Source organism: Oncorhynchus tshawytscha, linkage group LG30, assembly GCF_018296145.1.
Source record: "Oncorhynchus tshawytscha isolate Ot180627B linkage group LG30, Otsh_v2.0, whole genome shotgun sequence".
Classification (NCBI taxonomy): Eukaryota; Metazoa; Chordata; class Actinopteri; order Salmoniformes; family Salmonidae; genus Oncorhynchus; species Oncorhynchus tshawytscha.
In genome coordinates this window covers 12171601-12243689 of record NC_056458.1, presented here as the reverse complement: position 1 = coordinate 12243689, position 72089 = coordinate 12171601, and the positions used below count along the sequence as shown (strand labels likewise).

The window sequence follows — 72089 nt, the reverse complement described above, 5'->3', positions numbered from 1 at the left end:
CACAGTGCTTGTTTTCATGCATGAGCATGAGTGCATGTACGTGTGTGTGTATACCACGACCCTTTGGGAGTAAATATTAGTTCTGCTGAGTCAAACAGAACCTCACAGGTTAGTGAGGTCAGAAAAACAGGTTACAGAGAGCGTCATTTTCAGGCCACAACTAGTCTTTACATTTCTACAACTTAACAATGATACAGATGCTTGTTTCAGAATAACCTCTCTAGTGGCCTTGTCAACTCTTTACACCTACATTTAAACGTAGTCTCGAAGATTGTCTCACCAAGCAAACATTTTTCAGGCCAATTGTTCCTAGGACAATAAACGAGACCTCCTATTTACCAAGTACTTCCTGTTTACCATGTACTTCCTGTTTACCATGTACTTCCTGTTTACCATGTACTTCCTGTTTACCATGTACTTCCTACAGAGAGACAGTCAGCTATTTACTCCCACAGTAAACAATGTTTGTTTTCAAGGCCAGAGATATTAAATATGCTTTATTCCGTTTCGATGGGACCATGGCAGATGACACATCAGTGTCCCTAGACACTTTACCTGGTCAGCACTGACGGTGGCCTGAGTATGTCCCAAGGAGAGAATCAGGAATAAACCAAAATACTGAGCTCGCTCTGGTCTCAGACACTATGGGACAGTGAGAGTTTTTGACAATAAATGCACAGACTAGAATGCTTCCAGAAGCACTGAAGCTAGATATATAACCCCCACAAAAAAAATGGTTAGATCTATCTCAGAGGAAATACAGACCTATACAATTGAAGAGACAACGGTTGTCATTATTTTCCAAAGGCAGCTAAGTTTTAACTTCCAATTGGATTTAATTAGTAGTTTAACCACCAACTTCACAATATTAGATTTTCCTTGTTGAAGCTCTGAAAGCACTATCGACAGAGAGAGGGAAAACTCAGCTGTATGAACACATAATCAGCCACTTATTACCACTTTCTAGTCATCACACTTATTGTTTTGGCTTTGAAATATGTTGCTTTGGATGGCAATGACTTGATTCGGAACAATGCTGCAATTCCACAGCTGCAAGACATTTTGTCGCACAAAGGTCTTGTATGTAAAAAGCAGTCTCTTGGTCCAGATAATGACTCCCACAAATCAATCCAACTCTTTCGTTTGAGAAAAAGAAGAACTATCTGGATTTTTTTCTTCTCTACGGATATCTTCATGGCAGTCCAGAGAGAGTCTGTTAAACAACACCCCCGTCATCTGGGAAAGGAGCCTGTATGTATGTCTGTATACGTGTATATGTGTGTGATGTGTATGTGTGTGTTTGTGTCTGTGTGTGTCTGTTTGAGGTTTATTCTGCTTTAGTACAGATACAGTGATTCTCAAGTGTGTCTGGGAGTCACATCTCTTGACAGTATTTAGATAACACAGGGAGTTACAGGGGAGGATTAAAGGCATTGGATGAATGGTGATTTCCAGTTATCGTTGAGACACAGAGCCGCAGTAAACACTGCACTGCTGGGTGGCCCTGCCGGAACCTAAACACACAGAGAGGGGCCATGCACTGTTACAAAACCTGAGAGTAGGGTTTCTTAACATGGCTCCAAGATCTTCTGTACCTCCTACATTACACACAGAGAGGAGCCATGCACTGTTACAAAACCTGAGAGTAGGGTTTCTTAATTAACATGGCTCCAAGATCTTCTGTACCTCCTACATTACACACAGAGAGGAGCCATGCACTGTTACAAAACCTGAGAGTAGGGTTTCTTAATTAACATGGCTCCAAGATCTTCTGTACCTCCTACATTACACACAGAGAGGAGCCATGCACTGTTACAAACCTGAGAGTGGGGTTTCTTAATTAACATGGCTCCAAGATCTTCTGTACCTCCTACATTACACACAGAGAGGAGCCATGCACTGTTACAAAACCTGAGAGTAGGGTTTCTTAATTAACATGGCTCCAAGATCTTCTGTACCTCCGACATTACAGACCGATTCATCACAAATATATTACTCCGTTTCTGTTTCTATTTCAGAGAAATGAAAGAATGCGCGATGGGAATGACCTCCACTCAAAAAGGTGTCGTACTTTGGTAATGCAATTAGGATTCCATGTCATGGTTGGTCACCCAAAGTGACTTTAAGATTAGAGTGGTGTTTTGGAAAAACAACTGCTTAAATAGCCTGACTTGTTTTTGACATTGTGTATTCATAAGATGGAGCTACCATGCAGACTACAGGAAGTCAACATATCAGCGTCTGTGCGCATGTGACCCATTATTGTAATACATTTCCAAGAGTGAAGTCTTGGGGTGAGAAGCAATATTCAGTATTATGATTTGTTGTAGTCCCTTCGTCACATGTTTCCAATATTCTCAATGCAAAACATTTGCAGAATCCAATAAAGAGTTGCAGGATGTTTCATATACAGAAGTGAGTTGCCACAGCCTCTCTCTCGCTCTGCTGGACTAAACAGATTGGAAACAGCAGCTGAAACAGTAACCTATGTCTTATAGGCAGCAGTAACAGCATTTTATATTCAAGTGTTGACTGTTGACAGACATTTTGAAGAGAAAAAAGTAGTCTTGAAGAAAAAGAAGAAGTCTCTCAGCGGTCGAAGCACATTTGCTGGATTCACCAAGTTTTGGCATTCAGGCCAACTGTCTCTAGTCTAGGCTATAAATCACAGTGTGGAGTGTGCAGAAAACACACAATGTGGAGATGCAAAGACCAGGAAGGTAGCTAAAGATCGGGAGAGACCATGCAGGAAACAAGAGAGTGTTGATACTGAGTTACTGACTCACCCACACCTTATCACAAGCCATCTTTCCCCTTGGCCACCCTAGTCTGGAATCCCAGACAGAGTCATTATACAGCACGGTCAGTTAGTTGTTAATGGTTTACCGACAAACCTGACTCACAGTTTCTTCACTTTAATTAATTTCCTAAACAAGGGGTTGCATGCTATTTTGCTCTTTGTTTATGTGTTAGTCTTAACAAATAGTTTCCACCCATTAATTGACATATGCCCAAACTCCTGGTCCTTCTCAGTGACTCCACTGTGACTCACAGAGAACACAGTAGAACAGTGATGATGACTGGACCTGCACTACTTTGGGTGGCTGGAGCCTAAATGAATCCCAGTGGTGGGAACCATCGTGAGTGAGAACCAGGGGACCAGTATGCAGTGGTGTAAAGTACTTAAGAAAAGTTATTTAAGTAGTTTTTTGGGTGTCTGTACTTTACTATTGCTATTTGCCAACTTTTACTTTTACTCCACTACATTCCTAAAGAAAATATTAACTTTTTACTCCCATACTTTTTCCCTGACACCAAAAAGTATTTGTTACATTTAGAATGCTCAAGCAGGACAGGAATATGGTCCAATTCACGCACCTATCAATATAACGTGTCAACCCTACTGCCTCTGATCTGGTGGAATTACTACACACAAATGCTGCACTTGTAAACTATGTCTGAGGGTTGGAGAGTGTCCCAGTCTGTCCATAAATTAAAGAAACAAGAAAACCGTTGCTTAAAATAAGGAATTTGATGTGTAGAATTTACTTTTACTTTGTACTTTTACTCAAGTATGACAATTGAGTACTTTTTCCACCACTGTACTTAAGTACATTTTAAACCAGATAATTTTACTCAAATAGTATTTCACTGGATGACTTGTACTTGAGTCATTTTCTATTAAGGTATCTTTACTTTTACTCAAGTATGACAATTGAGTACTTTTTCCAGCACTGGCAGTATGGATGATCCAGCAGGGTGGAACACACAACACCCCAGAGCTCTCAGTGTGACGAGTCGGGGCCACAGCATGCCACATAGGCCCTAGTCATGGGGAGGTGATAACTGAGAGCCATGATACATCCTCAACACAGTGACACCAGCTACAGCGATTTAAGAAAACCACACCCAAGGTCCCTTTGAGGACAGCGAGAGAGAGAGAGAGAGAGAGAGAGAGAGAGAGAGAGAGAGAGAGGATGGAAAAATAGCACTGGCAATTTGCTTGATACACACTGAAAACCACCAGCTTACCTTAACCACTGTAAAATCTACAATTTGCTGTTGTCCCATGTTTCCAACTGAACAAAGCCATACCAAATGTGACCAAAACCAAAGAGAGAAATATTAAGATTCTCACAAATGTTTTCTGCGTTTCTAGGAAAAATAACACCATTTCAAAAGGCTTTAGGGTTTAGAGAATGTGTAACCTTTTACTTCCCCACAGACCACTAAAATCTCAACCAAACCTCCATATCCCAGATTAGATCAAAGATCTAAACAGAGTAGCCCAGTTCCTGACAGTCAGGCAGTCTGTAACACTCCTCTTTGTATCGGAGTGTTACGTTTAACTAAGTAATCCTCCCAAGCATGCCCAACACACAGGGAACATTTCACAGTCTTTACCATTCTCTTGTTCCCAATCTAATTGGCTTTGGTGGGGATTAGATTTATTGTATACTTTTATCTTCGAAACTCTCCATAGTTTCCACAGTACTTCAGTTGTTTTGATGACATACGCGAACGTAAATACAAGTGGCAGAGCCAAATCCTGTTGTAGAGAGAAACTGTCGCCAAGGATGCAACCACAGACAAAATAGTCCTCTCCTCATGTAAAAACAACAACTCCAAACAACCAAACACACTGTGAGGAAGTTCACTTGATGAAATGTTATTTTAACTGAGAGAGATGTGGTGTGTTTGTTCCATCAAACCGTGCAGTGTTGTGTGACAAAGTGGCAGCCAAAGACAACACTTACACAATCTTAATGGAGACACCATAAAAGAAGCTACTGAGCCTTGGACCTTAAACATTGTCAAGGAACATTACCATCGGGCCCACAGAAAAATGGGAGTCTACCAGTTGAATGAAATGCACGTCTCTTTTCAGAGCCCATGGCCAAACACAGTCCAAAACCAAGCTAGTCTCTGTCTGACTGCTCTTCTGTGGAGGAGCAAATTCCTTGATTCTTATCAGAGAGGTAATTGAGGAGAATTATAGTGTCAGAGCCTCCTGGGCAGTAAGGGTCTGTCCACACCACTGCCACCCCCTCCACCACCACCCCCCTCCACCACCACCACTCTTCACAGGCTCCCATGATTTTACAGCTAATTCAATTCAGGCTTTTCCCTCTCCTCTCTAACCCTCTGACCACTCCTCCTACGAGACCTTTTTGACCATAGTATAAGCAATAAGAATGAGGGAGGCTAAACCACAGCAAGCTTGGCATGCAAGCCAATGTGCATCCTCCGCAGCCTTGTTAGGCTCACTAACGCAGGTATAACTGGTGACTGGCTTCGTCTTTTTCTTTGTTCTTTTGGTGCCAAACAATTTCAGAACTCAAAACAATTATTGGGAAGGTTTTTAGATTTACACTGAATCAAATGAGGTGATAACAGACATCTCTCATTATTTCTAATCAGAACTGACAGTGGAGGCTGGGAGCGTTTGAAGTCCTCCGCATCCTGCTGTTATCTGAAACTAGCCGCCTGCAGACCTCTCGCCATGGGGCATCTGTGTTGGCGGCACTCAGCTTACCCCACTGTTTTTTAGGCCTTTCACAGAGATTAACGCAGTTGAGAAAGGTAAGTCATGGAAAGTGCTCACCACTGTAAATACAGTTGGTGCCAGAAAATATAGCCTAACCACACAGTTTTTTCCCCCATATGTTATTATTGCAATAGTCAAAAAATATAAGAGCACATAAATGTTTTATTTTGACTATTAAAAAAGTGACTAATTGCAGTAGAAGTGCACACTTATTCAATGTGCATCTAGCCTACATGCAAAATAAACATTTATATCATTCCCATTCTATTTGTCAGTTGAATGTTACCAACTCCAACAGTGGTGGACATACAAGTACACACATGGATCCAAGGGAAAGTTCTGTTGTGAAGAAGGCTTTTACATGACTCTACTCTGTGGATGGACCAAAGGTTGACCAATAGCGCCCCCTGGAGATTGTGCTACAACTGTCCGAGGTTGAGTCTCTCCATACCGTCACATTCTTGTTGTTTGTAAATCTGTATACCTGACTGTTGCTGCCTACTCCTTTCACCTGTCCTTTGGGTCTTACAAATAAACAATGCTTTGATCCAGCAACAGTAGCTTTTGAAAGTAGGCCCTAGTAGTGATGCTGATTTGTAGGCTGATATAAGTAATGTGATATTCTTCAACGCTCACATGATAAATGGGCTTCTGTAACCAGGTTTCCATTCAACCTTTTTATGCGGATAAAAAAAAATGTCATGACAGGCCTTATGGGGAAAAAAAAGTTTTCGCTAAACTTTCCAAATGTCGACAAAACGCTAGACAATGTGGGATCTTTTTGTTTTGGGTAAAATTAATTTGAGAAATCGCCGTGAATACGCTTTTAACGGGAAATAATAATCATTATATTTTAGTCAATTTGGAGTCACGCGATGACATTGTGTGTGGTCCTCCCACTACGCCTCGGGAAACCATGCAGTTTATTAGACTACATATTAAATAAATTATGAACTTCACAGGGTGGTGAAAGTGCACGGTGATCTTGATGCTCCTTTCCAATAAATAGCAATGGTCTTTTTCTGGTGACATGATGATCGATGTTTGACTCCCGTTTGAAAAATAAACATTATCGCTCTCATCCATAATAATCTCATCATGTAGACTAGTTTACCCACACAGCCTACCCGCACTTTTTCTGCGAGTTATGGGCTGGAGCGCTTGTGTCAAAGTATTCACATTTGCTTTTTAACGCAACAGTTTGTGACAAAACTAACGGTCGAGTTGAAAATGCGATGGAAACACACTCAACTTCAGATTTGTATTCTGTACATGAAAATGTAAGCGAAAAAGTGCATTTTATGTGCACTACGTCATCACGCACTGATCTTTATCTGTAACAGGTCAGCTTGGTGGGAACACACCACTTGTGGGAAAATGTGCATATTCCTTTATGCTTATTTTTAGAATATTCGCATGAAAATCGGTGACCAATTGGATGGAAACCTTGCTTCTTACAGTAACAATATGACAAATGAAGTGCTAAATGTTTCAAATCGAATTCCTTGTCAGTAGAGCTGCATTAAATATCTTACCTTTTGTTTACCTTCAGTAACACCATAATCACGACAATGGCTGAGACCCACAGCTAATCTGTGCTGCTTTCCTCCTGGTCAGATTCTTAATATCCCTCTATGATACTTCCTGTCTGCCTGTATAGAGAACACCAATTAAGACCAAGGTCACAGAATGAAAACTATGCTTTCTTTCTCCACAAGGTTCATTTCCAATATGACACGAGTGCTTAGAGAAAGCGGGTTTACAGTAAGACTGTTGTCATGGTCTGCTCTCACCTCATTAACCTGGATTAACATGCTGCACTGACAACAGATGTGATGATACAACATTGCAAAGGATGTGGGACTAGTTTGAAACACATTATTTTGCAAATCAATGACTGATAACGTATCACGCATAAACTGAGAGGAATCACTTGTACAGTACCGTGGCAACAGACTAGGAATCATTTCATGATTTGAAGTATTTTAACTTGTATTTTAAAGTGTGCCCTTGCAGTGGAATAAACTCCCAGTGGTCTCAAAGGGCTTTGCAATGGAACGTTGTTTGCAATCCTATCTTTTCCTGGAGGAAGCAGAGCAGCGATAGGGAGAAGCAGACGCTGTGTGATTCAAAGCCGTCCGCAGGAGCAGTTCCAGATCGGCCAGGGCTCCAAGGGGAAATAGACAACGCTAAGGTCTTTGACAACTCACCATATATGCAGATTCCCTCTAGAAGTGAGCACCCACCATTTCATGTTTCTCTGTAATATAAACATGCCCTAATAAGGATGACAGAGCCTGTTAATATCGGGGCTCGTAGCAACAAACCCATCCAACAGCAAACGACAATATAATCAACAGTATAGTATACAGTACAATAGATTCATTAATTGTGCAATACATTTCTGTATGACGGATAATTGCACCATGAGTTCTGCTGTATGTTAAGCCTTTAGGCATCAATAGGTTGCCTTGCCAATGTTGCAGAACATAGCTTTATTTCCCTACTGCAGCAGCTGTACCAGGTTACTCCAGCCTCTTCTCTCCTCCTCTGTTCGTGACAACATTCCTACAAACACTCAGCCTCACACCTACAGAGGCCTGTCCACCATGTCAAGCAGCACTCGGCCATCTTCTCACCCTTTACCAATCAGATCACTGTCTCAGCCGTGCGCTTACAAGCACCATCTCTGTGTGTGTGTGTGTCTGTGTGTCTGTGTGTCTGTGTGTGTGTTTGTGTGTGTGTGTGTCTGTGTGTGTGTGTCTGTGTGTGTGTGTCTGTGTGCATCTACCGGAAGACCAGACTCATCAGAGCATGTGGGAGCCAGTGGAGAGGAGAGGGCCACAGTGTGGTGCGCTGGGGGAGAGAAAACCCTCCCCTGACAGGAGTGAGGAGCTGGCTCGGTCTGCTCCTAATGGACACCCGGTCTAAGGGCTAACGGCTCAGAGTAGACACCGCTCCACTTAAGAAGCCCAGGCTGATGTGTGGGAGAGGCATACTTACCCTTAAGTGCACCAAAGAGCTGCCTCTAAGACAGAAAGCCTGGGGAGGAGAGGTGTGGATGAAATGAAATGTCTGTAGTACTACAGTCGGTCTGTGGTTGGTACAGTGTGTTCTTGTAAAAGCTTTTGTTTTTCCATTTTAAATGAATTGACTCCCAGCTCTGGTGTTCTGATTTCAGGGGGATCTCAAAGTGTTCTCTGTTGAAGGGCTTTAAAGAGACAGGGTGCCATGCCCTATATGCAACTCAAAAAGAGTGAGTAGCGTTGGCTCCTACAGTCTTTGTCTCTCAACTAGGCACTGCAGCCTGTGTATGAATAAATTAAGCTATGGTAAATCACACCACAACTTTTCAACAACAAAAGTCCAAGGTACACTTTGAAAAGTTGATCCAAAAGTAACTAAACTCAAACATCTACAATTTGAGTTGACCAGGTGATAAATCTGTGGCCACATTGCAATTATGGCCCAAACGTCTTATAACAGGATCCCCCGCAAAGAACAGCAAAAGCACCACCAAAACACTAAAACACAGACGCTTATTCCGGATGAAAACAGATCCCTTTATTACGGATGGTAGAACAATATTGTCCTGTCGGGTATCCTGTCGTTCTCTTTGAAAGAGAATTAGCAGCAGCCAACGTCTGTGAGGTAATCCTATTACACAGGAGACAGGGGGCTCACTGCACTCAATCAGAGGGTCAGTCCTCTCCTCTGAAGACGCCGCCTCTGTGGGGACAAAGGGCTGAGGAACGGCGCTAAGAGGCCTGGGAGAAGGCATTGCTGAGGTGACCTGAATGGCTGATTCTCTAGGCTCCCTCCAATCTCTCCTTTCACAGCAGCAGAAGGCATTTGGTCCTGACAGAACCCAGGCCTGCACCTTGACAGAGCTGAGAGCCAAGCCTTAGGAATGTGCTTCCAACAAGTCTGTGAGTGCTGGCACTACTGCCAGGGCTGAGGCTGAGCTGAGTATTTGAATGGCAGTGGTCCACCATGAGGTAGACAGAGCCAACACAGACATCCTCGGACCCGGCCTCCAAATCTACAGGGAAGCCAACAAGACTATTCCTGCTCTGATCTCTAACAGGGGCAAATGGCCACACTCTCAAAAATATATGTTATAAAAGGGGGGAAAAAAGTGAGGTCACTACCAGGACATAACTGTCCATGTTGAAATATAACATTCATGATTCTGGATTCAGTTTTATTTTCACAAAGCATACATCACAGTCCATTTATGAAAATGTTTAATAAAAGGGACTGGCAAAAGGTGTGTGGGGTCTGGTGGTGTTTGCGTAAGGGGTATAACTCAGTTCTCCCGAGCAAATAAAAAAAACACAACTCAGCTCATACCAACTTTTTACAACCCTCGGACCAGAGGTCTGCGTTCCTGGGGTCATGAAGCTCCACCACTGGAGGAGGGAGAAAGGCTCTTACTCAATCAGCCATGTGTGAGCACAGCAAATGTTTCAAAAGCAACTGCCTTTCAAAGGCAACGAATCCCTTTGAAAACGTCCTGTGTGACATCAATATGCGTCAGAAACAGTTATTCTACTGTCAAAATTGACTACAAAGTGTAAATAGGATAATTCTGGTCATAAAGTCAGTCTCGTCTGAAACGGAGTTTGGAACATATGTGCGTCACAACGGGTAAAAGAAAGACGGGTTTTGATTTGGCGAATATCCATTTGCCCACTTACATGGGGTGAACAGCTGCGGTGATTGCTCTCTATCCAGTGAGACAGACCAGTGAGACAGACCAGTGAGACAGACCAGTGAGACAGACCAGTGAGACAGACCAGTGAGACAGACCAGTGAGACAGACCTGCCCAGCAGCTCTGACTTTGTTTACATAAGACGACCCGTAGCACGTTTTCTTTTCTTGAGAAATACCTCACCACAGAGGTTGGTGGGACCTTAATTGTGGAGGACGAACGTGTGGTAATGGATGGAGCGGAATGATATTAAATACACGGTTTCCATGTGTTCGATGCCATTCCATTCGCCATTGTTGTGAGACCGTCCTTCCCTCAGCTGCCTCCGCTGTACTGCACCAAACACCTTAGTTAGATGTAAAATTGCGCAACTAAAACATCCTTGGCAAAAACGTCAAAATGGTATTACAGATTTCGAGATTCATTCTGGGGATTGTGAGAAAGTGAAATAGGCTTCTGCGTCTTCAGTGTCTCATGGGGGACTAACATAATTAACCAAATGGGGAATCAGTCAGGAAAAACAACTCCAAGACTGAAATTTCATTTTTTCTAATGAGCAACAAAAAAACTCTTTAAAACAGCAAACAGTCAAAAGAGCTCCATGTTAGAGGTCATTTTCTTCAGAGTGTGACATAGGTGGAGGGTAGATATGTTGAGATTTATGGCAAGAGATGTATTTTTTACAGTTTCCAGTCCTCAGACCAAACGGAAGGACGAACCTCTCTGAAAGGAACATATTTAAAATCTTCTGTTGACTCACTGCCTGCCTTCATTCGGCATAGTGAAAGCTGACATGCGTGACCACACCTGGAGGAGATTGGCAGCCTGTGCTGCCTGCTGAGATGACTAAAGAGCATTTACAGTACAGTGTGTGTTTATCTGGAGCACTGGCAGCGAGTGCGTCCTCATGACAAGGTGATGACAGCCCTCGCCACATGGAGAGATGTAATCTCCACTGAACAGGACAGACGCACAGTCTGATTTAATACAAGGTGCAAACTAAGTGGACCGAACATGGAAACGGGCTCCAAATTGCCACAATATCCCCTGACTCACCGATATAGAAGTATATAAAAACAGACTGTTTTCAAGCAGAAAGTAAAGAGAGATGTCTAAACACCAAATACAAATTCAAACCAAAATAGCACTAAAGTAAGGATTAGATCAGACCAGTAGAGGCTGCTGAGGGGAGGACGGCTCATAATAATGGCTGGAACGGCACAAATGGAAATGGCATCAAACACATGTAAACCTTGCGTTTGAGTTTTCACCATTGCACTAATTCCACTCCAGCCTTTACCACGAGCCCATCCTCCGCAATTAAGGTGCCACCAACCTCCTGTGGATTAGACAGTAAACTACAGTATGTACAGTGGGGCAAAAAAGTATTTAGTCAGCCACCAATTGTGCCAGTTCTCCCACTTAAAAAGATGAGAGAGGCCTGTAATTTTCATCATAGGTACACTTCAACTATGACAGACAAAATTAGAAAAAAAATCCAGAAAATCACATTGTAGGATTTTTTTTGAATTTATTTGCAAATTATGGTGGAAAATAAGTATTTGGTCACCTACAAACAAGCAAGATTTCTGGCTCTCACAGACCTGTAACTTCTTCTTTAAGATGCTCCTCTGTCCTCCACTCGTTACCTGTATTAATGGCACCTGTTTGAACTTGTTATCAGTATAAAAGACACCTGTCCACAACCTCAAACAGTCACACTCTAAACTCCATTATGGCCAAGACCAAAGAGCTGTCAAAGGACACCAGAAACAAAATTGTAGACCTACACCAGGCTGGGAAGACTGAATCTGCAATAGGTAAGCAGCTTGGTTTGAAGAAATCAACAGTGGGAGCAATTATTAGGAAACTGAAGACATACAAGACCACTGATAATCTCCCTCAATCTGGGGCTCCACGCAAGATCTCACCCCGTGGGGTCAAAATGATCATAAGAACGGTGAGCAAAAATCCCAGAACCACACGAGGGGACCTAGTGAATGACCTGCAGAGAGCTGGGACCAAAGTAACAAAGCCTACCATCAGTAACACACTACGCCGCCAGGGACTCAAATCCTGCAGTGCCAGACCTGTCCCCCTGCTTAAGCCAGTACATGTCCAGGCCCGTCTGAAGTTTGCTAGAGAGCATTTGGATGATCCAAAAGAAGATTGGGAGAATGTCATATGGTCAGATGAAACCAAAATATAACTTTTTGGTAAAAACTCAACTCGTCGTGTTTGGAGGACAAAGAATGCTGAGTTGCATCCAAAGAACACCATACCTACTGTGAAGCATGGGGGTAGAAACATCATGCTTTGGGGCTGTTTTCCTGCAAAGGGACCAGGACGACTGATCCGTGTAAAGGAAAGAATGAATGGGGCCATGTATCGTGAGACTTCGAGTGAAATCCTCCTTCCATCAGCAAGGGCATTGAAGATGAAACATGGCTGGGTCTTTCAGCATGACAATGATCCCAAACACACCACCCGGGCAATGAAGGAGTGTCTTCGTAAGAAGCATTTCAAGGTCCTGGAGTGGCCTAGCCAGTCTCCAGATCTCAACCCCATAGAAAATCTTTGGAGGGAGTTGAAAGTCCGTGTTGCCCAGCAACAGCCCCAAAACATCACTGCTCTAGAGGAGATCTGCATGGAGGAATGGGCCAAAATACCAGCAACAGTGTGTGAAAACCTTGTGAAGACTTACAGAAAACGTTTGACCTCTGTCATTGCCAACAAAGGGTATATAACAAAGTATTGAGATGAACCTTTGTTATTGACCAAATACTTATTTTCCACCATAATTTGCAAATAAATTCATTAAAAATCCTACAGTGTGATTTTCTGGATTTTTTTTCTAATTTTGTCTGTCATAGTTGAAGTGTACTACCTATGATGAAAATTACAGGCCTCTCTCATCTTTTTAAGTGGGAGAACTTGCACAATTGGTGGCTGACTAAATACTTTTTTGCCCCACTGTAACCTGACAATGTTATAACTGCATGCATCATTGCATGGAACATTGGCCAACACACCTTATCTTCAAATGTAACATTCCAATCACCTCTTTACACAGGACTGTATACTGTTGGCCACATTGACTCATAAGATGACCCAGGTAAAAGCACATCTTCTAATAGTGCGATGAGGTGGAGGCCTGACATAAGACAGTAAAGCAGTGAGTGACGTGCTGTCCATCACCCAGGCCCCGACTGAGCACCAGCAGTGAGTCAGTGACATGATGGGAGTGATTGATGATGAGAGAGCCAGGCAGCTCCCCGCCTTAGTCTGGCTCCCGACTGCTCATCAATACTACTGACTACTCTGATTATCACTAAACACTCTTAGGTGCAGTGATTAGAAAACACACTACAGTTAATCAATCCAGAGGTTAATGCTTCTCTGAATAATTGATGAGGGACAATTTACAAACAGTCAATGTAGTTAGAGGCTTTACAGACAGAGAGCCCTGTCAAGATGGTTAAAGTGCTAATCTACAGTGGGGCAAAAAAGTATTTAGTCAGCCACCAATTGTGCAAGTTCTCCCACTTAAAAAGATGAGAGAGGCCTGTAATTTTCATCATAGGTACACTTCAACTATGACAGACAAAATGAGAAACAAAAATCCAGAAAATCACATTGTAGGATTTTTAATGAAATTATTTGCAAATTATGGTGGAAAATAAGTATTTGGTCACCTACAAACAAGCAAGATTTCTGGCACTCACAGACCTGTAACTTCTTCTTTAAGAGGATCCTCTGTCCTCCACTCGTTACCTGTATTAATGGCACCTGTTTGAACTTGTTATCAGTATAAAAGACACCTGTCCACAACCTCAAACAGTCATAATCCAAACTCCATTATGGCCAAGACCAAAGAGCTGTCAAAGGACACCAGAAACAAAATTGTAGACCTGCACCAGGCTGGGAAGACTGAATCTGCAATAGGTAAGCAGCTTGGTTTGAAGAAATCAATTGTGGGAGCAATTATTAGGAAATGGAAGACATACAAGACCACTGATAATCTACCTCGATCTGGGGCTCCACGCAAGATCTCACCCTGTGGGGTCAAAGTGATCACAAGAACGGTGAGCAAAAATCCCAGAACCACACGGGGGGACCTAGTGAATGACCTGCAGAGAGCTGGGACCAAAGTAACAAAGCCTACCATCAGTAACACACTACGCCGCCAGGGACTCAAATCCTGCAGTGCCAGACGTGTCCCCCTGCTTAAGCCAGTACATGCCCAGGCCCATCTGAAGTTTGCTAGAGAGCATTTGGATGATCCAGAAGAAGATTGGGAGAATGTCATATGGTCAGGTGAAACCAAAATATAACTTTTTGGTAAAAACTCAACTCGTCGTGTCTGTAGGACAAAGAATGCTGAGTTGCATCCAAAGAACACCATAACTACTGTGAAGCATGGGGGTGGAAACATCATGCTTTGGGGCTGTTTTCCTGCAAAGGGACCAGGACGACTGATCCGTGTAAAGGAAAGAATGAATGGGGCCATGTATCGTGAGATTTTGAGTGTAAACCTCCTTCCATCAGCAAGGGCATTGAAGATGAAACGTGGCTGGGTCTTTCAGCATGACAATGATCCCAAACACACCGCATGGGCAACGAAGAAGTGGCTTCGTAAGAAGCATTTCAAGGTCCTGGAGTGGCCTAGCCAATCTCCAGATCTCAACCCCATAGAAAATCTTTGGAGGGAGTTGAAAGTCCGTGTTGCCCAGCAACAGCCCCAAAACATCACTGCTCTGGAGGAGATCTGCATGGAGGAATGGGCCAAAATACCAGCAACAGTGTGTGAAAACCTTGTGAAGACTTACAGAAAACGTTTGACCTCTGTCATTGCCAACAAAGGGTATATAACAAAGTATTGAGATAAACTTTTGTTATTGACCAAATACTTATTTTCCACCATAATTTGCAAATAAATTCATAAAAAATCTTACAATGTGATTTTCTGGATTTTTTTTTTCATTTTGTCTTTCATAGTTGAAGTGTACCTATGATGAAAATTACAGGCCTCTCTCATCTTTTTAAGTGGGAGAACTTGCACAATTGGTGGCTGACTAAATACTTTTTTTTGCCCCACTGTATATAGTATACAGTAAGTTACATTGGTTGAAGCTGAAATCGGCACAAGGTGAACCAGTGCCCCTGTTCACCCCAGTGCATTTGTTGTTGTTTTGGTTTTGTTGATAAAAAAACGGAGGAGCATCCAGCAACAATAAAACAAATGGTAGTACATACTCTGCTGTTCTATCGCGCGTGCAATTATGTCCGACGGAATAACAGTGTTGGTTGTTTGAAGTAACTTGTTTGTTGTTGCAATATTGTGACCAGTCATGGCAGTTTCACCATGTACAAATTCCAGCTTTAAAAACAACCACTATATAAAAGTACAGATTTAGAATCATTCTGAGTAGACCGGTTAGAGCCTTGCTTGTCGGGCTCTTACAGCTGTTCAGAGTGATTGGAGGGGTCGTTCTAGCAGGCTCCCGGGCTGTCCTGATCCATGGCTGGGCCCACAGACTCACAGGAGAGGAGATGCGAGCGAGAGAGCGAGAGAGAGAGTGGGGGGGGGGGGCTGAGGCTCGCCTCGAGGGCATCATTACAAATGAAGGCGCTGTGCTGCAGACGGGCAGTCTGCACGCTTAGTCCCTCTAACTTAGTTTTCTCCGTTCACCTCCATCTCGGCACGGCCCCTTTGATCTGGCCCACCATTAAGGCTAATGGCCCTTGTCTCGCTCAAGCTGTTGGGAGCTCATTAGGGGGCTTTGGAGTGGCAGGGGGATACAGACGTAACCTTAATAAATCATTGATAATGCTTGAGAGGCTGAGAGAAGACTGGAACCATATGGGAAGCAGAGTGATGCTGATTCATCAACACAGAAGAATAAAGTATTGTATGGTGAGATATGTTACGTTTCAGGACACTGCTGGTCCTGGCCCTCCTGAAGAGATGGGTATTAAAGGTCAGGTAGTATGACATTTTACCCACATGGGTTTCAAGTGTAGGTTAAAGGCCTGCTGTACTCTGATAAGTGGATATCAATATATTCGGGAGATCTGTTGGGAAGGAGAAAGGAACCACTTTTCCATGGTGAAAAAGCAAAGTTGTAACCCCTAATCTGCATCCACAGATTGCCCCACACCCCCCAGGTGTTGGTGAGTCATCGCTGAAGTCAGAGGCTGGCATGTGGGGTGAGCCGTCACAGGACCGCTGACAGGTGAGCTGCATCCAGGGATGGACCATCATCACAGACCCCCACCACCACCATACAGGTATCACTGGACTCAGGGAGAAAGCGTAAGGGAAGAGATAGCTACACATCACACAGAGACAGTGAGCCTCTTGGATCAACCAGGTTCGGGCAAGGAAGACAATGTATTGCGTCAAGGGGACAATTTGCAACAGCCATTAAAATAAATGTCTCCATCTAAACCTATTAGGCCTGCGCGTCTTAAGTGGCAGCCACGTTAGCCAGTGGCTGGAAGATGGCTCCTGTGCTGATTAACTGACAGACATATTGACCCCTCTGACCCTGCTAAGCCCTGAGGGGGGAAACCACTGTCATGAGCAATCAATTTGACCATCCCACTGCAACAACTGAGCGTGGAGTTCTGCTGAGCTAATGGATCAAAGCAAACACACACACACACAGTGTTGGTTAAGTCTTGAGGTTCCTCGGGGGTCTCCACCGAATTAGGTAAATCCGCTTTAGTTTTAGTGCCCCTCACTGCTGGAACAATCTGCAGATCTCATAAAAATTGGATGTTCTGGTGCCACTCAGGCAGTTTGAAGTGTTGATTGAGGACTGAGTAGCTAAGAAATGCAACTGTTGTTTATGATTGTTTTTTTGGCGTATTTTTGTATATTTTAACATGTACTTATGGATGTGTAGTTTTACAAGTGCATATTGTATCATGTGTTGTGTGCACAGGGCTCACCTGGAAATTAGACCCTTGTCTCAGTGTTCACTCCCTGATAAAATAAAGGTTACATTCTTTTACAATACACTACAGGCCAGCGTTTCCCAAACTAGGTTCCCAAAACCAGGGAACATCATGGGTGTACGTTTGTTTCTGCCCAAGCACTACACAGCTGATTTAAATAATCAACTAATCATCAAGTTTTGATTACTTGAATAAGCTGTGTAGAACAACGGCAAAAATTAAAATACACACCCCTTGGTGTCCCCAGGACTGTTTGGGAAACGCTGCTGTAGGATATATATATATAAAAATATGAATGCAACATGCAAAAGTGTTGGGCCCATGTTTCATGAGCTGAAATAAAAGCCTCCAGTATTTATGCTGCAGTAGTTTATGTGTCGGGGAACTAGGGTCAGTCTGTTATATCTGGAGTACTTCTCCTGTCTTATCCGGTGTCCTGTGTGAATTTTAAGTATGCTCTCTCTTTCTTTCTCTCTTTATTTCTCTCTCTTGGAGGACCAGAGCCCTAGGACCATGCCTCAGGACTACCTGGCATGATGACTCCTTGCTGTCCCCAGTCCACCTGGCCGTGCTGCTGCTGTTCTGCCTGCGGCTATGGAACCCTGACCTGTTCACCGGATGTGCTACCTGTCCCAGACCTGCTGTTTTCAACTCTCTAGAGACAGCAGGAGCGGTAGAGATACTCTGAATGATCGGCTATGAAAAGCCAACTGACATTTACTCCTGAGGTGTTGACTTGTTGCACCCTCGACAACTACTCTGATTATTATTATTGGACCATGCTGGTCATTTATGAACATTTGAACATCTTGGCCATGTTCTTTTATAATCTCCACCCGGCACAGCCAGAAGAGGACTGGCCACCCCTCATAGCCTGGTTCCTCTCTAGGTTTCTTCCTAGGTTTTGGCCTCTCTAAGGAGTTTTTCCTAGCCACCGTGCTTCTACACCTGCATTGCTTGCTGTTTGGGGTTTTAGGCTGGGTTTCTGTACAGCACTTTGATATATCAGCTGATGTAAGAAGGGCTATATAAATAATTTTGATTTGATTTGATTTGAAATAAAAGATCCCAGAAATGTTCCATATGCACAAAAATGTCATTTCTCTCAAATGTTGTGCACAAGTTTGTTTAGATCCCTGTTAGTGACCATTTCTCCTTTGCCAAGACCTCCACATGACAGGTGTGGCATATCAAGAAGCTGATTAAACAGCATGATCATTACACAGGTGCACATTGTGCTGGGGACAATAAAAGGCCACTCTAAAATATGCCGTTTTGTCACACAACACAATGATACAGACGTCTCAAGTTTTGAGTGAGCGTGCAACTGACATGTTGACTGCAGCAATTTCCACCAGGGCTGTTGCCAGATAATTGAATGTTCATTTCTCAACCATACCTCAACCTCCAATGTCATTTGAGAGAATTTAGCAGTCAGTCCAACCAGCCTCACAACCGCAGACCACGTGTAACCACTCCAGACCAGGACCTCCACATCTGGCTTCTTCACCTGCGGGAACGTCTGAGACCAGCCACCCGGACAGCTGTTGAAACTGAGGAGTATTTCTGTCTGTAATAAAGCCTTTTTGTGGGGGAAAACTCATCCTGATTGGCTGGGTAGGCCTGGCTCCCAAGTGGGTGGGGCTATGCCCTCCCAGGCCCACCCATGGCTGTGCCCCTTCCCAGTCATGTGAAATCCATAAATGCTGGCCTAATGCATTTATTTCAATTGACTGATTTCCTTATATGAACTGTAACTCATTAAAACCATTGAAATTGTTGCATGTTGCATAAATATTTTTGCTCAATAGAGTAAAACAATTGTTGGCTGTATGGTATGTGTAGTACTATTTCTAATATGGCTACTAGAACCACAACAGTGTGGTGATTGGTGAATAAAAAGTCCAGTGAGAAAAGCTAATAATTTGGAATGCGGGAACAACCAATAGGCACTTGTGATTAAAACAGGTTGGACCAAAGTGCTATCCAAAATGTAGTGATGATGAAAAAGCATGAATAGCAATGCAAATGTGGGTGTCGTCGAATGTGTTATTACCTGTTGTGGTTCAAGTCAACAAACAGGTCACTGACCATCTCGAATCCCACCGTACCTTCTCCGCTGTGCAATCTGGCTTCCGAGCCGGTCACGGGTGCACCTCAGCCACACTCAAGGTACTAAACGATATCATAACCGCCATCGATAAAAGACAGTACTGTGCAGCCGTCTTCATCGACCTTGCCAAGGCTTTCGACTCTGTCAATCACCATATTCTCATCGGCAGACTCAGTAGCCTCGGTTTTTCGGATGACTGCCTTGCCTGGTTCACCAATTACTTTGCAGACAGAGTTCAGTGTGTCAAATCGGAGGGCATGCTGTCCGGTCCTCTGGCAGTCTCTATGGGTGTGCCACAGGGTTCAATTCTCGGGCCGACTCTTTTCTCTGTGTATATCAATGATGTTGCTCTTGCTGCGGGCAATTCCCTGATCCACCTCTACGCAGACGACACCATTCTATATACTTTCGGCCCGTCATTGGACACTGTGCTATCTAACCTCCAAACAAGCTTCAATGCCATACAACACTCCTTCCGTGGCCTCCAACTGCTCTTAAACGCTAGTAAAACCAAATGCATGCTTTTCAACCGATCGCTGCCTGCACCCGCATGCCCGACTAGCATCACCACCCTGGATGGTTCCGACCTTGAATATGTGGACATCTATAAGTACCTAGGTGTCTGGCTAGACTGCAAACTCTCCTTCCAGACTCATATCAAACATCTCCAATCAAAAATCAAATCAAGAGTCGGCTTTCTATTCCGCAACAAAGCCTCCTTCACTCACGCCGCCAAGCTTACCCTAGTAAAACTGACTATCCTACCAATCCTCGACTTCGGCGATGTCATCTACAAAATGGCTTCCAACACTCTACTCAGCAAACTGGATGCAGTATATCACAGTGCCATCCGTTTTGTCACTAAAGCACCTTATACCACCCACCACTGCGACTTGTATGCTCTAGTCGGCTGGCCCTCGCTACATATTCGTCGCCAGACCCACTGGCTCCAGGTCATCTACAAGTCCATGCTAGGTAAAGCTCCGCCTTATCTCAGTTCACTGGTCACGATGGCAACACCCATCCGTAGCACGCGCTCCAGCAGGTGTATCTCACTGATCATCCCTAAAGCCAACACCTCATTTGGCCGCCTTTCGTTCCAGTACTCTGCTGCCTGTGACTGGAACGAATTGCAAAAATCGCTGAAGTTGGAGACTTTTATCTCCCTCACCAACTTCAAACATCAGCTATCTGAGCAGCTAACCGATCGCTGCAGCTGTACATAGTCTATTGGTAAATAGCCCACCCATTTTCACCTACCTCATCCCCATACTGTTTTTATTTATTTACTTTTCTGCTCTTTTGCACACCAATATCTCTACCTGTACATGACCATCTGATCATTTATCACTCCAGTGTTAATCTGCAAAATTGTAACTATTCGTCTACCTCCTCATGCCTTTTGCACACATTGTATATAGACTCCCCCTTTGTTTTCTACTGTGTTATTGACTTGTTAATTGTTTATTCCATGTGTAACTCTGTGTTGTCTGCTCACACTGCTATGCTTTATCTTGGCCAGGTCGCAGTTGTAAATGAGAACTTGTTCTCAACTAGCCTACCTGGTTAAATAAAGGTGAAATAAAAAAATAAAAAATAAATAAAAAACCTTAACAACAAAACTTATCGCAAATGGCCTATCTGCATTTTTTTTCCAAGGAGCAGCTGTCCTGTTCTGCTTTGCAAAGCCAACCTATTAAGAAAGGTGTTGCAGACCTCACGAAAATTTAGTAATTCCTCTATAACCAAAGCTGTAGGGCTAACATAATGCCTGGGAAAATACTTAATTCGGTGGTATAGCCAATAGCCACCTTCTGCAAAATCCCAATTCCCGCTGCCTAGTCTATTTCCAAGTAAGTAGGCTAAATTAATGCGCAGGCGTTATTGCATTCGTAATTAAAGTACTCCTAATGTTCTTAGACATTGCATTATTATAGCTTCTCAAATAGCCCTACAACAGAGATCGAGGCCCCTTGAGAGTTAGACAGGCAGAAGTAAATAAAATACATCTCACACCCAGAACTATAGCAGGCCTACTTACGGTTAACCCAGAACTAAAGTCTTGCATAATTGGTCAGATGTATGTTTACACAGCCCCCACACTACGGTAAAATGTCTTAAGGGATAGTTGACAATTAGGAAGATGCCACTTGTATTTTGCACAAGGGCCTTGAATCACATTTTTATAGATTCTCCCTCTTCTCATGAACAATTTCCCTTTACTGATGTAGCCTAATGTAATTTCTACATACTGGAAAACAAAAGCACGGTTTTAGATTGCAGTGATTATTATGAATAATGTCTGAATGTCAGCCCCTGAGCAGGGTCTTCCAATCCTGTCTAATATCTGGTGTGATTGCATTATATTAATGTATCAACTATGGTGAATCTGATTGTCCTTTAACTGGATATCCCAGAGGACCAGCAGGAGACAGATCATTGGATTAAACTGGGGTGATGGCTGCAACATACACAGAGCCATTATAATCAGTTTAGCTGTGAGAGCCTCACAAGAGCATTGCCTTTGATAGCAAAGATCAGCGTGGTCTATTGTAATAAGGTCATGTCTGATTTGAACATGGTTTGAGGTTTACTCAAAGGCACATGCTATATCTAAGCTGACAAACATCCATACCCTTCAAATACCAAGTTGGTACTACTTCAATTTAGAGTCGACCAGCACATCTCGGAAAACCCTTAATAATCAGTGAACCACAAAGCCTATGCCCAGAGATATGTATGGCTATCCACATTAAAGGATTAATTTAAACAGTGATGAGTATGCATAAGCATTGATGGCAATAGTGCAAGTCCACCACTCAGTTAGGAAAGTATTTCCATTGTGAGTGCCTTTGGCACAAATTCTAGGTAAATGGAACATCACACATGCTTCTTTCCTTTTTGTAGTTTCCTACTTTTTTTTGTAGATCTTATAATCTTTGCCCAAAGCTGAACAAATCAACGTCTAAACCCAACAGAGCCACATTGGCCCACAGCAAAAATCTGTTTCCCATCCATGTGTGAAGAACAAGTCTGCATCTTTTTAGGTGGTCAACAAAAACCATACTTTTGAAATTATTATACAATACATTGTGTGAGGACATTTGCAAGTTTATGAGCTGGTTTATGGAAAGGATTATTCCCTCTGGAGGCTCACAAATAGCAGGTTATTTTCCGAACTCTTGTGTTGAGATGCCATGGTCTCTGGTTATTCCAAGGCCTGCTCTGAAGACAAGGCTATGCTTGAGAGGGATAAAGTATCAGATGTGGGTTCCTTCAAAACAGTCATTTCTTATGCGGTTGTTTGAGGAGACACATACAGTATGACAATGTCATGTTGCTTTGGCTATGATGAGGGCTGGAATGGGTTGGGACTTTGTAGGAACCCTGCAGCTGAGACATCTAGGACAGAGAAGTACAGTGGAGGGCCCCCAACTGTGAGGTCTGAATGATGGATGTAAGCTCATGGCCCTGACAACTGTGAGGTCTGAACGATGGATGTAGCTCATGGCCCTGACAACTGTGAGGTCTGAATGATGGATGTAGCTCATGGCACTGACAATTGTGAGGTCTTAATGATGGATGTAGCTCATGGCCCTGACAACTGTGAGGTCTGAATGATGGATGTAACTCATGGCCCTGACAACTTTGAGGTCTGAATGATGGATGTAGCTCATGGCCCTGCCAACTGTGAGGTCTGAAGGATGGATGTAGCTCATGGTCCTGACAACTGTGAGGTCTGAATGATGGATGAAGCTCATGGCCCTGATTTCTGTGAGGTCTGAATGATGGATGTAGCTTATGGCCCTGCTAACTGCGAGGTCTGAATGATGGATGTAGCTCATGGCCCTGACAACTGTGAGGTCTGAATGATGGATGTAGCTCATGGCCCTGATTTCTGTGAGGTCTGAATGATGGATGTAGCTCATGGCTCTGATTTCTGTGAGGTCTGAATGATGGATGTAGCTCATGGCCCTGATAACTGTGAGGTCTGAATGATGGATGTAGCTCATGACCCTGACAACTGTGCTCTGTTTTATGTGTTTGTTTCATATTAAATGTTATGCAGATCAAAGAATAAATGACAGACCTGTGCTGAAATTGGGGCAGGACTGTGTATCGTCACTACTTACTTGAAGTGGTTTCGTCTAGAGGGTGGTCTTGTCATTGCCAAGCTGTCACCGGGTTCCAGAGGACCTGTGAAGTGCACAGGAAAATTCTAAAGTCTAAACAAAGCGGGTATTCTGCTTTAAAGGCCTTTTGAAGTCTCTTGTCTATAGTGTCCCCTACTGAATTACTACAGGCGGCAGGAAGTAGGACTCAGTCACCACAACAGTGGTTCTGTGATTAGATTAGGCTCTGAAAAGTCATGCAAAAATATGGTACAAATAAATCTGTACCATCTTTTCCCTTTCCTGACAACTTACTAACTTGTCTTTCCTGACCACAAAATTATGCAAGGTTTTGGAATGAGAAGGGCAACATGCAAACCCACTGAGAAGAGACAAGGAACAGGCACAACACTGTTGAACTGGAGACCTTAGTTTCCAGAGGATGGTGAGGAGAGGGAAACAGTAAAGAAGGAAAAGAAGAAAATCCCCAATAGTTCCCAAATTGTTTGCAAAGAAAAAAAAGGCAGAACCCTATTTAGATGTAGTACACCATAAACATGCTGGCTAATCCTGGTCATTTAGACTGTCACTATTGCACAAATTGTGCTTTCAGTCATTCACAAACCAACACTGCAGATTTGACTCCTTTTGTGTTTCAGCCAACCAGCCTTGAAACATGCAGAATTATTAAGAAAAACATTAAGCTCACAGAGTTTCTGATCTGTTATATAAACTATGAGAATTGATGACATAGGCTATGGCTACTCTTCCTTTTGTGTGTGCTTGCACTGGCCTCCTTTAGGCGTTTGGAAAAACACCATTACTGACACCTCACCTCTATGTCTGAACATGTCATTCCCAGCAACACCTCCTCATCCCAACACGCTCTCAATTAGCCCAGCAAATCCTCCCACGTATTTCCCAGTGGAGACATACACCTCGCCAGTCAGAGATCCCTCGTAGTGAAGATGTTAATGTGCACACACACTCAGGGTAAATAGAGGCACACGCTGCAGCAGAGACGTGGGGGAGAAGTGTTTCCTTGCCATTAACGAGGGTGTCTGCTTAGTGGCTGTCATGAACATTTCACAATCACTCATGCCCTTAGATTGTGCAGCTTTCAACACTTTCCCAACGGGAAAAACATAAGCATGAAAAACATTTGGTTCAAAACCAGAGGAGGCTGGTGGGAGCAGCTATAGGAGGGCATGATCATTATAATGGCTGGAATGGAATAAACGGAACAAAGTCAAATTCATTCCATTTATTCATATTCAATTCATATTCCATTACAAGCACCTTAACTTGTTTTTTCATGTCAAATGGTTCAAACCATTTTCGGCTCTGTGCTGGGTTTGCCCAAAGCATCGTAGCACTAAGATCATCATAATTCCTCTGACACTCCATGGATGAAAGATCATCATAATTCCTCTGACACTCCATGGATGAAAGATCATCATAATTCCTCTGACACTCAATGGATGAAAGATCATCATAATTCCTCTGACACTGAAAATTTTGGATTTGAAAGATTTTATTAATTCCCCTTAGCTTTTGGATGAAAGATCATCATAATTCCTGGGGTCCTGACAAAACTGAAACCATGGATGAAAGAACATCATTAGACATTATTCCATCTGACACAGTTCAATGGACAGAAAGATCATTTTTCATAATTCCTCTGACACACAAAATGGATGAAAGATCGAGATCATATCTGTTTTTTTAAACCAGGTTTCTGACATTTTCAATGGATGAAAGATCATCATATGTTTTTTGTTTTTTTCTGATTTGGAGACTCCATGGATGAAAGATCATCTTAGTGTTGACTATTCAAACTTTTGGGATTTTCAGCCATTAATGTTTGCTTCAAACTTGCCCTTGTCACCCACCTGAAATTATTTTGATGTATTTGATATTTGGTATTTTATTAGGATCCCCCTTAGCTTTTGCAAAAGCAGCAGCTACTCTTCCTGGGGTCCACACAAAACATGAAACATAATGACATAATACAAAACTAGAGCCCGCAGAACTTGCTTTTTGGAGTGTGGTGTCAAAAAAGCAGAGCATCCCTTTATTACGGATAGACCTCTCCCCATCTTTGAAACCACTGAATCAATATGTTTTGACCATGACAGTTTACAATCTAAGGTAACACCAAGTCATTTAGTCTCCTCAATTTGTTCAACAGCCACACCATTCATTACCATATTTAGCTGAGGTCTAGCACTTAAGGAATGATTTGTACCAAATACAATGCTCCTAGTTTAAGAGATGTTCAGGACCAGTTTATTACTGGCCACCGATTCCAGAACAGACTGCAACTCTTTGTTAAGGGTTTCAGTGACATCATTAGCTGTGGTTGCTGATGCGTATATCATCAGCATACATGGACACACATGCTTTGTTTAATGCCAGTGGCAGTTCATTGGTAAAAATAGAAAATAGCAAAGGGCCTAGAGAGCTGCCCTGCAGTACACCACACTTTACATTAGAGCTGCTTCCATTAAATAAAACCCTTTGAGTTCTATTAGATAGATAGCTCTGAATCCACGATATGGCAGAGGTTGAAAAGCCATAGCATTTAAGTTTTTTCAACGACAGGTTATGGTCAATAATATCAAAGGCTGCACAGAAATCTAACAGTACAGCTCCCACAATCTTCTTATTATCAATTTCTTTCAACCAATCATCAGTCATTTGTGTCAGTGCAGTACATGTTGAGTGCCCTTCTCTATAAGCATACTGAAAGTATGTTAATTTGTTTTCAGTGAAATAGCATTGTACAGTGCCTTGCGAAAGTATTCGGCCCCCTTGAACTTTGCGACCTTTTGCCACATTTCAGGCTTCAAACATAAAGATATAAAACTGTATTTTTTGAAGAAGAATGAAGAATGAAGAATCAACAGCTATTGGGACACAATCATGAAGTGGAACGACATTTATTGTATATTTCAAACTTTTTTAACAAATCAAAAACTGAAAAATTGGGCGTGCAAAATTATTCAGCCCCTTTAATTTCAGTGCAGCAAACTCTCTCCAGAAGTTCAGTGAGGATCTCTGAATGATCCAATGTTGACCTAAATGACTAATGATGATAAATACAATCCACCTGTGTGTAATCAAGTCTCCGTATAAATGCACCTGCACTGTGATAGTCTCAGAGGTCCGTTAAAAGCGCAGAGAGCATCATGAAGAACAAGGAACACACCAGGCAGGTCCGAGATACTGTTGTGAAGAAGTTTAAAGCCGGATTTGGATACAAAAAGATTTCCCAAGCTTTAAACATCCCAAGGAGCACTGTGCAAGCGATAATATTGAAATGGAAGGAGTATCAGACCACTGCAAATCTACCAAGACCTGGCCGTCCCTCTAAACTTTCAGCTCATACAAGGAGAAGACTGATCAGAGATGCTGCCAAGAGGCCCATGATCACTCTGGATGAACTGCAGAGATCTACAGCTGAGGTGGTAGACTCTGTCCATAGGACAACAATCAGTCTTATATTGCACAAATCTGGCCTTTATGGAAGAGTGGCAAGTAGAAAGCCATTTCTTAAAGATATCCATAAAAAGTGTCGTTTAAAGTTTGCCACAAGCCACCTGGGAGACACACCAAACATGTGGAAGAAGGTGCTCTGGTCAGATGAAACCAAAATTGAACTTTTTGGCAACAATGCAAAACGTTATGTTTGGCGTAAAAGCAACAAAGCTCATCACCCTGAACACACCATCCCCACTGTCAAACATGGTGGTGGCAGCATCATGGTTTGGGCCTGCTTTTCTTCAGCAGGGACAGGGAAGATGGTTAAAATTGATGGGAAGATTGATGGAGCCAAATACAGGACCATTCTGGAAGAAAACCTGATGGAGTCTGCAAAAGACCTGAGACTGGGACGGAGATTTGTCTTCCAACAAGACAATGATCCAAAACATAAAGCAAAATCTACAATGGAATGGTTCAACAATAAACATATCCAGGTGTTAGAATGGCCAAGTCAAAGTCCAGACCTGAATCCAATCGAGAATCTGTGGAAAGAACTGAAAACTGCTGTTCACAAATGCTCTCCATCCAACCTCACTGAGCTCGAGCTGTTTTGCAAGGAGGAATGGGAAAAAATGTCAGTCTCTCGATGTGCAAAACTGATAGAGACATACCCCAAGTGACTTACAGCTGTAATCACAGCAAAAGGTGGAGCTACAAAGTATTAACTTAAGGGGGCTGAATAATTTTGCCCGCCCAATTTTTCAGTTTTTGATTTGTTAAAAAAGTTTGAAATATCCAATAAATGTCGTTCCACTTCATGATTGTGTCCCACTTGTTGTTGATTCTTCACAAAAAAATACAGTTTTATATCTTTATGTTTGAAGCCTGAAATGTGGCAAAAGGTCGCAAAGTTCAAGGGGGCCGAATACTTTCGCAAGGCACTGTATTTGGTCAAACACAATTTTTTCCAACAGTTTGCTAGGAGCTGGCAGCAAGCTTATAAGTTTGCTGTTAAAACCAGTAAAGGCCGCTTTACCACTCTTGGGTAGAGGAATTACTTTGGCTTCCTTCTAGGCCTGAGGACAACGACTTGTTAGGAGTGGCTATGGAGTCAGCTACCATCCTCAGTAGCTTTCCACCTTAAGTTGTCAATGCCAGGAGGTTTGTCATTACTGATCATTAACAATAATTTTTTCCACCTCTCCCACACTAACTTTACACTGCTTTCCTTTCATTATTTTTTACATTTTTATACATGAATACGATTGCTCACTGTTTGTCGTGGGCATTTCCTGCCTAAGTTTGCCCACTTTGCCAATGAAATAATCATTCAAATAATCGGCAACATCAAATGGTTTTGTGATGAATAAGCCAAACTGATTTGATGATGGAGATGAATTTGTCTTTCTACCCAGAATTTAATTTAAATTACTACAAAGACTTTTTCCATTATTCTTTTTTATCATATATCTTGGCTTCATAATACAGTTTCTTCTTCTTTTTGTTGAGTTTAGTCACATCATTTCTCAATTTGCAGTAAGTCATCCAGTCAGATGTACAGCCAGACTCCTTTTGCCCCATCTCTTTTAACCATACAGTTTTTCAATTCCTCATCAATGCATGGAGCCTTAATAGTTCTGACAGTCATTTTCTTAACAGGTGCATGTTTATCAATAACTGGAAGAATCAATTTCATAAATTCATCAAGTGCAGCGTCTGGATGCTCCTCATTAATCACATCAGACCAACAAATATTTTTTAACATCATCCATATAAGAGTCACAGCAAAATATGTTGTATGATCTCTCATGCACTATTTTAGGCCCAGCTGGAACTTTGGCTTTCCTGGATATAGGCACTATATTGTGATCACTGCATCCAATGGGTACGGATATCGCTTTAGAACAAAGTCCCACAGCATTTGTAAAAATGTAATCGATACATGTGGATGTGACACTAGTGTGCTGTGCACCTCCCTTTGAACCTCAGCCATCCCTCTCCTAACCAGCTGATGAAGCAAATGCAGTCTTTGTTGGCATCTAGTGGAGAGATTATGACTGTGCAACACCCAAGAGCAAATCCACTTATCAACATGGTGGGGGTGATGGCTATTTTGAGGGCGCTGGCACTCTTCATGGATATCTGTATGTGTTTGATTGTTTTATAAGATGTTGATGGTTGTGCATTAGTAACATGTAGTCATTCCAATGCCTGACTTGACTTACCTTGATGAATATACTTCATCTCACTCATTTTGGTTTTTCCAGGTTACACCAGTTGAGGGCGCTGTCTGTCATCTCTGACTGCTCTTTCTTTTAGCAACAAGAAAACACATCAATTTGAAATGACAACGTATTTATTCAACACACTTATTTAGTCACATTCAAGGCAGGTATATATACATACATAGATTATCACTGTAATGGATGTAAAGTGGAAATTTCTATGTAATCTATCTAGCAAATAATCATTTCTATTAATAAAGCCATCCCTTAATACACTTCACCACAAACAGAGCTGATCATGCCACATTCATGTAAAACCCAATGCCTGGTTTTGCATTATGTACTGTACAAATAAAATCATATTTACAAAAGCACTTCAATGCTATGGAAGATATTTTTCTGTTTTCAAAATAACACATAATTGTATTAATCTATGCCTGTACAAGATCGACATTATTCTGCAGTGTCAATGGTACCACAATGGTTGGTGTAAGAACAATTATCTGTGCTGCAAATGTGCAATTATCCGATTTGTAAATCCAGTGAGCCATGGGTGCACTAAATATGGCATCATACACTATATATATATATATATATATATATATACAAAAGTATGTGGACAGCCTTTCATATTAGTGGATTCTGCTATTTCAGCCACACCCGTTGCAAACAGGTGTATATAATCAAGCACACAGCCTTGCAATCTCTATAGACAAACATTGGCAGTATAATGGCCTTACTGACGCGCTTCAACGTGGCACTGTCATAGGATGCCACCTTTCCAACAAGTCAGTTCATCACATTTCTGCCCTGCTAGAGCTGCCACGTTCAACTGTAAGTAGCTGTTATTTCGAAGTGGAAACATAGAGGACAACAACAGCTCAGCCACAAAGTGATGGCCACACTAGCTCATAAAACGAGACCCCCCGAGTACTGAAGCACGTAAAAATCATCTGTCCTCGGTTGCAACACTCACTACCGAGTTCCAAACTGCCTCTGGAAGCAACGTCAGCACAAGAACTGTTCGTCGGGCGATTCATGAAATGGGTTTCTATGGTCGAGCAGCTGCACACAAGGCTAAGATCACCATGCAAAATGCCAAGTGTCGGCTGGAGTGGTGTAAAGCTTGCCGCCGATGGACTCTGGAGCACTAGAAATGCATTTTCTGGAGTGATGAATCAAGCTTCACCATCTGGCAGATGAATCTAGGTTTGCGGATGCCAGGAGAATGCTACCTGTCCCAATGCATAGTGCCAACTGTCAATTTGGTGGAGGAGCAATAATGGTCTGGGGCTGTCTCTCATGGTTCGGGCTAGGGCTCTTAGTTCCAATGAAAGGAAATCTTATCGCTACAGCATGCAATGACATTCTAGACGATTCTGTGCTTCCAACTTTGTGGCAAAAGTTTGGGGAAGGCTCCTTCCTGTTTCAGCATGACAATGCCCCCGTGCACAAAGCGAGGTCCATACATAAATGGTTTGTCGAGATCGGTGTGGAACAACTTGACTGGCCTGCACAGAGCCCTGACCTCAACTGCACACCTTTGGGATGAAATGGAACACCAACTGCAAGCCAGGCCTAATCACCTAACATCAGTGCCTGACCTCACTAATGCTCTTGTGGCTGAATGGAAGCATGTCCCTGCACCAATGTTCCAACATCTAGTAGAAAGCCTTCCCAGAAGAGTGGAGGCTGTTATAGCAGCAAAGGGGGGGGACCAACTTCATATTAATGCCCATGATTTTGGAATGAGATGCTTGACAAGCAGGTGTCCACATACTTTTGGCCATGTAGTGTATTTCAGAGGTGTATTCCACTTGTCTGGTTATGAGAACTCAGCTTTGTAAACATAGCACTATTTGACTGATTGAAGTTTAAGGTAATTGTCAACAAACACATTTTAGCTGAGTCAAATATTTTAACTCCAAATATCTCATCATACAAGCAAGGCCAACTTCCCAACGGGGTGACATAATGAGCTGTCATTTGTTAAACGTTTTAAGATTTAATTCACACTTTTATGGATTCAGAAATCCAAGAGGGCATTAAACTGACACAACAATCATAACTTTCATGAGATCAAATCCACTCTACTTCATGAATATTAGGTATTTGAACACTTGCAAAGTAAATCACACAGCACTGAAACTAGTTGACACCACATTTACACTTACAGTGGGTGCCCTCCAGTGGATAGCTGAAAGCAATACATGAGAACAATGATGCAAGGCCAACTATTCATGGGGAACCAGGAAAGATTCAACTACTTGAAATAACAATCAACTATGGGGATATATAAAGTATTCATAGCAGGTAGCACATTCTGGATATTCTACATTTAACACATGTAGTTCTGAAAACGCCATGGATCCCCCGATTCAAAACGCCATGGATCCCCCGATTCAAAACACCATGGATCCCCCGATTCAAAACACCATGGATCACCCTCTCCTGATTCAAAACACCATGGATCACCCTCTCCTGATTCAAAACACCATGGATCACCCTCTCCTGATTCAAAACACCATGGATCTCCCTCTCCCGATTCAAAACACTTATTTGGCATTCCTGACTGCTCTTCACCTGTCCAGTGATAGAAACTAAGCACCTTGATCTCCGCATGTAAGTTAAAACAAGGTGTGGCATTTATCACCAAATTCATTCAGGCTCTGTGGTTTAGTTCAGGATAGTCAATTATTATGTTTTTTAAAAATACACATATTGCTAAGTATGAATAATGTACAGTTTGGAAAGTATTTAGTATAATATTGTTCTATTGGTACAGAATATGGGATTTTTTATTGATTTATTATTATTATTATTTTAAACATAAAAGGGGGTGGAAATATGACCAGCAATATACACTAGATAAAATATGTTTTCCATTAAAACAGTTAATAAACAAAAGATCATAAAAACACTTAAGATGTAAAGTAAGCATATACACAAACATCACATTTTTACAAAAATGTTTAGATGGTACCAGACCCCACTATAAAAGTATACTTAATCTATGAATGGAACAGTAGCATACTGTTGATACATGAGCACACAATGTTCAGATGCCCTTATGCATCTCTTTGCAGAATGATAAAGGTCATCATCCTAGTCAATCTGACGTCCGTGGTAAGATGAGGTTCAGCACACACACAAGGCAGCCTTGCGTTTCTGTGGTAGGATGACGGGAACATTGGGGGAGCGTCTCTGTCCCTTTCCACCTCGCCTCAGAGGGGTTCGGTCACTGAGTCTGCGGCGAGACGTTCTAGGGGACAAGGGACTGCGTGGAGAACGGGCCAGGCTGCGGCGAGGCATCCTGGGAGACAAGGGACTGTGAGGGGACCGACCAAGGCTATGGTGTGCTATGCTGGGAGAGAGGGGAGTGTGTGGGGGCCTACGAAGCCTCCTCAGCAGAGGGGTGGATGGTGCTGAGAACCCTGGAGTCCCTGTGCCTTCAATTGAACAAACGTTCAAGGTTCTGTCTGTTGGGGTCACTCTCTGTGAGTCCACCTCTGCCAGGGGCTCTGAAGGGGGACAGAGACCAGCCTCACACAGGCTATTCCTCCACTCCAGAGCTGGGAGGGGGAGAGGCTCACCCACAGAGGACACAGTGTTAACCTCTGGGTTTTGCTGGAACAGGGCAGATAAACAAACAACAGTTAACATTCTATAATCCATCAGTCATGATATGAAGCAAATCAAGCACACCGAGTAGAATCCAGAAAGGGAGGGTTATAGCAACACTAATGTAGTGCTGAGCGATTAAACAAAATGTTGGTTACTTTCTGGTTTTCAAAACAACTGACTGACATTGGTTCAATTATTTTAACTCAATTTTGCTGTTTTTTTTCTGTGAGCTTAAATGCGCACATTGTGCAGTATCTCTAGAGATAACTCAGATCAAGCCCGAACAGGGCAATGTAGTAGGGCGTTGTAGAAGACAATATTCTACATAGTTTACCACGGGGGGGGTAATTAACTACAAATTACCATAATTCATTGCACACCTACTTGTCAGGTGTGTTTCTTTTATACCTGTTAGGTTAGTGTGGGGCAAACACAGAGAGCGAGAGAAGAGAGAATAATGTGCGATCGAGAGGGATTGAGTGCAGTTGCTTCGTGAGGCATCTCTAACCTGAAATGACAAATTATTGGTAGTTGGTATTCAGCAGTCATAAAAGTCTGTCTTATTCAACTTGAAGAACTACTAAAATAGTGATTTTGTCAGACAGCATCTCTATAGAGATGAGATGGAACTAAATAAAGTCATCAAATAAAACAAATGTAATTTACAACTGAAATATTTTAGTAAAGTGAATAAATGATGGTTAATAAATGATACTCATTAGCAGTCACTCCCATCATGGGATTTTTATTGAAGGGCTTATTCTGTGTTGTTACAGCATTCAGCCCATATTACGCATAGTGCATTTAATGTTTTTTATTTATTTTTTAAATGATCTTGACTGAAAACCAACCCGAAACGACCTCAGAAAGAACTAATCTCTCAGCACTAGATAAATGAGAAAACAAGGTGGCTGCCTTCATGTGGAACGTAACTGCCAATGACAGACATCCTCCAGCTCTCCCGGAGTTCTGGTCAACATCATTTTGTTAGTTTAAATCAGAACGATAAGATAATGCAGATATGCAATTAACCAAGATCCATCACATAACCCTGACTCAGAGGTCTGGACTGGATCAAGATGAAAAACCATAGCCAGACCACAAGCTACCTTTTTAGCGGCTCTATGTCTAATCGTTGTTTTTTTTCTCTTCAATTCTGCATTATCAGCGTCACAAGTGCACTGCAGGGAAAACGGGAGAAGAACAAACAAGTCCCACCCCCTCACCCTGAATAAGCCCACGCTCCACTTAAGAGGGCCGTGAAAAGGCTGTGGCAGCAGAAACCTCTTTCTCAAAGCTAAGGATCCAGATCACATTCTGCGCATGTGTTATTTAACAAATTTCTTCCCTACGTAGCTGCCGCTCACACTCCCATTCCTTCAGCTTCTCTCTTTACTCACCCACTTTTGAACCATGTTCTAGCCAGTCTCTGCCTCATTTCTGAACAGCTGAAATCAAATAAAAACCCTGCAGCGATTCGAACAAACATTCCAAAAGAGATATAGCCTACTATGAAGGCTACAACCTTCCCTGTCTGTTGTAACGGATATTGCAGTTGCACAAGCAGGACGCAGTCCCTACAAAAATCTGTGTTGTGTGTGTGTGTGTGTGTGTGTGTGATGTACGCTATAGTTGCTGCCATAACGTAGACGCAGTTCCTGGGGAAAAAAAATAACACTACTACTACTACTACTATGTCTCTCTGCCTTCTGCTTAGCCAGTGTTCGCAATGATGAAACATTCGATCTCTAATTAGACTAACAGTACGTGTCGGTGTCTTGCTTGTGTTTTATATGCTGCCTAGTAAGTCCTCACTTCAGTTTTGCATTGGGGCTAAACACAATCTGACTTTTCCCGCTTCTTTCTCGATGATCCTGCAAGAACCGCACGAGTAGGCTACCTAGCTGTTCCATCTCTGGGCAGCCAAGCCGGTCACTAGAGTCTGACAAGGGGCGAGTTCGTTTTGCGTCGACCGATGCGCCGACATGTAAATAGTTCTGTATGTCGTCTTAACTCCCCCTCTGAAAAAAAGAACAACATCGTGATCATGCTTGATCGCCTAATCTTTTGCAATAGTTTGAATATGTCGACCATGTCTTTTGTGTACAACATGAACTTTGAAGGCGACAACCAGACAAAGGCGTTCATCGCTGATTTAGGAGGGGCAAGCGGCAGCGGAGCAGGCAGCTGAGTGAGCTCAACTATGTAAAATAAATCTGTAAGGACAGGAAAGCGGTATGAGAGTGTGCAGGGGCAACAAAAAAAAGTTTCAACAATGCACATGTGCAGAAATATCTGTATTCTTATCCGCAGCAAACCGGGTTCAAGAAAATAAAGAACCGCAGCCACTCTGTTTACAGAAAACGTCTGCCTGCTCTCTAGTTTCCCCTCTCTTACTAAAACACTAGACGGTTGCTTCTTTGAATGGGCCAACAGTACACAAGATGCACAGGTCTGTTAAAGTCAGAGTCCCTCTTAATATGGGAATACAGAAATCGGGGCCCACTCATCATCAGCAGCTTTGTCTCCCTGTGCAAAAAGAGCATCCATATGAGGGTAGCTACACTCCAACTGCTTGGTGTGAACACAAGCAATGTAGCCTAGCAGAACATTTAACAGTTGAGGGTAGTGACACTCCTAAATGTTTAAGTATTTTTTACAGTTCCCTACATCTGTGTATATCTGAAATGTGACACCTTCAAATCTTAAAAATGATTTTTTTTTGACAAACAAATGTCAATGATGTGGCCTTCATTTGAACAATTATCAATCACACGCTTGTACACGTCCATTTACAATTCACTGAGTGGACAGTCACCTCACTCCCATTCTAGGTGTCGCCAATGCCCATGTTCTTCATCAAAACAGACCTCCCCATTCTCCTCCTCTGTCTGTCCCAAAAAAAACTAAAAGTCGTCTTGGTGAAGGAGCGGTCAGAGTCTACGAAGCAGCCGTAAACGACTGGACAGACCCACTGACACTGGGGTTCCAGGTCGCACTAGCAATTCTGCTATGTAATCAAAGCTTCAAATACAATGTTCAATGAAATGCAAATAAAACAAACACGGGTTACATTTAAGCCTGGTGGAAGTATTCAAGTGGGATGGTGCTGTTCTAAGTTACCCTTGGTACGTACCATAATGGGGCCGTCGTAACGGCGGGGAGAGTTTGCGGTTGTAACGGGGGGGATCTTATCAAGGCCCTCTGCCATATTGACATAGAGCTCCTGTAGGTGCATGGTCATGGGTGGCTCATCAGGGTGCTGCACGGTTATCACTATGACCGTTGTGTTGTCTGCACGGAGCATGCGCTGGCGCCAGAACAGCAAGGCCGTGCATCCTAACCGTTTGGCACAGGACCATCCCTTAGGGCCCTAAGAGCAGACATAGTGACACCATCAACCTGTTAGAAGGGCATCGGCAGAGAGCCAAGACGGTTTGGTCTGAATGGGAAACAAGAAGCTCTGGCTTACCACCATCTGATCGTGGCACTCACACATAGCGACAGCATCCTTAGCTGGCATCATGTTCCACAAGCCATCACTACCCAGGATGATGTAGCGGTGCTTCTTAGGGTCAATGGTCATTACAGTGACATCAGGCTCTGGAGAGACCACAAACTCCCCACTGTAGAAGTCATAGCTCCACAGGTCCCCTTTCAACAACAAACCACACACACACGCTTCATCACTGGGCAAATATTAAATGAAATGATTGGATGACAAGCTTACTGGAAATCATACTGTTTGCATAAAGGCAGCAGCTATGGAGCGGTAAGGTATCTAGTGGAGGGCAGAGGAAACTTGTGTTTAGGCCAACAGTGTAGTGCTTACCCAAAGCTCTGGCCACAGCGAGAAAGGGAATCTGGTCTATGACAGTGCTCCTCCTGACAGGGCCATTGTGGGTCAGTCTGGGCCTCTTCCACACCACACGGTTCACCCCGGACTTCTTCACTACACTGAAAAAGGACACAAGCACAACAGGCACGGAGGATTTATTATGTGATCATATCCTGAACAAAAATATAAAAATGCAACTACAGTTCATCAGTTCATACAAGGAAATCAGTCAATTGAAATGATTTCATTAGGCCCTAATCTATGGATTTCACATGATTGGTCAGGGTGCAGCAATGGGGCCTTGGAGAGCATAGGCCCACCCACTTGGCAGCCAGGTCAACCCACAGAATTAGTTTTTCCCTACAAAATGGCTTTATTACAGACAGAAATACTCATCAGCATCCCCCACGATCCCTCAGGTGAAGAAGCCGGATGTGTCGGTTCTGGGCGGGTGTTGTTACACTTGGTCTGCGGTAACAGACTCATTGGTCGGTCGGCCGGCTACTTTTTCTACTTCATAAATTTAACTTGGCTTCTTTACATTTAAAAGGTTCAATTCCCTCGTCAGAAAAGTCTGTATAGCCTTCTCCCGCTAGAATGAACGATACACAGTACATCTTCTAGTAATCTATTGATTGAACAGGCACCTGTCAGTCACAAAGTGAGTGATGACAGGATAACTGCTGGTTAACTGCTGGTAACCCAATTGTGCACCCGCCCCATGGGTCTCCCGGTCGCGGACAGCTGCGACAGAACCTGGACTCTAACCAGGATCTCTAGTGGCACTTCTAGCACTGCGATGCAGTGCCTTAGACCACTGCGTCAGTCCGGAGGCTGGTGGTGTGTGTTACAACCGAGGAAAGACGATTTTTACGCACTTCAGCACTCGGTGGTCCCGTTTTGTGAGCTCGTGTGGCCTACCACTTCGCTGCTGAGACGTTATTGCTCCTAGACATTTCCACTTCACAATAACAACACAGTTGACCGGGGCAGCTCTAGCAGGGCAGAAATTTGACGATCTATAATGTTACTCAACAGAGAATCTGTGTTTACATGACAGAACACCACATTTGTTATTATGTTTTTTCCACAATAAAAGAAATTGAAAGAGTACACTATATTTAGTTATTGCCAAAAATAAATTACAATAAGAGTAGACTACATTACCTTTTCTGACGAGATTATTAATCTCCCGCCTTCCCTCAAAGTCCCACACACAGTGATTGACAGGTCCAAAACCCTACCAACTCTGACAAACATCCTGCCCCCTCCCTTACAACTCCACCCACAGTGATTAATTGACAGGCCAAACCGCTAAAGGGATAGTTAACCCAAATAACAAACTGACACATTGGTTTCCTTACAGCCACAGAGCCAATAAAATACATATTTTGAAGAACAATGTGTCTGGCTACTCCATGTACATACGGAACACACTGGGCACTGACACAAACTGAGACTGTAGTGTCCTCTCCAACTCACCTGCCCCCAAGTCTCTCAATGCGCTCCTTCTCTTTGGGAAGTTCAGGTTTGTGGTCCTGTGTGACTTCCAAGGCCCTGATGTTCTTTTCACCGGGCTCTTTCACCCCAACAACCACTGCCGAGTCCCCCACATGGGCTACGTACATCAGATCCCCCCGGATCAGCACTATACTGGCCGTTGTTCCTGCAGTACTGGGCTGGCCAGTCAGAGTCTTGGGCCACTCAGCTGTAGGATTAAGATGGGAAAAGCATTGGAGAACATTATTATGAACAAACAACTTGCAGCAACACAGATGAGTGGATGTGACAATTGGCATTCGGCCATCATATGAAAGAAGTGTATTCAGATTAGAGGAAATCGGGAGACCTTTGGATGACACGTCAGAGGTTGAGACAAGAACACGCTTGTCATGAGAGAAACTCATCATTGCTTTTGGAACATAAGGTTGACATGCTTACCTTTTATGCTCTACTTGCAGAGCTAGGTATTCACAAACCCCCAAAATTGTTTTGTCTTCCCAAACCCCCGAGCAATAACGTTACATAGAAAATACCTGCTCATAAAATTGCCAGTTAATAGCTCATATTAAAAGGGATGGATATCAGAACTATAGCAGAGGTGACGAGGCAATCATATTTGATAGTAGCAGCAGCAAAAAGGCATTAGTTAGCTAAAGACTGTACAGTAGCTAGCTAAACCAGTTATTGTGGCGCCATAATTTCGCAACAATAACTTGAGCGTTGTTGGCTAGCTAGCAGGTAGATCGCGTCAGTCAGCGAAGAAGATACAACCACGAGCTAACTAGTTCACTTACGCAGCTCTTTCCACATATCATGGTGGCAGGCAATGAACCCCTTTCGAATTGCTTCACAGACTTCTCCTTGATCTTCTGACCAAAACCCCCTTTGCTTTTTCAGAATACCCCACAGATTGTCTCGGGCAAAATGAGCAGCTTCTCGCCCTCCGTGACCGTCAAATACACCAAAAAACGCCACAGACTTCCGAACGACCGTGTGCACTGCTGGAACTTCTGCCTGGGAAATGTCCCCATGCTTCTCACATGTTATGTTTTCTGTCCACATTGCACTAACATGCACCGATTCTTGAACGTTTTCGGTGGAATTGCTTATTATAGTCTGCTCAGTATGACCATTCTCCTGTTTCTCTACTTTTGACTCCCCTTGTTGTTCTACCGAATTCAGACCACCCTCTGCTGGCTCTGGCTCAGGCGGTTCGTACTCCACTTTAAACTCAATAACATCCTCCATGTATCTCCTTCCCCCTTGCTCGGAGAATGCACTAACTCGGAAAATTAATGCGTCGTTCATGGCCATGACAAATCCAAGCAAAGCTATACAATAAATACTTGTCCACCGGTTATGCTAAGCCGTGTTTGAAGCCAAAATGTGCAATGATATCTGGATCGAAAAACCTTTTCCCCGTTCCTTCTTTGCTTCTGTTTATTTTTCGACGATAGGTCGTAAGGTATTTGAACCGCCTGTGTGAAAATAGCTACAATAGTGGAATTTGCAGTTTGCCTTCAAAAAATAAAAGTCCCCAATTGAAACATCCAAACAGGATACACAGAGGAATAATGCCATATTTGGACTAGATCATGTTTAGCCAGGTTGGAATGTTTTTATATAGCTTAAAAATAAATACAATAACGAATTAATTTGACAATTAATAGTAAAGTTCAAATCCCACTGTGGATTTATTAGACTGCATTAATTACTTTGGGGGCATACATATATGCACTGTACAGCCTTCCCTATGGAGTGTGCACCCATGAAGTGGGTTATCAGCTTACTCAGTGAGTCCAATTCTAAAGAGTTTACACAAACATTAGCATCATAGCTCTTATTGCAGAACTTTGACTGCGGAGAATCCCCTCCACAGTTGGTCTATTGTGAGTGTTGAACATTCATATTATATTGTGAAGCCTTATCTATAGTGTGCACCCATGAAATGGGGTATCAGTCTACTCAGTACACCCACATATTACAATTCCAAAGAGTTTAAACAAATATTAGCTTCATAGCTTTTATCGCAGGAATTTGAAACCACTGTGAAGTGAGCCACATTAGCTAACCGGTCAGCCTATAATAAATATTGAACATTCATATTCCACTATTGTACAGCCTTACATATAAAGTGTGCTCCGGGGGAGAACAACTTCTCTCTCTCTTTGAAGCCACAGAAGTTCAAGGCCGACCACGTTGTTAGCAGAAAACAGTATTATAGTGTATGGGAAAATGTAAACTTTTTAAAAAAGACAATCATGGTACCAATAATTGCTTATAATAAACCAGATGTATGTCCTTGAACCAATTATTGTAAAATCGCACACAGAATATATTATACGGATAATTTGGTTGCTAATGGTAGCCTGCAGTACCCCAGTCGGCCTTCAATAAAATTACTCAATGAGAGGCTGCAACACTGAGCTAGCCTGCAATGTCATTTCCTGGAGTATTTCGTATTTATATTGAACACAAGTATAAACGCAACATCAACCATTTCAAAGATTTTACTGAGTTACAGTTCATATAAGGAAATCAGTCAATTTAAATAAATAAATAAATAAATGTAGCCCTAATCTAAGGATTTCACATGACTGGGCAAGGGTGCAGCGATTTTAGGCGCTGCATCTCAGTGCAAGAGGTGTCACAACAGTCCTGTGTTCTAATCCAGGCTGTATCACATCCGGCCGTGATTGGGAGTCCCATAGGGCCGAGCACAATTGCCCCCAGTGTCGTCCGGGGTAGGCCGTCATTGTTAATAAGAATTTGTTCTTAACTGACTTGCCTAGTTAAATAAGGGTCAAATAAAAAATAAAGAAATAAAAAAACAGCTCTGGTGGACATTCCTGCAGTCAGCATGCCAGTTGCATGCTCCCTCAACTTGAGTCATCTGTTGCATTGTGTTGTGTGACAAAACTGCACATTTTAAAGTATCCTTTTATTGTCCCCAGCACAAGGTGCACCTGTGTAATGATCATGCTGTGAATGGATTATCTTGGCTAAGGAGAAATGCTCACTAACAGGGATGTATACAAATGTGTGCACAACATTTTAAAGAAATAAGCTTTTTGTGTGTACAAAACATTTCTGGGATTTTTTATTTCAACTCATGAAACATGGGACCAACGCTTTACATGTTGAGTTTATATTTTTGTTCAGTGTAGTATTTATTCGGATCCCCAATTAGCTACTACTCAACTACTCTTCCTGGGGTCCAAACAGGAAATAACAATAAAATACACAATATACATAAACCTACATTTACATAAAATAAAAACATTTGATTGGTCGCATACACATATTTAGCAGATATTATTGTGGGTGTAGAGAAATGCTTGTGTTCCTAGCTCCAACAATGCAGTAATACACAAAATACACAAAATACAAATCTAAAATTAAAAGAATGAATTAAGAAATATATAAATATTACGACAAGCAATGTCGGAGTTCAGAGTATCATTTTTTAAAAATAAAACAGTACATTCAGAAAGTATTCAGACCCCTTTACTTTAAAATTGTGTTACGTTACAGCCTTATTCTAAATCTACACACAATACCCCATAATGACAAAGCAAAATCAGATTTTTAGTTATTTTTTTCAATTTATAAAATTAAACTGAAATATCACATTTACATAAGTATTCAGACCCTTTACTCAGTACTTTGTTGAAGCACCTTTGGCAGTGATTACAGGGTTGAGTATTCTTATGTATGAAGCTACAAGCTTGGCACACTTGTATTTGGGGAGTTTCTCCCATTCTTCTCTGCAGATCCTCTCAAGCTCTGTCAGGCAGGATGGGGAGCGTCGCTGCACAACTACTTTCAGGTTCCAGAGATTTTAGATCGGGGGCTCTGGCTGGGCCACTCAGGGATATTCAGAGACTTGTCCCGAATCCACTCCTGCATTTCCTTGGCTGTGTGCTTAGGGTTGTTGTGCTGTTTGAAGGTGAACCTTCTGAGCACTCTGGAGCAGGTTTTCATCAAGGATCTCTCTGTACTTTTCTCTGTTCATCTTTCCCTGGATCCTGACTAGTCTCCCTGTCCCTGCCGCTGAAAAACATCCACACAGCATGATGCTGCCACCACCATGCTTCACCGTATGGATGTTGCCAGGTTTTCTCCAGACGTGACACTTGGCATTCAGGCCAAGTAGAAGTTGGCTTACCATGGGGACGGGCCATCAGAAATAGATTGCCTGGTAATGGACAAATATATCCCACCGCCGAAAAGTGCCATGCTGCCCAGAGCAACCCCCCATCAGTTGACACCCTGGTTGCTTTATTAGGAAATCACCAGGTTACGGTACAGATGTTGCAAATCAGTAGGCCAGAGCCCAGTAGACCTGAATTCAAGGCCGAACTAACGTGTGGTAGAAAGGGAGACACCTTTTTGAACCCTGCTTCAAGACGGCCTCCTATTACTGAAGCCAGATCATCCCCGAGGCGGCGGCCGCTAGTTAGCATGGACCAGAGAAGGTATTACACCTGTGGCCAGGAGGGACACCTGGCCTGGAGCTGCCTGGGAAATGACTAGTCCCTGCCTCAGAGAAGACCACCAGAATGTGCGAGTACATCACAACCTACTGGGCCCATGAAGCCACTGCAGCCCCACAGAACCCCATCAAAATAGGCAGTCAGGATACGGCCACCTTGTTGGACACAGGTAGTATGGTCACTCTCATCAAGCCTCTACTTCAGTGGAAGTTCATTAGTATCACAGAAAACAATAATGGTCCAAGCCAGCTGCCTTGCAGTACGCCACACTAGAGTTTGCATCAGAGAGGCTTCCATTAAAGAAAACCCTCTGTGTTCTATTGGATAGATAATGGTCCATCCATTAAAAGGCAGAGGATGTTAATCCTGCCCCGCCCCCCTTTCGGAAAAGCTGACCACGACTCCATTTTGTTGATCCCTGCCTACAGACAGAAACTAAAACAAGAGGCCCCCACGCTGAGGTCTGTCCAACGCTGGTCCGACCAAGCTGACTCCACACTCCAAGACTGCTTCCATCACGTGGACTGGGAGATGTTTCGTATTGCGTCACACAACAACATTGACGAATATGCTGATTCGGTGTGCGAGTTCATTAGAACGTGCGTTGAAGATGTCGTTCCCATAGCAACGATTAAAACATTCCCTAACCAGAAACCGTGGATTGATGGCAGCATTCGTGTGAAACTGAAGGCGCGAACCACTGCTTTTAATCAGGGCAAGGTGTCTGGTAACATGACTGAATACAAACAGTGCAGCTATTCCCTCCGCAAGGCTATCAAACAAGCTAAGCGCCAGTACAGAGACAAAGTAGAATCTCAATTCAACGGCTCAGACACAAGAGGCATGTGGCAGGGTCTACAGTCAATCACAGACTACAGGAAGAAACCCAGCCCAGTCACGGACCAGGATGTCTTGCTCCCAGGCAGACTAAATAACTTTTTGCCCGCTTTGAGGACAATACAGTGCCACTGACACGGCCTGCAACGAAAACATGCGGTCTCTCCTTCACTGCAGCCGAAGTGAGTAAGACATTTAAACGTGTTAACCCTCGCAAGGCTGCAGGCCCAGACGGCATCCCCAGCCGCGCCCTCAGAGCATGCGCAGACCAGCTGGCCGGTGTGTTTACGGACATATTCAATCAATCCCTATACCAGTCTGCTGTTCCCACATGCTTCAAGAGGGCCACCATTGTTCCTGTTCCCAAGAAAGCTAAGGTAACTGAGCTAAACGACTACCGCCCGTAGCACTCACATCCGTCATCATGAAGTGCTTTGAGAGACTAGTCAAGGACCATATCACCTCCACCCTACCTGACACCCTAGACCCACTCCAATTTGCTTACCGCCCAAATAGGTCCACAGACGATGCAATCTCAACCACACTGCACACTGCCCTAACCCATCTGGACAAGAGGAATACCTATGTGAGAATGCTGTTCATCGACTACAGCTCGGCATTCAACACCATAGTACCCTCCAAGCTCGTCATCAAGCTCGAGACCCTGGGTCTCGACCCCGCCCTGTGCAACTGGGTACTGAACTTCCTGACGGGCCGCCCCCAGGTGGTGAGTGTAGGCAACAACATCTCCTCCCCGCTGATCCTCAACACTGGGGCCCCACAAGGGTGCGTTCTGAGCCCTCTCCTGTACTCCCTGTTCACCCACGACTGCGTGGCCACGCACGCCTCCAACTCAATCATCAAGTTTGCGGACGACACAACAGTGGTAGGCTTGATTACCAACAACGACGAGACGGCCTACAGGGAGGAGGTGAGGGCCCTCGGAGTGTGGTGTCAGGAAAATAACCTCACACTCAACGTCAACAAAACTAAGGAGATGATTGTGGACTTCAGGAAACAGCAGAGGGAACACCCCCATCCACATCGATGGAACAGTAGTGGAGAGGGTAGCAAGTTTTAAGTTCCTCGGCATACACATCACAGACAAACTGAATTGGTCCACTCACACAGACAGCATCGTGAGGAAGGCGCAGCAGCGCCTCTTCAACCTCAGGAGGCTGAAGAAATTCGGCTTGTCACCAAAAGCACTCACAAACTTCTACAGATGCACAATCGAGAGCATCCTGGCGGGCTGTATCACCGCCTGGTATGGCAACTGCACCACCCTCAACCGTAAGGCTCTCCAGAGGGTAGTGAGGTCTGCACAACGCATCACTGGGGGCAAACTACCTGCCCTCCAGGACACCTACACCACCCGATGCTACAGGAAGGCCATAAAGATCATCAAGGACATCAACCACCCGAGCCACTGCCTGTTCACCCCGCTGTCATCCAGAAGGCGAGGTCAGTACAGGTGCATCAAAGCTGGGACCGAGAGACTGAAAAACAGCTTCTATCTCAAGGCCATCAGACTGTTAAACAGCCACCACTAACATTGAGTGGCTACTGCCAACACACTGTCAATGACACTGACTCTACTCCAGCCACTTTAATAATGGGAATTGATGGGAAATGATGTAAATATATCACTAGCCACTTTAAACAATGCTACCTTATATAATGTTACTTACCCTACATTATTCATCTCATATGCATACGTAGATACTGTACTCTATATCATCGACTGCATCCTTATGTAATACATGTATCACTAGCCACTTTAACTATGCCACTTGGTTTACATACTCATCTCATATGTATATACTGTACTCGATATCATCTACTGTATCTTGCCTATGCTGCTCTGTACCATCACTCATTCATATATCCTTATGTACATATTCTTTATCCCCTTACACTGTGTATAAGACAGTAGTTTTTTTGGAATTGTTAGTTAGATTACTTGTTCGTTAGTACTGCATTGTCGGAACTAGAAGCACAAGCATTTCGCTACACTCGCATTAACATCTGCTAACCATGTGTATGTGACAAATAAAATTTGATTTGATTTGATTTGTAATCCATAACACCTAAGTTTTCAGCAATATGTTATGATCAATGATATCAAAGGCTGTGCTGAAGTCTAACAAAACAGCTCCCACAATCTTCTTATCAATTTCTTTCAGCCATTTGTGTCACCACTGAGCATGTTGAAAGTCTGTTAATTTGTTAACTGTAAAATAACATTGTATTTGGTCAAACATAATGTTTTCCAAAGCTTTGCTAAGAACCGGTTTTAGGCTGATTGGTCTGCTGTTTGAACCATTGCTATAACCGTAGCTATTTTTTGGCCGAGGACTGACCTTTGCTTCCCTCCAGGCCTGTGAGCACACTCCGCGTTATAGGCTTAGATTGAAGATGTGCCAAATAGGAGTCGCATTGTACTCCACTACCAACCTCAGTAATTTACCATTGAGGTGGTTTGTCCTTATTTACAGATAGCAATACTTTTTTCAACTCTTCCACACTTTGAAGAATCAAAGCTGCAGTGCTTATCTTTCGTTATTTGGTCCGTTATGCGTGATTATGAAGTCTCTGCATTTGATTTTTGTATGTAGTGTCTAAATGTGCTAATCTTGTCAACAAATTAGTTATTAAAGTAGTTAGCAATATCAAAGGGTTTTGTTATGAATGAGCCATCAGCCTCAATGAAGGATGGAGCTGAGTTGGCTTTTCTGCCCAAAACGTAATTTTAGGGACTCCAGCTTTACTATCATTCTTTATATCATGTATCATTGTTACATAGTATAGTTTTTAAAAATTATTTTTGTTTAGTCACTTGTCAATTTACTGTATGTTTGCCAATCTGCTGTTTGTTTGCCAATCTGCTGTGTTGCCAGACATTTTCCATTCCCTAGCCTCATCCCTCTCAGCCATACAGTTTTAACAGTCAGTTTCTTTATGGCTGTCAGTAACCGGAAGAAGCAATGTCATAAATGCTTTAAAGATGTGAAAAATATTTGTTGGTCTGATGTGTGTAATGAGGAACATCCTGACGCTGCACTTAACATAGGAATCATTACCAAACCTATTGTATGACCGCTTATACACTATTTTAGGTTCAGTCTTAGTAACTTGGGTGTCCTAGACATGGCTATTATATTATGTTGGGGTGGCAGGGTAGACTAGTGGTTAGAGCGGTGGGCAAGTTCAAACCCCCGAGCTGACATGGTACAAATCTGTCGTTCTGCCCCTGAACAGGCCTAGGCCGTCATTGAAAATAAGAATTTGTTCTTAACTGACTTGCCTAGTAAAATAAATAAATATGTTCACTACATCTGATGGGTGTGGATACTGCTTAAGAGTGGATTTCTGCAGCATTAATAAAGATGTGGACAATACAAGTTGATGTTCTGTTTGTAAATACCTTGGTAGGTTGACTGATAACCTGAACCAGGTTACAGTTTGAAGCTTTTTCTTGAGTGGACAGCTTGATGGAAGCCAGTCAATATTTACGGCACTGAGAAATATACCTCTCTGTTGATATCACATACATTATCAAGCATTTCACACATATTATCCAGATACTGACTGTTAGCACTTGGTGGTCTATAGCAACTTCCCACAATAATAGGCTTTAGGTGAGGTAGGTGAACCTGTATCCATATTACTTCAACAGCATTTGACATAAGATCCTCTATATGCTTTACAGGAATATGACTCTGAATATAAACAGCGATACATCCTCCATTGGCATTTCTGCCTCTTTTGTAGATGTTATAACCATATATTGATACCACTGTATCATCAAATGAATTATTTAAGTGAGTTTCAGAGAGTAGCTCAAACTGAGCATGTTATGCCTCCATGACACGCCATCTTAACCGACAGTCAGCACATTATACGTATTGAACATTCATATTACACTGTACAACCTTACCTATAGAGTGTGCACCCATGAACTGGGGTATCAGCCTACTCAGTTACACCCACAGATTAAAATTCTGAAGAGTTTACACAAATATTACCGCAGTAGGTCTTGTTGCAGGTCTTTGACTGTGGCAAATCCATAGTTAGTCTGTAATGCGTAATTGAACATTCATAACATTCATAACGAATTATTGTCAAATTAGATCGTTATTGTATTTATTGTTAAGTTTTGTAACAACATTCCAACCATGTTTAGAAATATCTAGTCCAAATATGGCATTATTCCACTATATGTATCCTTCTGCATGTTTCAATTGGGGACTTTTATTTTGAAGGCAAACTTCAAATTCCACTATTGTGGTTAATCGTTATTGTGGCTAGCTTCACAGAGGTCCAATGAACGTTCCGACGTCAGATTTCTACACCTATCAATCCAGCCGCTTTTACTGCCTGGCAACAATTTTGCAGTGGGTGCACATGGTTTGAGCTTTGCGGCGTGCCGGTTGTTTCGCAATTTCTCCACATCCTATTTCGCTTTTACAAGGTTTGTGGACTTGGGGACATATTATGCACATTTGTCCAGTCTTGGCCACAAGAGCTTGTGGTGCTTTCAAAGTTGCTATTACTCAGCCTCTTAGTGGTCTCTGATCAGTTTCCACAATGCCTGCTTGTCAAGGGACAACAATATAAAAATGTATTTTGTGTGCTGCAGATCTGTTACGTTTATGTTCCAGGGACACACATATTTTATTAAAAAAATTAAAAAGGCATGACGTCCATAGGACAACGATGAATACTGATGATTCATTTAAAAAAAAAAATTATGCTGTGAGTATGTGATTGATTGGTGACTGTTTGACAGAGCAAGTATTTTGGATGCATTTAGAAAACACGACACACATTCCACTTCCATCTTCTCGCATCGCCAGATCAGAGTTTGCGATCTCTTTGGCAAGATAGCATACAACTGACGTTCCAGTACAGTCTTCCCAGCAGCCTGACTGACCCACGTGACTACACAGCAATGCTGGTTTTATGCCGCCTTCACGCACTTGTCGGAAGCTCTGAAGTGTCCGATTGCTAACTGGTTGAACGCGGCACGTGTATAACTACAACAAGTTAGCAAATTGGACATTTCAGAGTTTTCAAGTTCCGACGAGCACTTGAATGCATCATTAGCAAGAGTAAGGTCTACCCCGGTCTATCGACAGAATCCTGTGACGGGATCATCATCTGCGCAGCAGTGAGGGGATTCGATTAATTCGCAGGGCGAACCGGGTTAGCGTTGACTGCATCCGGTTGGGATACTTCGGATACTACGGCTCAAAACAAAAGTGAAGTAGGTTAAGCACGCATAATGAGTAACGAGTAGGATTCTGTTTTCACATGCAAAAGTAATTGCTTTTCATTAAAAAAATTAAAAAAATAAAGTATATCTGCCTTCCCAATGAAAACTAGTTTGAAAATAAGATAATATATTTTTGGAAACGAGATGTTTGTTTCTGAATGATGCATCAGTTAGTTACTTTAAGGAGTAGTTCTCTCTGTGGGTCCAACCCCAAGATGTTCTGGAAAACAGTTAAAGACCTGGAGAATAAACCCTCCTCACAGCTGCCCATGTCCCTTAATGTTGATGATGTGGTTGTTACTGACAAGAAGCACATGGCTGAGCTCTTTAATCACCATCATGATGACAGGATTCCAACATTTCCTCATCTCCTACCCCTTCTAATGCGACTATCCCAGATGTGTCTTCTTCTTTTTCCCATGACCTGACCTGGTTTGCTAACTACCTCTCTCAAAGTGCGCAATGAATAAAGTCAGAACATCTGCTATCTCAACCACTGCCTGTCACCAAGGGAGTACCCCAAGGCTTGATCCTAGGCCCCACATTCTTCTAAATTTACATCACCAACATAGCTCAGGCAGTAGGAAGCTCTCTCATCCATTTATATGCAGATGATACAGTCTTATACTCAGCTGGCCCCTTCCCAAATGTTGTGTTAAATGCTCCACAACAAAGCTTTCTTAGTGTCCAACAAGCTTTCTCTACCCTTAACCTTGTTATGAACACATCCAAAACAAAGGTCATGTGGTTTGGTAAGAAGAATGCCCCTCTCCAAACAGGTGTGATTACTACCTTTGAGGATTTAGAGCTTGAGGTAGTCACCTCAAACAAGTCCTTGGGAGTATGGCTAGATGGTACACTGTCCTTCTCAGCACATATCAAACCTGCAGGCTAGAGTTAAATCTAGACTTTGTTTCCTCTATCGTAATCACTCCTCTTAACACTCCAGCTGCCAAACTAACCCTGATTCAAATGACCATCCTAACCGTTTTAGATTACGGAGACATCATTCATAGATCGACAGGTAAGGGTGCTCTCGAGCGGCTAGATGTTCTTTACCATTCGGATATCAGATTTGCCACCAATGCTCCTTATAGGACACATCACTGCACTCTATAATCCTATGTAAACTGGTCTGTTTCTCTGTACACCTGTCACAAGACCCACTGGTTGATGCTTATTTATAAAACCCTCTTAGACCTCAATCCCCCCTATCTGAGTTATCTACTGCAGCCCTCATCCTCCACATACAACACCTGTTCAGCCAGTCACATTCTGTTAAAGGTCCCCAAAGCACACACATCTCTGGGTCGCTCATCTTTTCAGTTCACTGCAGCTAGCTACTGGAACAAGCTGCAACAAACACTCAAACTGGACAGTTTTATCTCAGTCTTCATTCAAAGACTCAATCATGGACACTCTTACTGACAGTTGTCCTGCTTCGCGTGATGTATTGTTGTCTCTACCTTCTTGCCCTTTGTGCTGTTGTCTGTGCCCAATAATGTTTGTAACATGTTTTATGCTGCTACCATGTTGTGTTGCTACCATGTTGTTGTCATGTGTTGCTGCCTTGCTATGTTGTTGTCTTAGGTCTCTCTTTATGTAGTGTTGTGTTATCTCTCTTGTCGTGATGTGTGTTTTGTCCTATATTTATATTTTATTTTTAATCCCAGCCCTAGTCCCTGCAGGAGGCCTTTTGCCTTTTGGTAGGCTGTCATTGGGCGTAATTGTAAATAAGAATTAGTAATTTAACTGACTTGACTAGTTAAATAAAGGTTAAATAAAAAATACAAAAATGAAATCATGCTGCTTTTGAAAACGACCGAGCGGCGTAGACGTTCGCTCCTCCCGTTCACTTCAGGTATGAACGGGCGTCACGGGCTATACTCCCTGTCTGTTTTGCCCGGTGCGGGTTCAATTAATCAAACTCCCTCAGGAACGAAGCGAAGTACATTTGACTCCGGCGAATCAGACCCCGAGTGTGAAAAACAGGGTGGGGGCAGAGATAGACCTTCTGGCAGACTGCACTGGTTCAGTGCGTATCCTAGGAACATGGCCGATGGTTAATGCTGGTGCTTAACCAGATGAAACAGTCAAAACTGTTTTGTTACATGAGAAGGTACAAGAAAAGGAGTTTAAATTTGGCAAGGTGGTTAGCTAGCTACCGACCGTCGATCGAGCAGAGGGGGTGTTATTGGCTGGAGAAAAGGAAAACAACATGGCGGCCTTGGAGCTCGAATGGATCCCAGAGACACTGTACAACACTGCTATATCAGCAGTGGTGGACAATTACAGTCGATCGCGAAGAGATATTCGTTCCCTCCCTGAAAATATTCAATTTGATGTGTATTACAAGGTAAGTTCTTAGTCTAGTTTGCTAACAAACGTTATACAATGTGATGTTCCCGAGTTGATTCGTTTTAGCTAGCCTATTAACGTTACAGCTAACGTTGCAAACTCTTTGCAAAGCAAACCAGCTGATTAACTTGCTTGCTAGCTATCCTGCTTAAAAGGTTAACAACAATATATTCCATTTAGCAGACACTTTTTTTTAAATCCAGAGCGACTTGCAGTCATGCGTGCATACATTTTTACATGTGGGTGGTCCCAGGAATCGAACCCACTATTCTGGTGTTGCAAACACCAAAGCTGGGGAACGATGGTATCTTAATGGGGGAGAAGAAAAAAGAGAAAAATATGAACATTTTTAAAATTGAGGCTTCGTCATAATGTAAGTGTTTTATTATTCATTTATTTATTGTGGTAAGCTGGGGGAAAAAAATGAAAATTTAGTTTTTTCCCCCCTCTGTTTAATTAAGGAAGGGGAAGAGAGGACCCGAAGGTCTCCAGGTCGAATCCTGCCTCGGCCAGAAATAACATTTCTAAACAACCACCAAAAGTTCATTTTTTACTCTCACATTGGTCAATATAAGAGTTAATGTTACGATTATGGTAGCATAATTGTTATATGTGTATATATATATGTGTGTGTGTGTGTGTTCTAATGAGGTTGGTTTATTATGCACAGTACTCCCGCAACCTTGTTTATGCAATTAGTATCTTAAATGATCAGTTATCTGTTGCAGTGTCTTGTGGACTGCGTATTACCTGATGTATTTATAAATACATCACATCTATGAACATTTACTCAGAGCCACGTATGTTAGTTATTTAAAGTGAATAATGATTGACCTACAATCAAAAGTCATTCAAATAATTGGTTGAAATATAGAAACATGTTTATTAATGTGAAATGTCACACACACACAGCCCCTAGGGACCCAAAGTAATGAGTGGGTATGGCACTGCCTGATTCTGAGTGAATGACACAATCCGAACCAAACATATGACAACATCCATGCAAACAGAGGGGAAAAAAACTCAAAGTTCTAGGGCTCGATTTAATCAGATTAGTGTTGGTCAACACCAGCATAGCGGTTGTTTTGGCGGTATCGGAGGTGAAACTGTGTTAGAGCTGTCAAATTCACAAGCAGAACCTTGTTACCTTATCACCTTGAATGCAACAAAACCACCCAACTTTATATTCAACAAATCCCATGCAGCCGCGTTAGAAACACTGAAATACGTGATGTTCTATTGTAGGCTATAGGCCCAACTCCTGACTAGACTGATAGGCTTTAAGTCCCCCCATCCAAATTAACTTCAAAATGATGCAATAGCCTACACTTTCTAACTCTGTTTTGAACTTCTAATGCGGTAAGGATAATAAAGGAGTGGTTTGTGACACATGAGCAACATTGGGTTAATGCTTGATCTGATTGAATCAAGCCCCTGGTTGTAGAAATAAGATAAAAAAAGGACTAGAGTACAGCAGAGTCTAATATGGAAACTATTGATGTGTTGACACATCTCAAACAATCAGGTTTTTTTGCATGGGTGGAGTTGGCTGGCAGCAGACTGGGCTGTGGGTGAAGCAGGCCAGGTACTGGTGGCAGCAGACTGGGCTGTGGGTGAAGCAGGCCAGGTACTGGTGGCAGCAGACTGGGCTGTGGGTGAAGCAGGCCAGGTACTGGTGGCAGCAGACTGGGCTGTGGGTGAAGCAGGCCAGGTACTGGTGGCAGCAGACTGGGCTGTGGGTGAAGCAGGTTGGACTGTAGTGGGAGCATCCTGGGTGGGGCTAGGAGCAGAGAAATCATCATCAGCAGTGGTGGTGAAGTCATCCAGAAGACTACCAACTGTGGGGTCCGTTGCATAGTTCTCAAAATCAGTCTCCAAGTCAGGGGGGTCCATGTCCTTCCCAGTCTGCCTGAGCAGGTAGTCTACACCAATCAGCTCTCCTGAAAATAAAATAAAATAAAGCAAAACAAGACAGAAATGTAATATTAATATCTTCATCATATCAATACACTGACGTGCAGTTTTGTTTCTGCAATGTTTTAATGTATATCATGATATTGGTTAAGAAATTACAGTTTGGTATGTATGTCTTAGAGGCTATAGCAGAGGGGAGCACTTAAGGCGTCGGCATGCTTCAGTTTGGCTGGCGGCTAGCCTAACCAACCAAGTATTCTTGCATACTCTCTTAAAAGACCTTTGCTTGAAAAAGTGGTACGAGTCATCTCTTGTTGAATGATAGACTACTGAAGAATCCCAAAAGTTGACCTCGGCTACCAACTTCGGCATGCCTCAAGACAAATAGTGTGCTCGACCAACCTTAAAAATGGAGAGATGTCACAATGTTGTCATAATATATGCACAATCTATTCAAAAGCATGAGGGCGCCTTTACAGAGGCTATAGCAGAGCGCTCAGTTCCCTGAGAGACAGCAGAGGCAGTGGTGGTCTTCACGCAGGCTGTAGCAGAGGGAGTCGGGGAGAAGGGCGAGGTGGTCTTCACAGAGGCCCGTAGCAGGGCTGGGGAGAAAGGCGAGGTGGTCTTCAGAGGCCCGTAGCAGGGCTGGGGAGAAAGGCGAGGTGGTCTTCAGAGGCCCGTAGCAGGGCTGGGGAGAAAGGCGAGGTGGTGGTCTTCAGAGGCCCGTAGCAGGGCTGGGGAGAAGGGGCGAGGTGGTCTTCACAGAGGCCCGTAGCAGGGCTGGGGAGAAGGGGCGAGGTGGTCTTCACAGAGCCCCGTAGCAGGGCTGGGGAGAAAGGCGAGGTGGTCTTCACAGAGCCCCGTAGCAGGGCTGGGGAGAAGGGGCGAGGTGGTCTTCACAGAGCCCCGTAGCAGGGCTGGGGAGAAAGGCGAGGTGGTCTTCAGATGCCCGTAGCAGGGCTGGGGAGAAGGGGCGAGGTGGTCTTCACAGAGCCCCGTAGCAGGGCTTGGGGAGAAAGAGGAAAAGGTATAAGATTTATTATGAAAATGATTTGAATGTAAACCGTATTAAAAACAAATATGTAATCAAACAAGCTCTTGACAGGTTAAGCTATAGCTGGCACGATACACTAAAAATGATCACCGACCATACCGATCACTTATCGCATGCATTTGGCTGATCTCGTTCATTACGTTAGTTAGCGTATACTAGAGAAATGTAAAGTTTGAAATTATATACATTTGCCAATACCAATTTGGTATTGGGACATTTTGTCTTTATCGCCCAGCTCAAGAATAAGCTACACTGAGTGGACAAAACATTAAGAACACCTTCTTAATATTGAGTTGCACCACCTTTTGCCCTCAGAACAGCCTCAATTTATCAGGGCATGGACTACAAGGTGTTAAGTGTTCCACAGGGATGCTGGCCCGTGTTTCTCATGATCTTTAACAAATTGGCAGGATGTCAAGAATGGTGGGCCACTGTTGAGCATGAAAACCCAGCAGCGTTTTAGTTCTTGACAAACTCAAACTCGTGCGCCTCACACCTACTTCCATACCCTGTTCAAAAGGTACTTCAATCTTTTGTCTGCCCATTCACCCTCTGAGTGGCACACATACACAATCCGTCTCAATGCTTAAAAATCCTTATGTAACCGGTCTCCTCCCCTTCATCTACACTGATTGAATTGTATTTAATAGGTTACATCAATAAGGGATCAGAGCTTTCACCTGGTCAGTCTGTCATGGAAACAGCAGGTGTTCTTAATGTTTTGTACACTCAAGTGTATATATCATTTTTACCCCAACAGACTTACTAGGCACGTCATGCTGAAATGATAAAGGAAGTAAAGAAGGAAAAAAATGTATATGTATACTGACAATACGGTCATGTGAGATTTAAAACATGACAATAGTTTTTCTCCATGTTTTGATGAATGTTAGTTCTAGGTGTTAGTTCTAAAAGGATCACGGTGCATGATGTAGTAAGTAAAAGGCCACTCGCAGACAGCGGTTTGGGGCACTTGCAGATGTTGTCTATGGGCGGGGACACTCACAGTGGCTGTAGACAACTTGGCCAGGCTACAGACATCTAGTGTCAGTTTAAAAAAAATATATATATATTAGTTACATTTTTAAGGTTGTACTGTTATAAAAACCAATCAAATTTTATTGGTCACATAAACATATTTAGCAGATGTTATTGCTAGTGTAGCAAAATGCTTGTACTTCTAGTTCTGACTGCAGCAATATCTAACAAGTAATATCTAACAATTTCACAACATATACCCAATACACACACATCTACGTAAAGGAATGGGATAAGAATATATAAATATATGGACAAGCAATGTCAGAGCAGCATAGTCCTAAGATACAGTAGAATAGAATACAGTATATACATATGAGATGAGTAATGCAAAATATGTAAACATTATTTAAGTTGCATTATTAAAGTGGCCAATGATTTCAAGTCTATATGTAGGCAGCAGTCTCTCTGTGCTAGTGATGGCTATTTAACAGACTGATGGCCTTGAGAGACAAGCTGTTTTTCAGTCTCGGTCCCTGCTTTGATGCACCTGTACTGACCCCGCCTTCTGGATGATAGCAGGATGAACAGGCAGTGGCTCGGGTGGTTGTTGTCCTTAATGATCTTTTGGGCTTTCCTGTGACATTGGGTGCTTTCCTTTTCTTTTCTTGAACTGCAAAAGAGAGAGAGAACCTGAATGGACACAATGATCAAAGAAGGAAACCACGTCACCTGTCAAAAGGATTATCTGAATCAATGTTCTGTCATGGCAGCAGAGCCATAGTAATTGTGAAAAAATATGACAAAAAATTAAATATTTACCATTGACAACAAGTTCAATGCGGTCCTCAATGGAGGAGTCTGAACAGCAGATACAGACGCTGGGGGTGCTGTAGGTGTTGGCCCAGCAGGTTCATTGGAGAGACCTACTTAAAACATAGATGGGACATTACCAGATAGAGTATGGTACCTCATTTTAATTAATCGGGAAAGTGAATACATGTTTTAGCCTGTAAGCTTTATTAATCCCCCCCCCACAGCTTGGTACTTTGACACTGTCCATACTCTCTTTGTTACAATATGCAATGACAATTTAATGGCCAAATATTAGAATAAAGTTGCTGTTCATTAGTTGCTGTTCACACTCCTTCAAATGAGTGGATTTGGCTATTTCAGCCATACCTGTCACTGACAGGTGTATAAAATCAAACACCCAGCCATGCAATCTCCATAGACAAACATTGACAGTAGAATGGCCTAACTGAAGACGTTGGAAAGGTGGCATCCTATGACGTTGCCACAAGTCAGTTCATCACATTTCTGCCCTGCTAGAGCTGCCCCGGTCAACTGTAAGTGCTGTTATTGTGAAATGGAAACGTCTAGCAGCATCAACGGCTCAGCAGGAAAGTGGTAGGCCACACAAGCTCACAGAACGGGACCGCTGAAGTGCGTAAGCACGTAAAAATAGTCTGTCCTCGTTTGCAGCACTCACTACCGAGTTCCAAACTGCCTCTGGATGCACCGTCAGCACAATAACTGTTTGTCGGTACTGCATGAAATTGGTTTCTGTGGCCAAGAAGCCGCACACAAGCTTAAGATCACCATGCGCAATGCCAAGTGTCTGCTGGAGTGGTGTAAAGCTAGACGACATTGGATTCTGGAGCAGACGAAACGCATTTTCTGGAGTGATGAATCACGCTTCACCATCCGGCAGTCTGACTGACTAATCTGGGTTTGCCAGGCGAACACTACCTGCCCCAATGCATAGTGTCAACTGTAAAGTTTGGTGAAGGAGGAATAATGGTCTGGGGTTGTTTTTCATGGTTCGGTCTAGGACCCTTAGTTCCAGTGAAGGAAAATCTTTACGCTACAGAATTCAGTGACATTCTAGATGAGTCTGTGCTTCCAACTTTGGCAACAGTTTGGGGAAGGCCCTTACAGGTTCAGCATGCACCCGTGCACAAAGCGACGTCTTTACAGAAATGGTTTGTCGATCGGTGTGGAAGAACTTGACTGGCATGCGCAGAGCCCTGACCTCAACCCCATCAAGCACCTTTGGGAAGAATTGGAACTCCAATTGTGAGCCAGGCCTTATCGCCCAATATCAGCCGCCAGTCTCACTAATGCTCTTGTGGCTGATGGAATCAAGTCCCCAACATGTAGTGGAAAGCCTTCTCAGAAGAGTGGAGGCTGTTATACCTCGGAGCTGGCCTGTTGCCTGCATTGGGAAGGCCAAACCCCTGTGGTGGTAAATGTCTGTAAGCAAGACATTCACTTATAGGGCTTATGGGTCTTTTTTAGACATTCATCCTGTTGGTTTCAGATGCATCACACTACCACAAGAACAATTAGCAAGACATAGCAAACCTAATGTGAACTAGGCTAATGCAGTCAGCCTAAAATAATACACTGTGTTATTGGAAAACAAGTCCGTATTCAAGCAAGTAGGCTCATCCTTCCAAATTTGTAAGCTAGGCTATATCATGGACTGACTGATTTTTAAATTAATCAACCATTACATATATGTTTAAGTTACATTCGCTAAAGCTGTTTATAACTAGAAGTTTGTCCCCTGGATATCAAAGCATAATACTGTAAGCTGTTTATACATGGCTAGCTAGCCAACAAACGTAGCTAGCTGAAAATAATTCACCCAAATGGGCAATAACCTTGTTAAGGTTAGCAGATTGCATGATATTTTGGCTCTCGCCAACTTTGACAGTTCTCTTACCCATGAAAACAAATGTTAGAGCTACTGTAATGTTACCGTACTGTTACCATGCTAGCTACAGTGCCTTGCGAAAGTATTCGGCCCCCTTGAACTTTGCGACCTTTTGCCACATTTCAGGCTTCAAACATAAAGATATAAAACTGTATTTTTTTGTGAACAATCAACAACAAGTGGGACACAATCATGAAGTGGAACGACATTTATTGGATATTTCAAACTTTTTTAACAAATCAAAAACTGAAAAATTGGGCGTGCAAAATTATTCAGCCCCTTTACTTTCAGTGCAGCAAACTCTCTCCAGAAGTTCAGTGAGGATCTCTGAATGATCCAATGTTGACCTAAATGACTAATGATGATAAATACAATCCACCTGTGTGTAATCAAGTCTCCGTATAAATGCACCTGCACTGTGATAGTCTCCGAGGTCCGTTAAAAGCGCAGAGAGCATCATGAAGAACAAGGAACACACCAGGCAGGTCCGAGATACTGTTGTGAAGAAGTTTAAAGCCGGATTTGGATACAAAAAGATTTCCCAAGCTTTAAACATCCCAAGGAGCACTGTGCAAGCGATAATTTTGAAATGGAAGGAGTATCAGACCACTGCAAATCTACCAAGACCTGGCCGTCCCTCTAAACTTTCAGCTCATACAAGGAGAAGACTGATCAGAGATGCAGCCAAGAGGCCCATGATCACTCTGGATGAACTGCAGAGATCTACAGCTGAGGTGGGAGACTCTGTCCATAGGACAACAATCAGTCATATTGCACAAATCTGGCCTTTATGGAAGAGTGGCAAGAAGAAAGCCATTTCTTAAAGATATCCATAAAAAGTGTCGTTTAAAGTTTGCCACAAGCCACCTGGGAGACACACCAAACATGTGGAAGAAGGTGCTCTGGTCAGATGAAACCAAAATTGAACTTTTTGGCAACAATGCAAAACGTTATGTTTGGCGTAAAAGCAACAAAGCTCATCACCCTGAACACACCATCCCCACTGTCAAACATGGTGGTGGCAGCATCATGGTTTGGGCCTGCTTTTCTTCAGCAGGGACAGGGAAGATGGTTAAAATTGATGGGAAGATGGATGGAGCCAAATACAGGACCATTCTGGAAGAGAACCTGATGGAGTCTGCAAAAGACCTGAGACTGGGACGGAGATTTGTCTTCCAACAAGACAATGATCCAAAACATAAAGCAAAATCTACAATGGAATGGTTCAAAAATAAACATATCCAGGTGTTAGAATGGCCAAGTCAAAGTCCAGACCTGAATCCAATCGAGAATCTGTGGAAAGAATTGAAAACCGCTGTTCACAAATGCTCTCCATCCAACCTCACTGAGCTCGAGCTGTTTTGCAAGGAGGAATGGGAAAAAATGTCAGTCTCTCGATGTGCAAAACTGATAGAGACACCCCAAGCGACTTACAGCTGTAATCGCAGCAAAAGGTGGCGCTACAAAGTATTAACTTAAGGGGGCTGAATAATTTTGCACGCCCAATTTTTCAGGTTTTGATTTGTTAAAAAAGTTTGAAATATCCAATAAATGTCGTTACACTTCATGATTGTGTCCCACTTGTTGTTGATTCTTCACAAAAAAATACAGTTTTATATCTTTATGTTTGAAGCCTGAAATGTGGCAAAAGGTCGCAAAGTTCAAGGGGGCCGAATACTTTCGCAAGGCACTGTAGGTAGCTAGCTAGCTTGCCAGGCAGCTAAGCTAACCACTTTCCACAGGGTTATGAAAGTGCACCGTGATCTTGATGCTCCTTTACGATAAATATTGAGGGTCTTATTCTGGTGACATGACGATACTTGACTGCTGTTTTGACAAATAAAAAGAATTCTCGCTCTTATCCATAATAATCTCATGTAAGCTAGCCTACCCACACAGCCTACCTGCACTGTACCCACACAGCCTACCTGCACTGTACCCACACAGCCTACCTGCACTGTATCTGCGAGCTGTTGGCTAGAGCACACGTGCCAAGACCAGAGTAGACACGTTTGCTATTTAACGCAACTTTTTAAGACTACTATCGGTTGAGTTGAAAATGTAAGTGTACGCAAAAATGTGTTTCCATATTTCGGAAATGCCACTGGTGTGAAAATGCACACATTTTCTTTATGCAGATTTTAGAATATTCGCATGAAAATCTGTGACCAGTTGGATGGAAACCTAGCTTCTGACACTCCTGTCCCTTTTTTGCTATCCTAACTTTGTCTTCATGTTTCTCCAGCTGTACCAGCAGGGTCGGCTCTGCCAGCTGGGAGGGGAGTTCTGTGAGCTGGAGGTGTTTGCCAAAGTACTAAGGGCCTCTGACAAAAGGTACTTTGTGTGTGTATATTTCATATTCTGTATGGTAATCTGACTTCATGATCATGTGAAGCAAAAGATGATGATCCTTGAATGTCATTGTCACGCATTTTGACCGGTTCTCATGTATGATTGTATCACATCGTCATGCCCGGTCTTTGTGTATGTGCCTGCAGACACCTCCTGCACCATTGCTTCCAGGCCCTGATGGATCATGGGGTGAAAGTGGCTTCTGTCCTGGCCAACTCCTTCAGCCGCCGCTGCTCCTACATTGCAGAGTCTGATGCCCATGTGAAAGAGAAGGCTATTCAGTTTGGCTTTGTTTTAGGTAGGCACCCGCACCCATCAACTTTCTTTACCATTTTGTGTCTGATTGTACTAATGTTGACCCTGTCCTGTAGGTGGCTTTCTGTCTGATGCAGGCTGGTATGGTGATGCAGAGAAGGTGTTTCTGTCGTGTCTGCAGCTGTGCACACTGCATGATGAGGTGCTTCACTGGTACCGTGCTGTGGAGTGCTGTGTCAGGTCAGTGGGTCACAGAGCGTTAGTATATCCAATTCTAGTTCTATGGCTGGTTACTCTTAGTCTGTATTTTTCCACAAAAGCTTACCAGATTCACTAATTTCTCTTAGGTTGCTTCATGTCCGGAATGGCAACTGCAAGTACCATCTTGGTGAAGAGACTGTCAAGTTGGCCCAGTTGTATATGGACAAATTGGCCAAACATGGTCATCAGGCCAACAAAGCTGCGCTCTATGGAGAGCTGTGTGCGCTGCTCTTTGCTAAGAGCCACTATGATGAGGTATGTTGCCTGGTAAAGATATATCAATTGGTTCTGTTAGATTCTTTTGGTGTTCTGGTTTTTCATGTTGATCTCATCACTGATATTGTCTTTTGCAGGCCTACAGGTGGTGCATAGAGGCAATGAAAGAAATCACAGTGGGTTTGCCTGTTAAAGTTGTGGTAGATGTCCTGAGACAGGCCTCCAAGGTACGAGTGTTCCCTTTTCCTGTGTTATAGACATGTCTATGAATGTATTAATAAATACTTTTTGAGGTGTCCCCATACTATTGTCACATGAGTCACTGCAGTACTCTGTTAGTCCTAGATACTGCTTCGGACTGTAGTTTGTAGGGATGTAACGATTCACCGATTACACATTGGTCCCAGATACAAGTGCTTTGGTCTGAGGACCCCAAACCGAACCAAATGTAGCATACATTGGTCAGAAAATCGATTCAAATGTTACAAATCGCTTTCACATTTGTTTTTTATGTTGGTTCACTAACATTTATTACATGAATTCTACCTTCTGAAAAATACAGTGCTTTCAGAAAGTATTCAGACCCCTTGACCTTTTCCAAATGTTGTTGTTACAGCCTGATTTAAAAATTGATTTAAGTTCACACAAAAAATTCACTGGCCTACACACACAATACCCCATAAAGTCAAAGTGGAATTATGTTTATTTATTTTACAAATTAATAAAAAATTAAAAGCTGAAATGTCTTTAAATAAGTATTCAATCCCTTGTTATGGTAACCTCATCTCTGTACCCCACACATACAATTATATGTAAGGCCCCTCATTCGACCACGGAATTTCAACCACAAAGACCAGGGAGCTTTGCCTCGCAAAGAAGGGTACCTATAGGTAGAAGTGTAAAAAAAAAAAGTATAAAATAAAAATCAGACATTGAGCGTCCGTTTTGAGCATGGTCAAGTTTTTCATTATACTTTGGATGGTGTATCAATACACACAGTCACTACAAAGATACAGGCATCCTTCTTAACTCAGTTGACGGAGAGGAAGGAAACCACTCAGGGATTTCACCATGAGGCCAATGGTGACTTTTTTTAATGGTTGTGATAGGAGAAATTGAGGATGAATCAACAACATTTGTAGTTACTCCACAATACTAACCTAAATGACAGCGTAAAAGGGAAGCCTGTACAGAATAAAAATATTCCAAAACATGCCTCCGGTTTGCAACAAGGTACTAAAGTAATACTGCAACTGTGGCAAATTTGTCCTTAATACAAAGTATGTTTTTGTGGCTAATACAACACATTGCTAATTACCACTCTCCATATTTTCAAGCATAGTGGTGGCTGCATCATGTTATGGGTATGCTTGTCATCGTTAAGGACTAGGGAGTTTTTCAGGATAAATAAACGACTGGAGCTAAGCACAGGCAAAATCCTAGAGGAAATCCTGGTTCAATCTGCTTTCCACCAGACACAGGGAGGTTAAAACACCTTTCAGCAGGACAATGACCTAAAACACAAGGCCAAATCAACTCAAGTTACTTATCAAGAAGAAAGTGAATTTTGTGGCCAAGTTATAGTTTTGATATAAATCTACTTGAAAATGGTTGTCTAGCAATGATCAACAACAAATTTGATGGTGCTTGAGGAATTTTAAAGAAAATAATGGACAAATGTTGCACAATCCATGTGTGGAACGCTCACAGCTGTAATCACTGATAAAGGTGCTTCTACAAAGTATCAACTCGAGGGCATGAATACTTACGTAAATGAGATTTATGTGTTTCATTTCAAATTTGTAACAGTTTCTAAAAACTTGTTTTCACTTTATCGAACACCTTCAGTATTCAAATGCTAAAATGGCATGTGTGATATTAAGCTTTATTCGTTGAGTGCATTCTGAAAGTATTGGGACCCCTTCACTTTTTCCACATTTTGTTACATTACAGCCTTATTCTAAAATGGATTACATTCATTATTTTCCTCGTCAATCTACACACAGTACCCCATAATGACAAGGCAAAAACAGGTTTTAAGTCTTTTTTTTTAATTTTATTATAAAAAATTAAAAAACACCTAATTTACTTAAGTATTCCCCATAATAACAAAGCAAATACATCTTTCTAGAAATGTTAGCAGATTTATAAAAATTAAAAAAAATACCTTATTTGCGTAAGTATTCAGACCCTTTGCTATGAGACTTGAAATTGAGCTCCGGTGCATCCTGTTTCCATTGATCATCCTTGATGTTTCTACAACTTGATTGGAGTCCACCTGTGGTAAATTAAATTGATTGGACATGATTTGGAAAGGCACACACCTGTCTATTGTCCGTAGGATTCCGAGACAGGATTGTGTCGAGGCACAGACCTGAGGAAGGATACCAAAACATTTCTGAAGCATTGAAGGTCCCCAAGAACACAGTGGCCTCCATCCTTCTTAAATGGAAGAAGTTTAGAGCCACCAAGACTCTTCCTAGAGCTGGCCGCCCGGCCAAACTGAGCAACCGGGGGAGAAAAGGACCTTGGTCAGGGAGGTGACCAAGAACCCAATGGTCAAAGCTCCAGAGTTCCTCTGTGGAGATGGGAGATCCTTCCAGAAGGACAACCATCTCTGAAGCACTCCACCAATCAGGCCTTTATGGTAGAGTGGCCAGACGGAAGCCACTCCTCAGTAAAAGGCATATGACAGCCCGCTTGGAGTTTGCCAAAAGGCACCTAAAGGACTCTGACCATGAGAAACAAGATTCTCTGGTCTGAGGAAACCAAGATTGAACTCTTTGGCCTGAATGTCAAGCATCACCTCTGGAGGAAACCAGGCATGAATGTTTATGCAACAAATGTTAGTGTATCGCATCTATTCAGTTTCTAATTAAACCAAATCTTACTGAACCTTTTAGTTTGAAATGATATGGTTCCTGTATCGTATCAGAGCCCATGTACTGTATCTCGATACGTAGCGAATCGTCTGGGAAAGATGCACATCCCTAGTAGTTTGATCTTAGTGTGGTTTCATGCCTTTTGTGTTTGGACCAACAGGCCTGTGTGGTAAAGAGGGAGTTCAGTAAGGCAGAGCAGCTGATAAAGCATGCTGTTTTCCTGGCACGGTAAGTTAGATTCACCACACTTTTTGTTTGTGTGTTGTACTCCTTGTCTCTCTCCTTCAGTAATGTCTGTTTCCTTATTGTTTCTGCAGTGAGCATTTTGGACACAAGCATCCCAAATATTCAGACACTCTCCTTGATTATGGGTTTTATTTGCTGAATGTGGATAACATCTGCCAATCAGTTGCAATATACCAGGTGGGTGAGTCAGTCTGAGATGTTGATTGACAGCAGAGAGGGTGTATCAGATGTGTGATATTGAAACTGTGTTAATATTCCAGACGGCTCTAGATATCCGGCAGTCGGTTTTCGGGGGAAAGAATATCCATGTGGCCACAGCTCACGAGGACCTGGCATACTCCTCCTATGTCCATCTGTACAGCTCTGGCAAATTTGACAACGCGCTGTGAGTAATCAACCAGGGGTACTTGGCCTATCCACAGGGGGTATTTGAAGACTCATGAGACCATAGCTTTACTGGTAAAATGGACATGAGGGGTTACTTCTAGTGAACTCCAGGCAGAGCAAAATTCAGTTGGTGGTACAGTAACTGAGAAAGGTTGGGAACCACTGCTGGAAGGTACTTGTTGTCCATTTGATGTTATGTATGTACTTTTAGTCTCTCTTGTATTTGGAAGTTCATGCAGGCCAATTGCAGTGTCCCTCCCAAAAGTGATGTTCCTGCCTTTATTGTTTCCTAGGAAATGTTTGTGCTTTAGCTACTGTGTCGTGGAGTTAAATCTGTTTCTCTGCTGTGCCCCCTGGGTATGTTGTGTACAGATTCCACGCAGAGAGGGCCATAGACATCATCACTCACATTCTCCCAGAGGATCATCTGCTGCTGGCCTCCTCCAAAAGAGTCAAAGGTAAAACGGCTTTCACAACCATCTGTTTACTCCTGTCCCACGTTGTCCGTGATGGGCACGATGATGTCTGTGATTCTCAACTGCTGCCGAGTCAATTACTGAAGAGGAGGAGTTTTATTTTGGAGGAGAGGTCCGTGTTATTTGGATTAGATCAGTTGATCCGTTTTCATCTTTCATTTCCTGACTAACTTGAGGTGTACGTCTGACTCTCTGTACCTCTTCTGACTGTGCTGTGCTGCTCACTCAGCTCTGATCCTGGAGGAGATCGCTATTGACTGCCACAACAAGGAAACAGAGGAGAGGCTGCTCCAGGATGCCCATGACCTCCACCTCTCCTCCCTCCAGCTGGCCAAGAAAGCCTTCGGGGAGTTTAATGTTCAGACAGCGAAACACTATGGCAACCTGGGCCGCCTATACCAATCCATGAGGAAGTTCAAGGTCAGAATTAGATCATCCCTCCCTTCCAACCCCTGAGACAAGTGTCTGTAGAAAGCATGCAGAAGGTGACCTGTGACACACTTTCATCATAAACTGCCATCCAAATGTTCTCCACTGTGTTTACGGACCCTGTAACCCACTTTTGGAGCAGGAATCTGCTCTCCAAGTAGGTTAAAATGTCACAGAGGCTCTGGGATTTAATGATAGCTGAAAAGCTGTATACAGACCCCAAGGCTGTGGATGATTGAGAGGTCTCATCTGTTTTTGTTTTTCAGGAGGCAGAGGAGATGCACATCAAGGCCATCCAGATCAAGGAGCAGCTTCTGGGTCAGGAGGACTACGAGGTGGCTCTGTCTGTGGGCCACCTGGCCTCTCTCTACAACTACGACATGAACCAGTATGAAGATGCTGAGAGGCTCTACCTGCGCTCCATCGCTATCGGTCAGTCACTAGTTTAGATGGGGTCTATTTTACCGTTGTACTCTTTTGTAATCTATTCTTCCTCATTGTCCTATTCGATATTCTTACCAGTATGTGTGCTTTTCCCCTGCAGGTAAGAAGCTGTTTGGCGAGGGCTACAGTGGACTGGAATACGACTACAGGGGCCTAATTAAACTGTACAACTCTTTAGGGAACTATGAGAAAGTCTTTGAGTACCACAATATTTTATCCAATTGGAATCGGCTGAGGGACCGGCAGTTTGCTGTAGCTGATGCCCTGGAGGACGTCAACACCAGCCCCCAGGCCACAGAGGAGGTGGTGCAGTCCTTCCTACTGTCACAGAACCATGGGGCTGGCCCACCTGCTTAGGCTTCCTACACAGACACATGCACACACATGCCCACACGCAGATAGAAACGCTAAGGTGTTCACAGCTCGCTTAAATCTATTGAACACACCCTCTCCACATCAAGTTACACGGTTGGCCTTGCAATGGGCCACCTGGCTTTAGGGAAATGCACTATGGCCTGTGGAATGCATCTGATCCAGTCTTTTTATCGTTCTCCTGTGATCAACCCTGCAGATAACATTTGATGGGAGGAATCACTTGCTATACACTTTGCATTACCTAACACCGCTTTCATCACCGTCAGTCTTCTGTTAGAGGAATTGAGACCAGGGGGGGAGAAAACAATGAGAACATAGTGTTTTATAGAATAGTACATGGGGTTTTTTTCTGCTTCATTTTTGGTCAGAGCTTGCCCTTTATTGACCATTGTCCCCTGTAAGCATGGATTCAGCACCACTTGGCTTTTTGTTTTGGTCAATTATAAAAAGCCAGAGTGACTTTTTCTGGGTGCAATCCTTCTGTTATTGTGCTAATGTCATGAGGGAGTTTACAACCCATTTCATCCATGGACCAAATCTTCGGTTCTATTTCTTTTTGGAACATCTGTTTCTGCCTCACTCTAAAGATGTTGTTGGTGCAGTCCTTCATGCATGCGTTTTAAAGGTTGTCTGTGATTTGATGAATTTGAAATGCACCAGCATGTGTATTGAATTGGACCACAATTGTTGGACCACTGACTTATGGAATATTTGAAAGTGTACGTTAGAGTACCTTTGTGGAATTAAAATGCCAAGTATTTATAAGGAATTTCAGAAAGCTAAACCAAACACAAGTCAGCTAAAACTTGCTATTGAGATGACTCCCTCCCTGTCGGACTAAGACCCTCAAAACACACCGTTAACAATAGAATGGGTCTCGTGTTTTCATTTTAGAATGAAGATAGTAAAGGTAGTAGTGATAGTGAACGGTTACCTAGTGCAACGTTAAGTAATGATGTACCCCATTTTGTATGGACTAGGTAAATAGAAATGATTGCCTTGCTTTTAAACATGCACGTCTGTCTCATGGCTGTTAATTTTACATGTGCTGTTATAGTCCAACTGAAGTCCAAGCCTTAGCCTTAAAGGACGATCAGCCCAAGGTGCTCTTGCTCTGGTTATTAGCATGCTTCCTTTCCATATGCCGACAGAGACAGGAAGGTCACATGTTTGACCTGACATGCACTACATGGTCAAAATTATGTGGACATTGCTTCAAATGAGTGGATTTGGCTATTTCAGCTACACCCATGCTGATAGGTGTATAAAATCAAGGACACAGCCATGCAATCTCGAAGGCCAAACATTGGCAGTAGAATGGCCCATTTTGAAAAGCTCAGTGACTTTCAACGTGGCACCTAGGATGCCACCTTTCCAACAAGTCAGTTTGTCAAATGTCTGCCCTGCTATAGCTGCTATGGTCAACTGTAAGTGCTGTTATTGTGAAGTGGAAACGTCTAGGGGCAACAACGGCTCAGCCGCGAAGTGGTTGGCCACACAAGCTCTCAGAACAGGAGTGTAGGGTGTAGTGCATAAAAATCATCTCCTTGGTTGCAACGCTCTCTACCGAGTTCCAAACTGCCTCTGGAAGCAACGTCTGCACAAGAGCTGTTCGTCGGGAGATTCGTCAAATTAAGCTTCATGAAATGGGTTTCCAGCTGCATACAAGCCTAAGATCATCATGCGCAAATGCCAAGCGTTGGCTGGCGTGGTGTAAAGCTCGCCGCCATTGGACTCTGGAGCAGTGGAAACGAGTTCTCTGGATTGATGAATCATGCTTCAGCATCTGGCAGTCTGACGGACTAATCTGTGTTTGGTGGATGCCAGGAGAACACTACCTGCCCCCAATTAATAGTGCCAACTGTAAAGTTTGGTGGAGGAGGAATAATGAACTGGGGCTGTTTTTCGTGGTTCGGGCCAGGCCCCTTAGTTCAAGTAAAGGGAAATCTTAACGCTACAGAATACAATGACATTCTAGATGATAATGTGCTTCCAACTTTGTGGCAACAGTTTGGGAAAGCCCTTTCCAGTTTCAGCATGCCCCCGTGCACAAAGCAAGGTATTTATCGGCGTGGAAGAACTTGACTGGCCTGCGCAGAGCACTGACCTCAACCCCATCGAACACCTTTGGGATGAATTGGAACGCCAACTGCTAGCCAGGCCTAATCGCCCAACATCATTGCCCGACCTCACTAATGCTCTTGTGGCTCAATGGAAGAAAGTCCCCGCAGCAATATTCCAACATCTAGTGGAAAGCCTTCCCAGAAGAGTGGAGGCTGTGATAGCAGCAAAGGGGAGACCATATTAATGCCCATGAATTTGGAACGAGATGTCCGAACAGATGTCTACATACTTTTGGCCATGTATTGTCTCTTCAAGCTAAGACTGATCATGTTGTCCTCAAATCAAGGACACCCAGTCCTTCTGAGGGAAGACCGCCAGCACTGTTTGTCAGCCAGCTTGACTCAACAGCTTTGTTGTGAAAAGTATTGCACCATGGGTGATGAATTAGGATGAACCGAGTTCAAGCTTTAGAGACGGAAGGTGACAGGGAAGGCCGTTCTGAGGCAGATCAAGGGACAAGACATCTTAAAATCTGAACAGGTGAAGCAAATGGACATTCTCAAATTTCAACCCTTTTATCCCCAAGTGCTTTGCCTGTGTACATCTGAAAATAAAAACCATTTTAGATTTAAGAAATTGAATGTTCAAAAAAGTTTTCCACCTCCTTGTAAACTGGGGTGACTGGTATATGGTTGTCTTTATGTCCCTGGTTTTGTTTACAAGGCTTTAATTGTTTCTGGTGAATGTTACTGTTTGGGTCTGAATATCTGATGGTATTTGTGATGGCTGCACACATGAATTTGGGGCTGAGCCCCCCCTGTCCTTTACGTCTGTCAGTGTCAGCAAGACTGCTAAAAGATTCATTGAAGACGTCTCTCTGGAACAAGGCATAGCATCTCAAACAGGAGTTTCATCTTTGTATGTTATAGGTGGAACATCTATTGAGAGTTGAACACTTCTAGACACGTTTTCTGAAACTGGAGCAAATGCAGCCCATGTAGCTTTTTTTATTTAGTTTTTACTACGTGCTGTCTATATCCTCACATGTATTGCAAGGCGCCAGCCTTTTGTAAAGCACATTTATTTCCACACTAACATTTTAACCGTTGCTCACTCTGAAACTCCCATGTAAATAGAAAATGGTCTAATTCTAGAAGTTTAACTGGGCAAGTTTCACAGACCTACATTAAGCCCACTCTTGGACTAAATTGTACTTTTGACTATGACTACTGTTATGGCTAAACTTAATTTTAAAGGTTTTGCATCAGAAACTACCCTGTATTTCATCCATAGTTAGTTCAACAATGTTCTTGAAATTTTAAGGTCTTTATTATTGAAAGGTAATTTGGCCAACTCCTGGAGTCATTTAATCTTGGTCTGTGAAACTGGCCCTAAATGTGTTTTTAAAAGAGGTTACACACACACACACACACATTTTGAGTTTAGGTATGACTCTGAGAGAAGTATTTGCAGAACTAGATTGCAGATATTCCATACATGCTGTATCAGAGTTTTTAAAGAACTGTGGTGTGCATTCATCTTTTGAGATATTGTATTTATTGTATACTGCGTGAAGTACTGCCTGCTGCATAGTTGTGGATACAGTCCTCTAGTAAGAGTGGCTTTAGTGGTTGTTCATCATGACATCCATGGCTACACAGAAAGGTAAGAGGAAATTGGAGGAATGTGTGTACTGAGAACATGTAAATAATTTTCATTTTATGTACTGCCTTCTGCAGTACCCCTAAATTTGAACAGATGGCAACAGTGACAGGCAGATGGCAACAGGTCAGCCCATTATTCTGTCATAGGATGGGATCTTTAAATGAAATTGCACAAACAATATGAAATGAAAGGACTCAGTAATCTCCTTTTGTTTCATATCAACACTACTGTGTTTTTGTACATTTTTTCATTAACATTTTACAAAGCTCTGAAAAGATGAAGGAATATTGACATGTCTATGAATGGAAAAGATACATGTAAACGTCGACATCATCATTAGTGCCACAGTGCGCTTTTTTATGGATAGATGAACGTTATTTGGCTTGTGTAACGCAATGCACCACCATTAAATGATATTAAACTTGTTTGTACATTATGAATCTGTGTCGGTTATTCTTTGGCAATAACACAAACTTACTAAAGTCGGTAAGTCTTGATTATGTAAACTTGCTGAAATATTTCAAGGGCTTTGATGAACTGCATCCAGTTGCAGCCCCGTAGTAGCCTGTATCTTAAACTAGCCTGTCACTAAACCAATACTATCGCCATCTACTGGCCGTGGTTAATCCTTACCACATACATGTGAACTCCTTTTTTTTTTTCGGTCCTTGCTGTCCGGGATCCTTGGGACGTCCACACCCCATTTAAATTGAACGGTAAAATAGTAATTTCCCTTTATAATCATCCTTTCCTAGCTTCATTTCCTACTTTATTAGCATCCTTTCATCTTTTCCTAATTCAGGGAAGGAAAATATGTCCCTTTCCTTAGCTCCTTTCCTTCTTACCTCGCTCCCTTCTTCCTTTCCTAACTACTAGCCGTGGCACAAATAGAATGAGCCAGATGTTCAATCGGATTTATAGATCTGAAGTATCCTGCTGGCGATTCTACTCACCACCAAATATGGTGATGAGAGGAAGCCCAGTGGTCGGCAGTGAGAGAAGATGGAACTAGAAGGATTTTGTCCGACTTTCTGCTCATTTTCTCATCGATGAAACATTTGATTTCAAAACAGTTTTCTGTTCCCAAAACGAACATTTGTTGCCAACAGAGTTGACTAAGTTTTGTACACCTTACAATATGCAAAAGTAAAATAATAATTTTATATATATAAACAAATAAAAAAGGATGTTGTTCAGAATCAGTGCAAGGGCGAATTGAGTTATTGCACATGCGCACTTCACAGAGTAGGCGCTCCCTAATGGAAATATAAAAATGCATGCTAGATTTGGAACTGCCCAGGCCTGTAAGAACGAGCCAATAGGCTCTCGCCAGCTGCTCGTCCTGCCAACTATGAAATAAGGAAAGGAAAGGGTTCTAGGAAATAAAATGAGGAAATTAAAGGAAAGAGAAAAGGAAGCAAGGAAAGGGAGCTAGGAAAGGAGGAAAGGAGCTAGGAAAATAAAGGAGATAAAGAAAGGGAGATTGGGAAGGGAGAGAGGAAATGGGGGTAGGGGAGAATAGGAAGCCAGGAAAGAAGGAAAGGAAGCTAGGAAAAGAAAGGAGATAGGGAAGGAGGAGGGGAAAGGAGTTAGGGAAAGAAAGGAATCTAGGAAAGAAGCTAGGAAAGGAGGAAAAGAAGGGTGCTAGGAAAGGACAAGGAGAGTGGAAAGGACAAAAAAAGGGAGCAAGGAAAAGGAATCTAGGAAAGAAAATGATGGAAAGGGAAGAAGGAAAAGGAACAAGGAAAGGGAGCTAGGAAAGGTGGAAATGAGCTAGGAAAGGAGATAAGGAAAGGGAACTAGGGATGGAGTTGAGGCAGCTAGGAAAGGAGGAAAGGAAGCTAGGAAAGAAAAGGATGCTAGGAAAGGAGGAAAAGAAAGGGAACCAGGAAAGGAAATGGAGCGAGAAAAGGAAAGGAAGCTAGGACAAGGGAGCTAGGAAAGGAAAAAATTAACTAGGAAAGGAGATAAGGAAAGAGAGATTTGGAAGGAGGAGAGGAAGCTAGGATTTGAGAGGAAAGGAAAGGAATTTCAAGAAAGAAAAGGAGGCGTTTACATGTATGTGGTTGAGATTAACTATGACCAGTAGAGAGGTAAGGAAAGGAAGAAGAAAATGAAATTAGGAAAGGAATATAAGAAATTAGGAAATGCAAGGGAGCGAGGAAAGGAATCTAGGAAAGAAAAGTTCACATCTATGTGGTAGGGATTAACCACGGACAATAGATGGGTATTGGTTTAGTGACGAGCTAGTTTTATGGTGTTTCAAGACAATT

The 72089-nt window shown here is 42.8% G+C and overlaps 2 protein-coding genes across 4 annotated transcripts; one reads left to right on the top strand and one right to left on the bottom strand.

The window, feature by feature from the left end:
- Positions 1 to 31775: 31775 nt before the first annotated feature.
- On the bottom strand, positions 31776 to 39620 carry LOC112250286 (protein phosphatase 1D-like). Of its 3 annotated transcripts, XM_024420317.2 has the most exons (7): positions 38922 to 39620; positions 38107 to 38332; positions 36619 to 36743; positions 36259 to 36440; positions 35923 to 36159; positions 33195 to 33294; positions 32637 to 32789 (listed from the first exon to the last, which is right to left on the bottom strand). In XM_024420317.2, exons 1-7 carry the CDS (start codon positions 39439 to 39441, stop codon positions 32773 to 32775), a joined length of 1407 nt encoding a protein of 468 aa, XP_024276085.1. In that variant the 5' UTR covers positions 39442 to 39620; the 3' UTR covers positions 32637 to 32772. The 3 variants fall into 3 exon arrangements, with proteins under 3 accessions (XP_024276084.1, XP_042164922.1, XP_024276085.1); XM_024420316.1 differs by lacking the exon at positions 33195 to 33294 and having other exon boundaries at positions 31776 to 32789; XM_042308988.1 differs by lacking the exon at positions 33195 to 33294 and having other exon boundaries at positions 31776 to 32786.
- Positions 39621 to 50707: 11087 nt separating this feature from the next.
- Positions 50708 to 66953, top strand: LOC112250287 (amyloid protein-binding protein 2). The gene is made up of 13 exons (XM_024420318.2): positions 50708 to 51094; positions 60010 to 60098; positions 60263 to 60414; positions 60488 to 60611; positions 60719 to 60887; positions 60986 to 61075; positions 63891 to 63958; positions 64048 to 64153; positions 64237 to 64361; positions 64736 to 64821; positions 65069 to 65259; positions 65535 to 65700; positions 65813 to 66953. The coding sequence occupies exons 1-13, from the start codon at positions 50957 to 50959 to the stop codon at positions 66067 to 66069; spliced, it is 1761 nt and encodes a 586-aa protein (XP_024276086.1). The 5' UTR covers positions 50708 to 50956; the 3' UTR covers positions 66070 to 66953.
- Positions 66954 to 72089: the final 5136 nt, after the last annotated feature.

Bases quoted from the DNA above. Each gene is read 5' to 3' on its own strand.
- LOC112250286 (XM_024420316.1), bottom strand. From the start codon at position 39,441: ATGGCCATGAACGACGCATTAATTTTCCGAGTTAGTGCATTCTCCGAG. The intron at 36,744-38,106 runs GTGAGTTGGAGA...GTCCTTTTTCAG, and splicing joins ATTGAGAGACTTGGGGGCAG to TGTAGTGAAGAAGTCCGGGG. The intron at 32,790-35,922 runs GTACGTACCAAG...GCCCTGTTCCAG, and splicing joins GTTACGACGGCCCCATTATG to CAAAACCCAGAGGTTAACAC.
- LOC112250287 (XM_024420318.2), top strand. From the start codon at position 50,957: ATGGCGGCCTTGGAGCTCGAATGGATCCCAGAGACACTGTACAACACT. The intron at 60,099-60,262 runs GTACTTTGTGTG...ATGTGCCTGCAG, and splicing joins CTAAGGGCCTCTGACAAAAG to ACACCTCCTGCACCATTGCT. The intron at 65,260-65,534 runs GTCAGAATTAGA...TTTGTTTTTCAG, and splicing joins AATCCATGAGGAAGTTCAAG to GAGGCAGAGGAGATGCACAT.